General features: G+C 36.3%; 1 protein-coding gene, 4 long non-coding RNA genes and 2 pseudogenes across 15 annotated transcripts in view; all 7 read left to right on the top strand.

Moving 5' to 3' along the window:
* The first annotated feature begins 11,008 nt into the window (after nucleotides 1-11,008).
* Nucleotides 11,009-17,588, top strand: LOC110937911. 7 transcript variants are annotated; one of them, XR_004894272.1, is made up of 13 exons: nucleotides 11,021-11,157; nucleotides 11,232-11,337; nucleotides 11,448-11,542; nucleotides 11,653-11,763; nucleotides 11,866-12,142; nucleotides 12,741-12,971; nucleotides 13,065-13,127; nucleotides 13,606-13,900; nucleotides 13,968-14,070; nucleotides 16,174-16,781; nucleotides 17,025-17,250; nucleotides 17,406-17,460; nucleotides 17,559-17,588. It is a non-coding gene; the product is annotated as an uncharacterized LOC110937911 (long non-coding RNA). The 7 variants fall into 7 exon arrangements; XR_004894356.1 differs by lacking the exons at nucleotides 17,025-17,250; nucleotides 17,406-17,460; nucleotides 17,559-17,588 and adding an exon at nucleotides 16,865-17,017; XR_004894414.1 differs by lacking the exons at nucleotides 17,025-17,250; nucleotides 17,406-17,460; nucleotides 17,559-17,588 and having other exon boundaries at nucleotides 11,009-11,157; nucleotides 11,650-11,763; nucleotides 11,839-12,142; nucleotides 16,174-16,854.
* Nucleotides 17,589-18,026: 438 nt separating this feature from the next.
* Nucleotides 18,027-18,982, top strand: LOC118492531. Its single transcript, XR_004894215.1, has 3 exons — nucleotides 18,027-18,368; nucleotides 18,475-18,753; nucleotides 18,828-18,982. It is a non-coding gene; the product is annotated as an uncharacterized LOC118492531 (long non-coding RNA).
* A 10,563-nt stretch (nucleotides 18,983-29,545) lies between these two features.
* On the top strand, nucleotides 29,546-33,300 carry LOC110872002. Of its 4 annotated transcripts, none has more exons than XR_004894126.1 (7): nucleotides 29,548-29,758; nucleotides 29,865-30,148; nucleotides 30,231-30,270; nucleotides 30,396-30,447; nucleotides 30,549-30,594; nucleotides 32,425-32,731; nucleotides 33,086-33,300. It is a non-coding gene; the product is annotated as an uncharacterized LOC110872002 (long non-coding RNA). The 4 variants fall into 4 exon arrangements; XR_004894148.1 differs by lacking the exon at nucleotides 33,086-33,300 and adding an exon at nucleotides 32,822-32,851; XR_004894111.1 differs by lacking the exon at nucleotides 33,086-33,300 and having other exon boundaries at nucleotides 29,546-29,758; nucleotides 31,657-32,862.
* A 6,173-nt stretch (nucleotides 33,301-39,473) lies between these two features.
* LOC110872008 lies at nucleotides 39,474-50,047 on the top strand (annotated as a pseudogene).
* LOC110872017 lies at nucleotides 42,057-44,859 on the top strand. Of its 2 annotated transcripts, none has more exons than XR_002554062.2 (3): nucleotides 42,057-42,180; nucleotides 43,316-43,388; nucleotides 44,647-44,859. It is a non-coding gene; the product is annotated as an uncharacterized LOC110872017 (long non-coding RNA). The 2 variants fall into 2 exon arrangements; XR_002554063.2 differs by having other exon boundaries at nucleotides 43,311-43,388.
* A 2,660-nt stretch (nucleotides 50,048-52,707) lies between the features above and the next one.
* On the top strand, nucleotides 52,708-53,318 carry LOC118479286 (annotated as a pseudogene).
* Nucleotides 53,319-59,952: 6,634 nt separating this feature from the next.
* The window catches only part of LOC110927235 (uncharacterized mitochondrial protein AtMg00810-like), a 3,282-nt gene continuing 844 nt past the window's right edge, over nucleotides 59,953-62,390 (top strand). The window contains exons 1-3 of the mRNA XM_022170888.1: nucleotides 59,953-60,129; nucleotides 60,196-60,379; nucleotides 62,261-62,390. The exon at nucleotides 62,261-62,390 is cut by the window's right edge and continues 844 nt beyond it. Of these exons, the coding sequence (XP_022026580.1) occupies nucleotides 59,953-60,129; nucleotides 60,196-60,379; nucleotides 62,261-62,390 (491 nt within the window). The remainder of the gene's footprint in view (nucleotides 60,130-60,195; nucleotides 60,380-62,260) is intronic.

Here is a 62,390-nt window from a genome sequence, read left to right as displayed (position 1 = left end):
ATATAGGACACTTTAGAGCGAAATCAGTAGTCAGTCCTTGTATTCCATGCCGAAGTGCTGCCGGTGTGAGATTTGATTGTAATCAACGTCAGATCAATAGATTTAGCTGTTTCTACCTTTGTTTCTTGTTTTCTGCACCTGAAACGAAGTAAAACTCCTCTGGTCGACTCATTTGGGTCAGTCGAACGATCCTACAATTGGTATCAGAGCCAGTTGGAGGAGTTCTGCAGTTTACAGCAGAATTTCATTGAAATTTCTTGCTTCTACACCTTCTTTCATCATTTTAGGAAGTTTTATCGGACAAAATCTGCTCAAATTTTCACAAACTGTTTAAAATTGGTCATAGACAAACCCTTGAAAGTTTCACGTAAAAATTCAGACTAAAAATGGACAAAATGGACTTCCGAGTTGATTCCGCTCGAACTGGACATTTCTGATTTCGCTCGTGATAAGAATTTGATTTCGCTCCAGGAGACCATTTTTCTAATTTCGCTCCAAAATATTTGCTATTTCGCTCCAGGGTTCCTAGTGATTTCGCTCCAAGTTACTAAATCTCTGATTCCGCTCCAAATTATTGTGGTGATTTCGCTCCAGAGTAACAAGCATCTGATTTCGCTCCTGTGAACTTTAGATTTCGCTCCAGATTGCACTTAGTGATTTCGCTCCTAAGGGTTGTTTACTATTTCGCTCGAAGTTGCAATTTGGTTAATTCTGCTCGAAACCAACTGTTTTGAAAAACGTGATACTTCATCATGAGTGAAGAGTTCTACAACGCGTTCGCTTCATCTCCGACTACTCCAGCTTCCATTGGTCAGAATATGAACTTGGAAAATGAGACCGGAACGTTACAAAAGCCCCCGAAACTGATGAGCATCGAAGAGTACTACGGATGGAAAGACATATTCGAAAACTGGGTTCAGACAAATCATCTGAGACATGGGAGTGTATTCTGAAGAAATACGTTTTGCCATGAACAGATTTGCAGGTTATCAAAGAGTTATCAGAATTCAGTGATCAAGAAAGAGATATGTATCGTGCCGAAAAGATGATGATAAGTTTGCTTCAGCAAGCCATAAAAGAAGACATCTTCATTCTGCTTCAGCATGACAAGACTTCAAAGTCAATCTGGGATGCTTTACGTGTAAAGTTTGAAGGTAGTTAGAACATGATTAAGAGCAAGAAGGCGTTGCTCAAGAAAGAGTTTGATTTGTTCAGTAGTTTACCAGGAGAGGACACGAAGAAGCTGATTGAACGTTACTGCCATTTGGTGCGACCCATGTCGATGCTGAGTATTACAAAAGATCGTGAAGAGTGGGTAGACAAGCTAACTGATGCGTTACCGTAGAAAGAGTGGGGAACTTACTTGATGATTCTGAAAAATACCGGAGTTTATGATGGATTAACGATTTCTCAGTTCATTGAGAAGATTGAAAGTCAGGATCTAGAACGGCAAAAGATCGCGAGGATGAACAGTCCAAGTGGTCAACAGGATGTGAAAATGTATTACAAGGGTAGTGTGCCGGAAGTTGAAAGAAGCCCAAAGATTCAAACTGCTTTTAGTGCTGGAGATTCTACAGAAAAAGTTGATCAGACTTCAAACAAAAGCAGTGGATTCTCATCATTTCCGAGTGTTAATCCGAAAGATTCAACTACAAGTTTCAGTTCTCAAAGCACAAAGAGTGGAAGCGGTTATGTGATACAGTGCAACATCGCATTGAATCTTCCAGAGGGTTAAAGTTTTTCTGAAGAAACCGCAAAAGATCATATGGCATTACTTGGTTCAGTATTGCTATCTTATGAAGGTTTAGTGGCTGGAAGGATCGGGAATCCTATGCTTACAAAGGAGGATTACGATCAGATAGACACCGAAGAGATGGAACTGATGGATATTAAATGGTGTCTAGCTAGTGTTCTTAGGCGAGCTGAAAAGTTCAAGCTGATTACTGGGAGAAATGACTTTCTTGATGCATATGTTTCTACTTTAGGTTTTGATAAATCTAAAGTTACTTGTTTTCGATGCAGGGAGAAAGGACATTTCAAGAGGGAATGCAAGAACAGGGAAGCTAGTGGAGCTCAGAATCCGTTCGGAAAAGACGACTACTACCGGTAAGCTATATACCAACAAGTGGGTTAGCAACAACATCAAGAACCGCAGGTGGCTCATGGTAGAAGAATAGAGGATTCAAAAAGAGCGTGTTTGGTGGATTTTAGCTGGAACAATTACATATCACCTGAAAGTAAAGTCTGTTTAGTCAATCAAGATGATGAAAAGCTACCTGAAGGCTTTAGCTGGGATATGTTTATGGATGAAAATGGAAATTTCAAAACCTTCATTGCAAAGATAGTGAAAGAACCTGATATGTTTACCACATCGATGAAATCTATCGATGAAACTGTAAAGTCTGTTGCATCTGATGACAGTTCACAGAGTGCAGAGTAAAGTTCACAAAGTTATGCAAGTTCAGAAAAAGAAGTTGTTTTTGATCAAACACCATCAGATTCTGGTTTATCAGATGCTATTTCTGAAAATTCTGTACAGTTTGATCAGTCACCAACTGATGATAGCAGTAGTGATGATGAGGAAGAAAAACATATTAATGTTGCAAAATCTCATCTTTCTCCTGAAAGTTTTCATTTCTATTTTGCAGAACGCTTGGAGAAGCTGAAAGAGAAACAAGCTGCAAAAGAACAAAAGAAAATGAAGACTGAAAGTGTTGCTGAAAAGGATGAGATGTTCAAAATGAAGAAATCAATATTGCTGCTGAGAAGATTGTTGAGACTGAGCAGGTGGTTGAAGAGAAAACGGTGACAAAAGCTGAGAAAGTGAACGAAGTAGAGAAAATTGTTGAAATTAAAGAAGTTGAAAAGATAGTTGAAGTTGTCAAGCCATGTTTAAAGTGTCTTGAAGCTTGCAAAGAATGCAAAGTCAAAGATGAAATGATAGCTGAGTATGAAAAAGGAAGGAGCAGTTATTGTTCAATCTCAACTATGTGAAAGAATCTTATGATGTCTTGAACAAAACAGTAACTGGTCTTCAAAAGACAAACTCTGAAAGAGAACAAGCTTTGACAATGATGAATGTTGTAATGATGACCAAGAAAAAAGTTATCAATTTCTACATCGAAGAGAGTGCAAAGTGGAAGCAACAGTTGGAAACGAAAAAGATTGAGAATGAGAGAATTAGAAGTTTATTGCAAAGTTATTCTAGTTCTTATTACCTCATTGACAGAATTTATCCAACTGTTGCAGGTATGGAAGCTTTTCAAGATGAGAAGCCGAAGAAAAAAGATACTGGTAAGAAACCGACTGTTAGCTATAACAAGTGTCCGCCTCCGATCTGGGAAGGCTATTCTCCTAGAAAACAAAACGAGGAGCAACTTGAAAAAGCAGTCAATATTAAGCTAAAAACAGACACAACTGATGAATTACCAGAAAACATAGATGTCACGTTTAGCTCGTCCGATACTGATCATGAGTCTGAGTTAATCAAAAAGGTGGTCGATCAGGTGTTGGATACTGATGAGGAGTCTGAGTCAAAGTCAGAGTCTGGAGGTTCATGTTCGTCGGTCAATGGTCCAAAATCGTCGGCTAAACGGTCTTATAGTAAAGAATTTTTGTTATCAAAAGCAAATTTGAATGATGAAACATTTGAAGTAGCATATACTTTAAATGATTCTGACAAATTATATTCTGACAAAGAGTTTCCAATAAGAAGTGTTCGTTTTGACATGATCAAAAAGGTTTTCAAAATGACAGAAATTAACATTTCTGAAATAAAAGATTTAAATCTTACTGGAAAACCTAAAAAATACACTTCAAGAGTTCAACAACGTTTAAACAAGAAAAAGGGTTACAATTCTGGTTCTGGTTTTCAAAAGAAACCAAACCATAATGGTAGCTACAAAAAGAAAGGTTTAGGTTTTATTCCACCAGAAAATTATAAAAATGAGAAAAATTCTAAAAGAAAAACAGAATTTGTTTCAGGTGGAAGTGCAGAAGAGGAACAGAAGAAACCGTTCTGGAAACAATCAAACCAGGAGTTTCTTGCTGAGAAGAAAAGGAATGGAACTGGAGTGTTTCATCCTAAAGAGACTCGAACCTGTTTCAAGTGCAATGAAGCTGGTCACATTGCATGGAATTGTTCGAAAAATGCCAAGACAAAACAGGGAGTTTCTAAGAAACTAAAAGAGAAAGTTGTTGTTGTTGAACCACCAACTGAAAACTTCAAAATTTTTGAAAGTTCAATTCATGATGTTGGTGAATGTTCTAAAAAGAATGTTTACAAAAAGAAAGCAAAGGACAATCAAGTGTGGGTTGTTAAGAAGGTTGATGAGAAAGTCGGCGATGAATCTGGTTCCACAAAGCCAGAAGAGCCACAGGTTGAGGTAAAAAATTCAGTGAATGATGATGAATTTCCATCACTGAAGTTCGAAGAGATCAAACAGAAAGTTGGTAAGGTTGAGATTTCGAATCAGTTTTACTCCGAGAAAACTGAGTTTGATGTCGAGAAAACATTCAATGGGAATGTTAAGAAAATTTTTGGGAAAATGCTTAATGGGAAAGCAAAGGGGGTTAAAGATTTTTATGCAACTAAAAAGGCTACTTACAACCCCACAGAGCAAGAACTGAAAACCCTTAAGTCTGAAAAGACTTGGTTGGAAATTCTTTTCCCTTGATAGTCTTAGGACTATGCCGGAGATCCCAAGTTTGTAATCGTGGATCAGGAATCGACATCATTCATGTTTAATGAATTTTATATGAAAGTATTTGAGATTGTTGAAATTTTACAGGTAAAGGTTTACGCCGGAGCTTCCAGGTTGGTAAGTGCGAAGCAGGAATCGGCATTTTTGATTGGTAAAACGTCGTGTGTAGATGTTTTATTCCTACACATGGTACAGGTGTTTGTGTTGTTACAAGTAGTACAAGTGATTCGTCAAGGTCATTAATTTGAACTTGATATTAATCATACAAGTGATTGATGAACAAGATGATGAACCCTAACCTACAATTGGTACAAACAAACTTATCTTCCGGAAAAATCATTTTGATTAAAACAAACTTAAGTATTTTGAAATCTAAATGAGAAAATGGTTTGTTGAAAGGGGGAGTTCTGATTGTTTATGCCTAGTGGATGGCGGATTGATGCAATTCGATGTCGGTTGTCAAGTTTCTGTATAGTTGCTTTACATTTTGTGATTTTAGAAGTGGGTCAAGAGCTTAGTAGTTTTCAGTTTTTCTTTAATGTGTTTGCATTTTAGGGGGAGTAGAAATATTTTTGAAAATCCAAAAACATTAGAAAATTTGAAAAATCCAAAAACATGATAAAAGTAAAAAATGAGTTTTGTTGTCATAAAAAGGAAATGATAGTACATCAGTGGACTGTCACAACATGCTAAAGAAATGGAATGTAAAAGTGTGATAAACAACCTCACTGCGGATATGCCAGTAGGTTTTTACACATTTAGTAGATTGTGACGAGATATAAACCTAAAAATTCAAACTTACTTAGATCGTGGGGAACAACTTCTTGGATATATGGGTAACCCCCGAAATCTTGTTTGAAAGGTCCCTTATTCTCAGATACTAGGTCTTTATACTCAGTGATATCTGGGGTATTATCCCGGGACTTCTGATGTATGGAAATACTGACCTAGTCCCCGTATAATACTTTCTACAATTGCTTGAAACATAGCATCGCCCTCAACAAGTTGATAAAACAATAAAATTGATAGTCACTGCTGTTGTAACAAAGATCCTCTAAAGGGGACACACCTAAAGTCGAAGTCGTCATCTCTCTGCGTATACGGAAGTATCGACCTGAGCTCTCACGGCCCTCGCACCTAACCCCTTTACAGATATTATCTGTGGTATACTCACCTGTAAGACTGAATATTGGGATCTGGATACGGGAGTATATTCAAGTAGTGGGACACACGGATAAGTTTAAGTTCTTAAAACATTAATATCGTATCTCGGATCAGTTGAAATTTGTGTGAAAATTTAAGTGGACAACATACTGACAATCTAGGTGAATTGTTTAGAACTTAATATGAAATGTAGCTTAACGGTGTTGGTGACTTGTCTCAAACACTGATATGATCCTCTTACACAAACTCACAAAAATATTGTCTGTAAATATTTCTTTACTGCATTTACTTTCTTTCAGAAAATCCAAAAAGATTTTGTGTGTGTGTTAGCATAAATTTTGAAAAAGTCAAAAAGATTTTCGACAACTGATGTTGGAGAGCTGATTTTCAAAATTCCGAGTGCTAAACATGATGACTATGTTGTGAGGGGGAGTCTGTGTTTAAAATTAAAACGTTTAAATCAAAAATTTACAAGTGGTTCATCATGTGTGATTTAATCTGAGAAAGGGTCAATGTTGGTGCAAATCTCAATTTTTAAAGTGTTTAAATATGAAAATTTACTTTGAGGTAGAGGTTTTGCAGATAACCTGAGCCAGACAAGAGTCAAGTGACGATCCTGGAACAATCTTCTGAAGAACCAGGTCAATCGATTCTGATGTTGGAAAAGAGCCAGTTTACGATCTGGGAATGATTTTCTAAAGAGCCAGGTTTCTGATTTCTGTGGACTCTGAAGACAAAGTCTGAGCCAGGGTATCGAGTGTGGACAAAGTGTAAAAGCCAGACAAAGATCCTGAAACAGATGATGCTGAAGAGCTAAAGGTATGCCAGCACATTGTTAAGGGATGTCTGTTGTTGATAAAGATAGAGAGAGTAAAGCCCAGAGACTGATCAAGACTGAAGTTTGAGAAGACTCGACACGTAAGACTCGTCAACATCTGAGGGGGAGTCTGTGGGTGCATACATCTGTCAACTTCGTCTTGTATCGAGTCTTAGTCTACATTGTATAGATCAGGGCACGTTTTACGAGAAAGTAGCATGTTTAGGGTGTTGAAAAGTCTGATTTCGCTCCTAGGTCTAATTCCGCTCCTAATGTTTTTTGGCTAATTTCGGGCGGAATCACAAGTGTCTGATTCCGCTCCAGATGGTCTGATGTCATTACGGGCGAAATCAGAACACTATATATAGGACACCTTAGAGCGAAATCAGTAGTCAGTCCTTGTATTCCATGCCAAAGTGCTGCCGGTGTGAGATTTGATTGTAATCAACGTCAGATCAATACAATCAGTGAATTAAGTGAAGATTTAGCTGTTTCTACCTTTGTTTCTTGTTTTCCGCACCTGAAACGAAGTAAAACTCCTCTGATCGACTCATTTGGGTCAGTCAAACGATCCTACACAAACTGATGTAAAATTTTAAGTACAAGTTTATAAATCAGTAACTAAGGTGTCTACTCTTTTATATTTTCAAAAATCACATTTTAAGGTGAAGAGGTCATAATAGTCAATTTAAGCAATTAACGGAAACATGCATATGAATTAGATGTCTAATGAACCAAATTGTATAATCACATAGGGTTATACTAACATGTAATTAGGTCCAAAAGAAGCTCTAAGGCAATCCTAATCTTGGCTTAAACGGGCCAGAACTGAAAGTCAAAGCATAAGTCAAACTATGCGACTTTGGGTTCCAAACCGAGCCTAAACTGAAAATTGTTGAGTTGAACATGTTTATACATGTTCTTATATTAATTACCAAGTTATTTTAATGACAAAACAGGTTACATGAATCCTACATTGCTAATTATGTATTAATTTGGAATTAAGCATTCTGTTGACTTTTTAAAGTAAGCTTTGACCCGACAATTGACATAGTTAGAGTGGGAATCTGAGAATACCCTTTTAAGGGTTTATTACCCACATAATTACCTACTTATAGGTATTTTTAATTCGAGATTTGACTGGATAATTATAGCTTAATCTCGAAGTCAAACCTTAATTACGATGGGTTGACTTTTAGCTAATTAACTAAGCTAAACTTAATTAAGAATGATTAGGAACACTTACAATGGTCCTAAATATGATTAGGGACCTAAGGGAAGATGGTTACTGATCAGAGGAGCTCCAGAGAAGGATCTTGAGTGAAAATGAAATGAGCAAGTGAATTTGTCACAACTCCTTCTCCTTATATAGTGAACTAAGGAGCACAAGATCAAGCCAAGATAGTCTATGATTGTTACAAGATCATCTCAGGTGTCTCTATGATGCTATATACTGCCTATCAAGCCCCTGAATTCAAATACCACCTAAATAAGGCGGTGGAACTGGCTGAACAGGCAGCTGTCCAAAACTTGCTGCCAGCGACAGGCTTACGGACCGTAAGCCAAATCCCTTGCGGTCCGTATCCACCCCTTGCGGACCGTAAGCCTATACGGATATGGTCCGTAACCGACCCTGGTCTGATGCGCCCAGGTATGCTCCTTGCGGACCGTATGCTTAACTGGTTGCGATCCGTAACCGATCCTTGCGGACCGTAAGCTTTATGCCATACGATCCGTAACCGATGGTCTGAGGACAAAAACTTTGTAAACTTTAAGCTTTGACCATGCGCTTCTTTCCAATCCGAATCTCATGCAATGCTTTTCAGTTGTGGGACCAAATACTCAGACCTTGCATGCTTTGCATGCACTCACACCTCTTTGGCACCTTGTGGCAAGTCTTGTAGTGACGGAAACCTCAAGAACATTTGTATGGACATGCATCAATTTAAATTTAATTCTCTTAACCAAGAATCAAATTTCCTGATTGTAGTAGTGACATTTTAAGAATCCAATTTCCAAATAAAAGTGGAAATTTTATTTATTTAGAAACAACCGGCTAAATATGTGTTCGATGTTTATCATAATGATTTAAGGTCTTGGGATTTATCACTTGGGTCGCTCAAAGGTATTTTAATAACATGTCGCCCTTGGGTAGTTCAGAGGTATCTTAATAACATGACGCCTTTTTCAAATCCTACCATACATCCTTATTTGATCCTGTTTCCTGACACATTTGTCTCACATGACACGTGTCTTTATTTTATTGGATATGATTTTACGAGGTGTTACACTTTGACATTCGTTTGAGTATGTATTGGTTCACTTATGTGTCGATTTTGATTATTTATTTATTAATTATGTGTTGGTTTGATTATCTATTGGCATGGTGTATATGTAATTGATGATATGAATGGCTTTTTTAGTTCTTTTTAGAGATGATGACATGCAACAGTTGTAGGGTATAAATTGGATCGGTAGCACCGGTGAGAGTACTCCTTCCTCTGTAAAAGTTGAATGATGATGTATTATCTAAATGTTGCAAAACAATGAACATGTAATTCCCGAGCCTACTAGGTTCGTTGAAGTGTAATAAACAGTTTGATGAGTTGCATTTATGAGAGAACATAACTCAATATTAAGATATGAATTAAAAGGAGTTATTTAGTGAGAATATAGAATCGTTATTTTTATCGGGTCTGGGTTAACATAGTACGACCACCATACTACGAGTATAGCAAACTCCAAGTATAAAAGGATGATTATTCCCTATTCTCTCATACATGTGTTTTTAGAGTCCGAAACAAGAGGGGGAGCTAGAGAGAATCAATAAGAGGTTCGTGGTGATCAGTGGTGGCTGACAGTGGCAGTTCACGGTGGCTGGAGGCAGATTTTCAAACGAGAAACCATTCCTAACACGGTGATCATCATGAAATGTGAATAGTGTTTCCTAGAGGTTCTAATGGTGTTTTTGTGCGATCTAAAACCGGAGAAGCATTCGCGGCAGAAAAATTAATACAATGTCATAATTAATTCTCGTTGGATATTGTTCTCATGATGTTCAGATGATTATACGCGTACATGAACCGTACACACGAGAAGGTATAACCATTATTCTGATGTTTTGAGAATAAATATAATTTAGGGTTATTATTAGTATTAATTGCATGGTATCATCATATATGTATATTATGTGTATATATATTCAGTCATGATTTGGATTATGATAGTTGATTAATGGTTATTGATAAATATTATTTGACACAAATGTTACATTGAGAGTAATGGTAAATAATTAATGAGATAACTGGATTCCCTGATGAGTTGACTAAACTCCAAAATAGAGATTATAATGAAATTTGGTATATCATAGATTGAATACATGAACGGCTGAACTAGATCAGAGAACTACGAATTTAGTCGTAAAAGATGTCTAAGAGTTTCTTCGTATAATAAAGATTAGAAGTCAACGGGTTGGTGGAGCGATTCAAAGCTCTCACAAATCCTACCAATAAAGGTAAGTATATCTTACATATTTAATATCTATATATATATATAAATGAGATGGATTTGGGCTAGGTGGCATTTGTATTTGGCCATCTTGGCTAATGTGGCAATTTAGTTTAGGAGGGAAATCACATTTTGGTTCTACAATCACGATTCCAAGAAAAAAGAAGCGGGATCCGAATGCATTTCGGTGACCCAATGATCCATACGGATCCTTTATATCCCTTTTTACTCTCCTTCTTTCTCAAGCTTCGCCATTCTACACAAACCCTAAAACCAAAGTTGTTCATCAGGTTCTTTCGTTCAATAATCCTTAGTCGCCGCTTTCATTCTTCTTTGCAATCTTATACCCTACCCTCTCACCGCATCATCGTAATCCTTGCAGAGTTTCTCTTGGATCAAAGTATGGAAGACGACGATTGTGGTGTTTAGGGCTAGAGAAACGACGACGTGAGCAATGGTCGGAGACGAAGAGGATTCGTCTATCTTAATCACTGGTATGTTCTTCTTCTTGATATTTGATTTTTTTTTTGTTATCTGTTTGAACCGTATTAATCCTATTTTTGTTTTCCTTTTTCACTCTCAACTCAATCACTATCAAAATCACATATTATCTTTCTTCGTCATTCGATTGTCGTGAAGAAGGAATCATGTAACTTAGCAGGTTTTCTAATCGGGATTTGAGAGTAATAATATTATGGTTTTCTAAAACCTGCGGCTTCTTCTCTTTCCCTTAATCAGAAACCCTAAATCAACCGATGTCGCCCCCACCACAATCATTTGGTTCTTAATCATCTCTAAAGCTATTCAGGTTTTTTTGTAAGTGTTATGGGTTTTTATTATTTTACTGTTTGAGTAATCGTGGTGTGATTAGGGTTTCTCATTTGTTGTTTATTAGTGGTGTTTTTTTTTCAGAAATGAAGAAGAATGGATGTTGTGGACTATTAGGTCTAAATCCAGAACAATTAGGTAATTTTCTTAAAGCTGGTGTCTTCACGTGCATGTTGTGATTCTGATTTGGTTATTGTTTCATATGTTTTTAGGTTATTTCAGAGACCATTTGGACTAATATAGGGGTTATATCCAAGTCTTAGCTTCAGCTGGTGTCTAACATGGTTGTATGGGACTTCAAATCCAATGAAAATCAGGGTAAGAATGATGATTCGTGGCTAAGATTTGTTGGGTTCCAAGTTATTTTGGTGCTTTTGTGTATAATGGATGAACCAAAGCAATTTGTGTATAATGTTTGCACTACATAGTACGTTGTCGATGATTGTTCCGATAACAACAATGGCATAGAGTAGATGAAGGGGCTCTTGTCAGTTAGACCCGCAAGCACATATGAGTTTTGCTGGTAAGTTTTGGCTCCTTATAGCAAATCTGGGTAGAAAAAATGGTAAATTTTGTATGGTTGGGCTGCTATGTTCTTTGATCATTAGAATATTATATGTTTAAAACTAGAAGGTTTAAAGACGCACTCCAACTGTTTGATGAAATGCTTCAACTAAAAATTCAAGATGCAAATTACCGGCATATGCGTTTTTGCGATGGACATCATCTGAAAATGAAATTCATGTGAGTTCTTGCCTCTCATTTGGACTTCTTTTCTCTCGATTTGATATTTTCAGAATTCTAAAGGTGTCTCTTTAGCAACACGCTGTTTATTTTTTGCTCCAGCAAACTAATTTGCTGTTTTTTGGGGACTTCAAGAATTAGAATGGATAACGGGTAGATTGATACTGATGGTGTCTCTTTAGCAACATGCTGGACAGGTTTGATTGATATTACAAGTTTTCATCTTATTATATGTTTACAACTGGAATAATAATTTCCTTGGTGCAACAGGAGGTAGCATTGTCATTTGTACTTTACTTTTGTTTATTTGATTTAGGGTAAAGGGATGTTATTAGAATCAACTCTAATGAACAGGTGCTCCCAAAATGGTCACAAACAGGTACTTCTAAGTTGGGTGGATCCTTTTATTGTTTAATTTATAAACAAAATATATCTGTTAAAACACTCTGGTTGAATTTTAAAGTTGAATAAAACCTTACACAACTATTATATTGTTAAAGTTAAGAAGTAATAGCTTATGATTCTGGACTTTTGGATCCTGATTTACTATTACTTTTTATCGATAATATCTACGGATATATGGAAGGATCCTTAAGTCAAAGTTTCAGAATGTTAATTTGTTCATCTTATTTTTCAAGAATATCTTAACTTTTTTAATCCGTGCTTTCAAAACTGACATTACTTGGTTGAATTATAACCTTTGGCTCCACATGATGTCCATGTCACCTCCAAGTAGGACTGCCAAATGGCATCTCGACACTAACTCTCAAACAAAAATGTGATGATCCAATCCAAACTTTTAATGGTGTTAATTATATACCAAAAGCTAATTTTCAAGGTGTTAATTAATTGTAATTTTTAATGGTATTGATTTGATAATTTTCTTTATTAAATCCTTCATTTTATGGTTTGACATGCTAGGTATCAATTTTTGATGATGCATTTAATGTTTAGAAAGCTAATTGATCAAACTACAGGTTGAGATTATTTTTACATTGTAGCACGCATCCACCAAATATATACCATATTCTGGACAATATATAATTCAAGGATAACATAAGATATGGGTCGTGGTGTCCCATGTAGAGAGTTCAAAATGTGAAATATGCTGGAATGTTTCACCTCATGTTGGTTCATTTTTTTTTATCACCCGACGCTTTGCAAACGCTGATGTTATTGCTGGTCAACCACTTCATGTTCTTGCAGCTGTTAGTTGAGCATTACTTTACAACAATAAATTATATACAGTTATGCATTATTTTACATCTTTGTAATTATATAACTTTGTTTCAAATCAATAGGCAGAAAGTGGAAAGTAAAATCGTGCAGAAAGTTCGAGGATAGCGCATGCTTCTGGTCAAACGGTGTGTATCTGATTAATCACCTATCATCTTTCTAGCTTTGATTCCATAAAGTGTATGTGACTTGCATGATTGGGGGATCGGGTAACTGGTCAAATGGGTCATTTTTGTAGGGATCTTAACAGGCCACGTGGTTTTATGTTTCTTCATAACGTAATCAATCTCAAACTCCCCCTACAAAAATTTTTTCTGTTTATTATGTTTTTTAAAGAATATAAGCACTTATTCAGTTGTTGGATGAAATACACACACATATTATTTACCATGCATTATTATTAGTGTCCTTTGTTGGAGCCAAGATACTATATTTACTAAAATAATGATCTCATTTTTCTATAAACAAAACGACTTAGAATATTGCAAACATTTGATTGCGCTTTAATGCAATACCTGACACGAATTTGGATTCACCTTCCGCGTTTTCTTCATTTTAGTGCGAGTAGTGAAGATATGTCTGACTGCTTATACATTGTATAAATAGGTGGTCGCTTGATTTTTTATTTGAATCGCTTGGTGAAACGTGTGGGCGGATGTATTTCCAAAAATCTTTGCTTTTGAGTCCAACAAAAATGAAATTGTGGCTGTGAGATGTCAATCGTAGTGTCTCAATTTGGTTTTGGGAGTGAAAAAGGGAACCATTGTTGGATGAAGAGCTGTTAGAGTTTGGTCTTTGTCAAAATTTAATTCAAGAGATCACGCTATGGGAGTCTACTAACCAGATTTTGAGGAAGCGGGTTGACCATTTCGAAATATGTTGGCCCTTTGAATAATACCAGGTTAGTAATATGCATGTTGCTATTCATATAAACTTGACGTGACCCTTTCCGTATGCCTAAATGACAGGTCAAATGAGACCTACGAAGCTGCATGAAGCACGGTTTGAGGCCTTGCAACAAGGGATCTTGAAAGCTTCAATATTTGTTTATGAACAATTATGTCATAAAAGGTTATTTTACCCATTATCTATAAATATATCTATTTTGGGTTACGTTTTATTTCAAATCGGTCAACGAGTAAATTACAAAAGTTAGTTAGAAAAGTAAATGTGCCAAACTTCATCTAAAGGGTATAAAGCTTTAATTTTTGGGTATGCACAGTTATGTCATAGAAGGCTATTTGACCAGTTATCTATAAATACGTCAATTTAGTTTATATATTATTTTTAATGGGTCAATGGGTAAATTACAAAACTTAGAAAAGTAAATGGGTCAAACTTAAGCCAAAAGGTAAAAGGCTATTTGATGCATTATCTATAATTATGTCAATTTATGTCAAATACAATTGGCCAGGTCGATGTGACCCAATTCGCTTTACCCAGGCTTTTTTTATACTGGCATTGTAGATATTAAAGTAAACGGGTCAAACTCACCATCTCTACGTTAAAAAAAACAAGAAAATAACATTATAACTCAAACTACAGGTGCTCAAATTCAAATGTTGCATCTAAAAATTAATTCATTTAACTGATATTTATTTTGTGACCACACAAATGTAACCAAGTTTGCCTATTGTTTCAATTAAGTCATCCAAACTTTTTTTGTCTCTCTAAACTAACTAAACTTTAATTTCGTGTTCTAATACTATGTAATTACCAGGTCACCAGGTTATTTTTTATTTTATTTTAATGCTTATGTTTATGTTTATTTATTTATATGTCTATATTGGATTTTATAAAATCAAAATATATATCTTAAACTACTACCTTTCGATCATCTTGTATATATCACCAGACCCTTCAATGATCCTCCCAATCAAACCCTATCCGACGTTTCAGACCCTTCGAACGACCGATAACCTTCGATGACAACCACAACCAGCAACCTTCGATGACAGAGACCAAGTATGGTTGCTTTTTTCATTTTGCTTTCAAATCAATGACCAGAGAATATAGGGTTCCATGTTTCAGATCCAGTTCTGAAGGTTGAATAAAGAGGTGGATTTTAAAGATGAACAAAAACTATAAAATTAAAAGGTTTAGATGAATTTTTGGGGTGAAGTGGTGAAGTCTCCATTTGCTTCTAATGTCAGAATATATTATGTAATGGAATTCCAAATATTAATATGGGTGGTGGACTCCATTTGATGATGGAGCATCTTCTATGTTTCTGTGAAGATGGTCTTTACAAGAGATGACGAAGATGATAAAATTTTTACATGAAAGAGTTCATTATAATAATTTTTAGTATTATGTTTGAAGTTTAAAGAATAAAATACAATTATTTATTCAAGTTTAAAGACTAAATAAGAAAGATGACCTGCTATATTATGAAGGTGACCTGTTAACCTGGAAATTGCATAACATTAGAACAATAAATAAAACTTGAGTGATTTTATAGAGACAAAATAAGATTGAGTGACTTTATTGGAACATATTAAAAACTTGGTTACTATTTTGTAAAGTTACCCCTACACTTTATTGTTATTAAATATGAGATTTGAGGGCACACCAACACTTTTTAATGGTTTTTTAATATGATATTTGAGGTATACTTGATGGTGCACTTTATTGTTATTTTTGTTTGTATTTTTGCATTAACTTGTCTATGCAAATATTGTTGAGAAGACTTATGTTTGTATTTTTGCAGCCTTTGCTTTATTGTTTATTCACATAGGGTTATTATATTTGTGTTGATATTCTTCCACTTTGATGCATTTTTTATGTTCTATTTCTAAATTTTTATTTATAATATAATACAATAGTCATTATCTTATCAACAGTTAGCACATTTACAAATTTTAGAGTGAAAACTTTTTTTCTTTTTTTACCATCTAAAGTCCTATGGGTTATATTCCCCAAATTGAGCTGGTTGTTTGGAAGAAACATCACCTGCATCACGACCTCTACATATTTACTGCCAAACTTATTGCAATACTTTTGTTGAATACAGATTTGAGCTACATTACCAGTGGTTTGTTTCTTTTTTCGCATCATTATTTTAGTTTTAGTTTCAATTAAGTTTGTTAGAATAATAAAAACATACAAGAAATAAAATCAGTGAACATAACAATTTCATGGTTTAGTAATTTAATCTGTTACTTTTTTGTGCAGATGCGTTCATCAGAAATCGGTATTACTGTCCGCTGGCGCACGAAAGATACTTATAAGGATATCAAAGTGTTGGTTTTATTTGAATCATAGTGTTGACGTTAACACACATTTTCACGGCCGCGTCGATAAAGTTTCACCCACACCGATTTCTCAGTCGTTGATCGAGCATTTTATGCATAGTCGTCAATAGCGAATTGCTGATGATGACGATAAGCTACATATACGCTACGTAGCTATAGTGTTAAAATAGCGGGCGCCATAGTTGTTAACGGTGAATAGCGACAAATAGCGATAAGGTACCTACCTATATGTTACATAGCGAATAATGATAAATAGCGAGCAGTGATGGTGATTAACGGTGGGTATAAGTTCCGGGGGTGGTAGAAGGTGATTGTGGTGGTGACGGTTGACAATTATGGCGGACAATGGTGGTTTGGTTTTTAGTGGTGCTCGGTGGAGCTATGGAGAGTAACCGGGGTAGCCGGTGAGGTATTAACCAGAGACGAGTCAAGTAACGAGTCAACCACTGGTCAACCGCGGTCAAAGCTGGTCAATAGTGGTTAACATGTCAGACTCGGTTGGCATTTGAATCGGGGAAACTCGGTGAGGTATTAACTTGAACACTTGAACTATTTAAACATTTTGATTAATTAATATTCGAATATAGTTCCTCTGGGATTTATTTTCTCAGAGTGGTGAAGCTTAATCTATTCTATGCTATATAATAGATAAAGTTTTTTTTATGCCAAGTGTCAATCAATGAGACCACTTAATTTTCACTTTCTCGCTCATTGTATGACGTGGTAAACCCGCTAATTAATATGTTTCTACGTTGACAATTATTTTCCAAGAAATTCAAGAACTGGGCATTCGTGATGCCATATTATATTGACGGAAGTAGTATGTACCCACTTGTATACGAATCTTTATTACCTAAAGTACGTCGTTAGCACCACAAGCACGCCTTTGTCTCTGTTGAAGACAAATCGAGCGTTAGCTGCACCAGATAAAAAAAAACCTTTGTCTCTGTTGAAGACAAATTGAGCGTTAGCCGTACCAGAAAAAAAGAGCTATGAGGTTCGTATTCTTAGATCCATTCTTTAAATTCTTCAATGACATTTTTTATGTTATGTGGTTTATCGGACAAGTAATATAAGATATTTTTTATCCAAATTGGTTATTTAAGTTGGGAATTGATAAATGTTAGTGTGCTCCTCTTGTATTTGGTGCAGTTTCATCAACTGCTGTTGTATTATGTGGGCACATAAGTAGTTATCACTCAATTAGGTACATAGGTCTACTTATTTATATAGCTAATCATTGGCTACTTACGGACTAATTCACTTCTTATGATCTCATTTGTTTATATTTTTTTGGTTTTGCAGCTATTGGTGCTCCTCTGCCTACCGTAGGTTAAATTTTACTCAAAATGGGTCAATTCGTAAAATGTGTTATCTAGAAAGTGGGTAGTAAAACGTAAATTAGGTAGTTGAACGGGTCTGGTTTGTTGCGTAATGGATTAAGTGGGTAACTTTTAGTACGGATACAAATGGGTCGAGTTGGGTGACCTGTCGAGAATATGTGTTCATTTTTTATTGTTTTATAAATAAATGATGAATAAATAAGATTATAAAAGTATATTGATTGATAAACTTAGTGATATACTTTTGATAACAAAAGCAATTCTGGAGGTTTTATACCTTCGAAAAGAACTTCGATAACTTTTGACCCGATCACCCATTTGACCGGTTTCTTTTTCAGTTAGTTTTAAAAGTATACCTGTTAGGCTAGACAGAAGATATATGAAATCCTAATTAACACATTTTTTAGTTAAATGGGTCCAGGTAGGCATTTAATTTGGAAATTAAACGGATAAAGTGTTCCCATCCATTGCAAAAATTAATGGTTTTTAATAGTTATTTTTCAGGTTCCACCCAGAGTAATAGAGTAATATGACGCCTTTGTGGCTGCAGTAGATAAAGGAAATATAATAACAATGCCAAACAGAAGCATGCCTACTCCTAGCGCGCTTTTAATGGGAGACCCATTTAACACGTGACACCCGTTCTGGTGTATGAATGATTGTTGTGTTATCAGATATCGTCTTACTTCGCGACCTTTGTAGACCACTAAGTAATCTTAATGATGCACCTACACTTTGCAATTATCTTGAGTGCTTCTATGCTCTTAGAAAGGTGTGTCACAAGTAGATTTTAATACTTAACTAATAATATAATAGCCACATATTTCTAAGAATAATAGAATTTTTAAAAAATGTTTGTTTTTTGTTTTATTTTGTAGTCGTGTCATCTACGATAAACACATTGGTGGCTGCTCTATACAAGGTATTTTGTGCATCACCAGACTCATGAAGAAAAGAAATGCGTCAAGCATGCTTCAATTATCTTAGCCTTGAAGGCATATGCTCACAAGGACCGATATCTTTACTTTCATGACTCAACCGACGCCTCATAGTCCTATTTCTTCATTTTTTTTCTATTGCTATCTATGGTGTTGGCTTTTTCTCTCAACCCGTTTCCATCACCAAAACCGTTATGGCTTGGGGCTCGACTCATCTTGGTTAGCTTTTTAATATGTAAAACAAATTGTTATTTCTGGCCATATTTTTTACATTTGAATTAATCTGTTTGCAGGGTGCATCTGGGATCATCTTTCCAATTATCAAGTCGGAAGGAGTTCGACAAATGTACTTCCCAGCAATGGTTGCAGCATACTACAAAGCTCCTCAAGTTGCTTAACCATCAATCATATCTTGAGTTTTTAATGTTGGAATGGTATTGGAAGTAGGGTGTTCATCGGGTTTCTTATTCAGGTTTCGGGTTTTTCGGGATGTTCGGGTTTTTCTCTTAGAGAAATTGACCCGATAACCAACCCATTTTAAAGTTCGGGTTAGTCGGGTTTGGGTTATTCAGGTTCGGGTTAGTTCGGGTCGGGTTATTCAGTTTTAGGGTTTAGATGTAAATGAAAATAAATGTTTTTTTTTTTACAAAATAGTATCAAAATAATTGGAAGACCACACATTTTTTCTTCTCCAAAATGTTACTTTCATTGATTAAAGCCTTATTTTTTTATGCATGTCCTAATCTTCATTTGGGGAGGTTGTGATTATTGTTTGGTTTGAAGGTTTTTGGATTTAGGTATATGCAATTCCTAAAGAAGGTGAATTGGTTATTATTGTTTGTTGCTTATAGACTTAAAATGAGAGTTTGTGTTTCGAAGTTATGTGTAGTAACGAATGTATTAGCTGCGATTGTGTTTGTGAAATTTCTGATTAATCACCATATCCGACAGTGGTTTTAAAAATTTTTTATGTTCAACGATAAGGTAAAGTATTAACCTTTTGGGATGTTCTAATTCTGGTGCGAAGAAAAAGATGAAATATGATAAATTAATTGCATTTAAACTGATTATTGTGACTTGAATTTGCTTTATAATTTGGAGTGTTTGGATGCAACTGTTTATTATTGCAATTTTCTTATTGTTTCGATAAGTATCAAAATACCTGCATTTACATCTGTTTGTTCAAGTATATTGGTGTTCTGCAATACAAATGGTAAATAATGTTGTAAAATTTTTGGTATTATATGGCATTTTGTCACTTTTGTTGGTTTTGAATTGCTTATATTTATGGGTTTTTGATTTTAAGTTAGGGTGGTAGCTTGTGAGCGTGATCAACGAGGTCTTGTAATTGCTGGTAATTTTTGCTCCCTAAAACGATCATTATTAGGACTTATTATTTGAATGGTGAAGCCCAAATAGCCTTATGGTGTTTGTGTACTTTGTAGGGGATGTGAATGTTTCCCCTCATTACTTGACAGCAGAAGTGAGTCCAAACAAATGGTCATCATCTTATTTGTTTGCTTTCATTTTGTTCTATTTGTTCTTATATCTTTCTTACTATAAAATGGGTTATTATGCTGTTGTTGCCATCTTCATATATGAATCATTATTTTTCTAACAATCTTCCAAATCAGCCAATGACCGTTTGATTTGTGCAAGTGAGGTTCATCTGTGGAGTGTCAGAATGAAGAAAAAAAAGGGAGTTTTTACTACTTTAGTGAAGGAGTGAAGGATGGACATACGTTTCACAAGATATGTTTTTAATCAGTGGAGTGTCGGAAGGAAGAAAAAAAGGGAGTTTTTAGTAACTATAAACAAATACACCGACTCCAGTTGCTGTTATGCGCCTTTATAGTTTTGAGAGATCTTATGGAACTGTGCAGTTATTCTTTTAGATCTTTTTTATTTTTTAGATTTTTAGAATTCTTTTAGATTTTTTAGATCTTTAGAATTTTTTTTATGCTTTTAGATTTTTTGAATTTTTTTTATTGTACATTTGATCAAAATATATTTATTCCTTATTAGATTAGTTAGTATTTATTTGATGGACGTAATTATCCTTATTATCTAATCAATGGTTTCCATTTGGATGTATACGAGGAGAGATAACTAGAGAGATAAAGATCACACAATTACAATAACATCAATAACTCACGAATTCGTTCATACTCTCTCTCTCTCTCTCTCTCTCTCTCTCTCTCTCTCTCTCTCTCTCTCTCTCTCTCAAACGTGTTCATCAAAAACCTTCGAAAGCATGTGTTTTTATTTTATTTAATGACAACTCGATTAATGCAAATTAAATTTACGATCCGCGAGTATTCGCGGGTTATAACCTATAGTAAGTATATAAGTCAAAATTAAGTTGATCATGCGTATCATGAACTAAAGATTAGTAGTTATTCAATTGGTGTTTTGGTTGTGTTATGAAATCATAAATATGCAAGATTATATGGCTAGGAAGATAACTAGTATATTTTATGCATTTACTTGTTATTAAAATTTGGTAGAGTAATTTTTTGCAAGTTGATATCTCAAACAAAAGAGGATTAATATCATTGCAAATATTATGGATTTATTATTGACCCAAAATGAGTTTCTATCCAAGATTTATTATGATGCAATATTGTCAAGGGATTGAGGTATGAACGTTTCAAATTTAATAATTATAATTACTAATGATCAGGAAATTAGATTCTTCATTAATCTCATGATTAAACTTATTGATCATTCTTCAGTTAAGATGTTATCATTGAGAATTTAAGAGTTTACGTGTTGAACGGGATTTCAAGTTTTTATTAACAACCTAACTTCGGGTACAAGTGTTGTAGGCGACGTAGGCTACACCAGGATTGTTGTAGCTTATGATAGGTTCATTTTAATTTCAGATATTTAATGATTCAAGTTCAATATGATTTTTACATTATATACTTTTAATAATATTGTTCTTCTGAGAGTTTTTGCTGGTTTGATTCGATATGTGTAACTTATTTAACTAACTAATATTTTTCGTAAACATGCTAACTATTTGTGTTGAATATGATTTAGGTAAGGTTTGGGTATAAAATGGTGACTAAAGATCAAGTTCTCAGACAATACACAAACAACACATCACAATATTAGGTTACCTATTTTAGAAAAATGCTAAAGATTTTTTTTGATATTAAAGGTTTATGAACTAGCCATACTAGTTTTAATGATTTACTAAGTAAAGGGTGACGAAATTTTAAATAGCAGAAATTTTTTAGGGCCTATTATTTTCGCAATTAAATATGATTTCTAAGTCATTATGAATTTAGGGTATTACAAGTTGGTATCAGAGTCATGGTTTAAGGGATTTGAGTATGGGTGAACATGTTTCGACTTAAACCTTGGACTCTTGATATTAGATGTGTGTTTGGTCCGAGGCTTGATCAAAACTTGAATGGTACGTAAGATTATTACTAGGTTTACTAATTATGATTATGATGCAGAAAGGTCGATGATTACTAGCCTCACTCAACAAAGAAACATATCAAAATGTGATTCATAAGTAAGGATTAACATGAGGTATGCAATACATTGAAAGAGTTGTATATATGATGCCTATGTAATGTTAATAAGTAGATACTATAACTACATGAAGGTTATAAATGGATAGCGAGCCCTCAAGTTGTTAGTATATTGATAAGTATGCTTAATGATGATATGTGAACTGAAACTCGTTCACTTAGGACATGATATGGTAATGATAAAATACTAGTGTAGAGTGTGTAGACTACATACGTTACTAAGATATTCCTAGAATTATCATATCCATGTCCGAGGCAACGAGGACCACGTGAACATGGTAGAGTATGTGATAGCAACCTTTTATGCTAGAGATGAATAAGGTAAGATGTTTAATGATAAAACAGTGGTTGAAGTAAAGATGAAATTATCAAATGGGATGGGTATATGACCGATGATGTCACATGGCATATGTGAGTATGGATTATGTGGAATGTGAATTAAATTCTAAACGGATAAACCATAAGAGTGTAGGATTTTAACTGACTTAACCACGTGTGGTAGTGAAGGATTCTAAAGTATTTAACTACTTGTAATAGTAGTGGATTCTAAATGATATAAACACTTGTAATAGTGGAGAATTCTAAATGACTTAACCACTTGAAATCGCGACCACTTGAAATCGCGGTGGATTCTAAAAGATTTAACTACTTGTAATAGTGAAGGGTTTTAAACTGTTAAAACACTTGTAATAGTGAAGTATTTTAAATGACAAGAATACATACTTGTGAATAATGAAGAATTATATATATGTACCATTTGTGGATAGGTGGAGGATTATTATTGCCGCAAAGTTATATGTGACAACAGATTGAAAAGTAAAACTACTTGAAAATAATAGAGGATTGAAAACATCTCAAGGACGTATACAACCTCAAACTAATGTTAAAACAAGTATTAACCAGTGAGAAGTTCTAAAAGGAGCAATTATGCATACGACTCTAAGGCGAAACATTCAAGCCTCTAGTAAATAAAGTTTGTACAAATTCAGTAGTAGAGAATTTTAAACATCGCAAAGTAATTAAGTGAGAAGGTTTAAATAAGAATTTATAAGGTTTTTGTATAATAAAGAGATTCACAGGGTCGTATGTGATGACAGAATTAATACTTTTTTTAAAGTGAACTTCAATAACAAAAACGCCGGCCCAGAACTACATATTAACAAAGGAACACCACTCCTTCCAATCTAAACCTTTGTATCTAGACCTACTCACGAACCAAAGAAAACCCAAAGCCTTGACCTCACTCAAAATACAATCAATCCAAATTTGTTTATTGGAAAAAACTAAGTTGTTCCTGGCCCGCCAAAGACACCAACAGCCAATCAAAATGATTCCTTGCACCGCCACCTTTTTTTTTCTCCGACACCCTTAACGTCGAGTGAAAACCGATAAGATCCTTAAGAGAAAAAGCAAATATACTTGGGATTTTGCACAAGGAGCTAATGCCATTCCACAAAACAGAAGCGACGATGCATGAAATAAATAGATGGTCAGCCGATTCTATCTCCGAATTACATATAGGACAATTCGAGTCCTCCACCTGAATGTTTCTTTTTATGAGAGCCTCCTTAGTGGGAATCTTGTTCATCGCCAAACGCCAAGCATGGATGTTGCATTTTGCGGGAACCCATCGACACCAATCCAGGATATAATCGACCCCAGCCAGATTTCTATAAGGTTATATATTTAAAGAAAATCACATAGATGAATGTTATCATGGACATAAAGTTGTATAGAGTACACAAATGGTAAAAACCTATTTGTTTACAAATGATATCAATAATGTTGATATGAGATTCTTAAGTCATAGTATACAAATTGTGTGTTGACGAGAGATTTAGACAATTACTATGACCATGTTAGATTGTCAATAGAATACAAGATGTTATAGTTTAAAAAAAATTACTTATGTACACAATGAAGGTAAATTAGAATTCTTGTTGATATAAAAAAGATTTTGTGAACAAAATTTCCACTAGAAGTGTTGTAAAGTTTCAATTTAGATGTTAGAACCAAAATTTGTGTGGTTAACTAGATTAAAAAGAGTTAGAAAAATTAATGATGATACAAGGAAAAAATAAGATCATAAATATGTAGTGATTCTATTGAAACCATATGCAATAATGGATAAAAGGATTGAAAAATATCACAAATATGTAGTGACTAAAATAATTGAGATCCCTAAGATTTGTGAGAATGGAAGTGATATAGAATTTTCAAAAGAGCGATAAGTGTAATTAATGTATCTCTCATTTAGACGTGGAAAGTTTACGACTTGAAACATAATATGGTAGCAACAACAATACACCGTACTAACATGATCTTGAAGTAGCTATAATTATGTGATAGAAGTGGAGATTTGTTAAGTTTATGATCCTTGATGAGCAAATTATTGTAGAACAAAAACACTATGTTTCATGGATAATCAATTCTTACATGGTTCAAATCATGTTCATGGAAGTTCAAAGATTAACCTGTTTAAAACATTTGAGGTTATAAAAAAACAGAGAAGAAAGGAAGTGAGTAATGTATAGGTGCTTAATCCAGATTCATTCCGTGGTTGGCAGAAAATGGTCGCCGGAAAACTTATCGGAGTTCAAGCGGAGGAGATGGGTGGATGGATAGAATAAAATAAAATTTCACCCATTTTGGTAAATAGTTTCTAAATCACCATTTTGATAAATAAAATTTTCAACTACACCCTTTTGGAAGAAAAAACTCTTAAGATCTAAGTAATAAATTAAGGACAAGTATTTATTATTGACCCACTAAAAATTAACGACAAGAGAATCTAACCCTAATAAAGAATTCCCCTTAATGCCACATGGCATTTTCTTATAATAAAACATTTTATCAAAATGCCATGTGTCAATTTATTATACTACATCAACCATAATAAATAATAACAATAACTAAATATCAACCATAAATAATAATAATAATAATAATAATAATAATAATAATAATAATAACTAAATTAATATAAAGACCATTCTCCACCTTAATAAATAATTTTTTATGCTTCATCTCACTCAAAAGAAAATTGATATACCATGATGCTTAAGTTACTAAATTATAATATATGATATATAGATAAAAATATAAGAATTACTTTATCTCTTGAGTTTACCGATTTTACATATTAAAGATCAAGATTATCATCACCTCACCTCTATGACATACGAAAAAAGATCATTATATTTTTTTAATATGTATGTATTTAACATGAATATCCTTTAAAATCAAAAGCCTTTTAATCATAGGTTTATTATATATAACAAAACTATAATTATTTTTTATTATTATTAATATCCCCGATTTAATTATTTATGCATTATTATATTTACTTTATTTGATAATATAACACCTCATTAAGATTAAACACGTATATTTTTAAAACTAAATGATTTAAAATATTAATTATTAATAAAGATGATAAAGTAACAAATCTACTAATAAAAAAGTCTCTTTAATGTCACATGTCACTCTAATTTAAATTTTAATAAAATCAAATCTTATTTAACTTTAATATAAGATTCCAATTATTGTCACGGGTTACTCTCTCCTTCAACTTTACAATTTAGACTTACATTTTATTCAAAAATATTTCTTTAATCCTTATCCTTACTAATATAATAAATTTAATTTAAAGATGTTAATAACCATATTAGGATGCACTATTTAATTAATTTTATAGATAAATACACTGTATTTTATTAAATGTTATCGTAAAATAACAAAAGACAATAATTAGATCTTAATACTAATCAGAAACACGCAATAATTAGATTATACTATTATTATATTTTTTAACTATGTAATCAGGATTATATAGAAGTATGATTTACAAAAAGAATTTTTATTTTACGTGTGTAATACACGGGTTTGTAACACTTGTAAATTAAAATATTATTCAGTCTAAGTTTTTTTATATTTAATTCGTGTAATACACGGGTTTATAAACTAGTGTTATTAATAAACTGATGACAAAGGATTTGTTATTAACATTAGCCAAGAGAATGTTATTAATAAACAGATGATAAAGGATTCATTATTAACATATTATAAGAAACGAGTTAACGCAACCCGCGCGTTGCAGCGGGATGCTGAGTATTGTTTCTCGTTTGCTACTGTTTTTGCAGTCAAGATCACAAAATGAAATTGAGTTTAGACAACAAAATTTGGCGACATCTTGATACTCTTTTTGATTTGACGTGTTTAAGGTCGGAACCAAAAAATCAACTGGACATGACCTACCAATGACACAATCAAATACCCCTTAATTGTTTATTTCAATTTCTTGAATATTGTTTAGAATACAACACTATAACTTTTAATTACTGCAACCTTTGATCGGGATCCATTTTTTATTACTCGACATCTTTTTTTAAATGAAAAAAGAACATTTGTATATTGTAAATAAGATAAAAAAACTAAACAAAAAAAATCGAAAGAAGAAAACACTTATATTTTAATTGAAAATTTCCATAACAAAATATTTAGCTTCAAGGATTGTTTAAAATTTGAATGAGAGGAAAGGTTTAACTTGTATAATTCTAGTATTCTTCCAAAAGGATTAATATGATTCTTTTCTGGAACTCCTTCGACCTTTTGTTTTTCAATTTTATCTTTCTTCTCCGAAGCTTCCATAGCTTCCAAACAAAAAAAATCAAACCATTGGCCACTTTTATAATTCTCTAAAATAGGAACTAACAAACATCAACAAAATAATAAAGTGAGGATGATGAGAAATAGGAACGTGCCCTAACCTTACTTAAAAAAATTGGGCTAATTTTACTCTTATAAGCTTAAAGCGGGGTTGTCTTTGAAAATTCTCGAAAATCTTAGGGCCTAAGGCGAATAGAACATACAGGCCCATAAAATGTAATTTTTTTAAAAAAATGTATAGAAAAAAGCTTAAAATATCTGAAAATGAATTAAAACTAATGACAATATCATTTGACAAAATTAGGCCATTAATGCTATTTGCATTTAATGAATGATTAACAAACAAATAAACATAAAAAAATTCAACTAAATTGGAATTTAAGCGGATGTAAAGATTAGAACCCTTGACTTCTAGTTGTTGAAGCAACATATCAACCACCAAGCCAAGAACTTTACGCTTTCTTTAGATCCAGCGCGTATATATCCCAACACATATACATATTTTTTTACAAAAAATTCAGGCCCTTGTACGTTTTTGACCCTGAGCCGGTGCCACCCAACCTTGCTCAGGGCCAGCCCTATGCTCATGCCACCCCTAGCAATGGCTATGAATCTGCCCCTGTATAACCGGATCGCTGGCAAAACCGATTCTCTGTCGGAGCATGAATCCTTTTAAAGCGTCATGACCAACCCTTTATTTGTGTCCCTTGGATTAAACAAACATCTAACTGCAATCAGTGGCGAAGCTTAAAAAAAAGTCCGGCGGGTCGGAAAGTAACGGACCTAAATTTTTTTTCTATCGCATAGTTTCGAGGTGTATGTTCGGGTCGGACGTCGGTGATTCGATTCGGGTCAGGTCGGGTCAAACATTAATATCAAATAAACAACGTTCTCAAACATTAAAAAAAAAGTTATCATTTTATTCTAGTAGAGGAAGGTTCATTGGGGAACACTAAAAAAGTGGGGAACAGCGGGGAACCGACTCAAACGAACTCCGATTGGACTCATTCCAGCGGCGTTGGAACCGGCTCGTCAAACCCTAACTAAGATCTCTTAACCCTAAACCCTAAATCCTAACTCCTAAACTCTAAACCCTAAAGCTAAAAAATAAGGCTAAAACCTAAGCTAAACCGTAAAATCTAAACTATAAAACCTAAAAGCTAAACCCTAAAGGCTAAACCAAAAGCTAAACCCTAATGCTAAACCCTAAAGCTAAATTCTAAACCCTAAAGCTAAACACTAAAGCTAAACCCTAAGGCTAAACCCTAAAGCTAAACCCTAAAAATCAAACCCTAATATATTTAGGGTTTAGGGGTTATGATTTAGGGTTTAGGGTTAAGAGATCCTAGTTAGGGTTCAACGAGACGGTTCCAACGCCGCTGGAATGAGTCCAATCGGAGTTCGTTTGAGTCGGTTCCTCACTGTTCCCCACTTTTTAGTGTTCCCCAATGAACCTCACACTATTCTAGTATTCTATCAAATATAATGATTTGGGCTATAATATTTGGACTAATTAAATATTTTATTTGGGCTATATAAATAAAAAAATAAAACCGGGGGGTCGAAAACGTATATACCTAATTTTTTTTATAAAACCGGGGGGTCGAAAACATATATACCTACAAAATCCTATACGAAACGTACATATATAACACTACTGACCGAAAAGTTCGAGGGGCGGGCGCCCCTCCCCGCCCCTTAAATCCTTCGCCCCTGACTGCAATATTAATACATCACATTGAGCAAATATCATTTTTTATAAAAAAATGAAAAAAAAATCAGTGGGGATATGAATAGACAAAATGCGTTAACCATAATAATAAGAACACTAGTTTATAGACTTGTGTATTACACGAGTTTATACAATATAAACGTTATAATTATATAATCTTTAAAAAACTTTATATAACTTAAATGATATAAATCATATAATCTTTAAAAACTTTATATGACTAATGACCTATGTTAATTAGTAACAAAATTTTATATAAATAAAAATCATTATTTAAGTTGTTCTTAAATTGGTGGGGGCATAGAATGGCAAGGTGGTGGCAAGAAATGGGCACATGACATAGAGGTGGAGAGTTGAACATGACATGGAAGGTGAAGTACCATGAAGCGGAAAAAGATAAAGAAGAGAAGCGTAAAAAGAAAAGACGACTTGAACATAACAGGTTTGTTGTATATGAATATTTTGTGTTTAACTTTATTGTAGTAAGTTTTTTTTTGGTTTATGGTACATTTTTTATTATCTATACTATTTGTATATTTTAATATCTTGAATTTATTATTTATTTTATTTTCCAAGTTTTTTAATAAATATTAATTTTTATATTATTTAAAAATAATAATCATTATTATTACGGACAAAAATACTGAAAAGAATTCCGTCAATAACACTTAAGGGAATCTGACAATAAACGACATGTTATTGTTTCGTAACTAATGTACCCGTCTAAACCCATCATGTTGAACGACCTTACATAATTTGTTGATCTTTTGGTAAAGTTGTCCTTTGGTGATCCGACGGTAATCTATTGCTAATGAGATTGCGCATGACTATGTTTTTATGCCCCTAGACGGAGTTTCGATAGTAACCACCTTCTCCAACGAATTGCCAATGGATCTGACCAGCGATAATCCTTTGTTTTTGGTAACATCCGACTACCTATAGATTGTTGAAACAAACAAATATTTTTCTAACAAAATTATATATATTATATATATGGATCCCAATAAGTCTAACCAACTCCTTCCTGAATCAACCTCTACCATTGGATTTGGCTGAGATTAAATCTCAACCACTTAAACTCCCATGGCAGTTTCCAGCAGCTCCCCGTTTTTCTGCCCACGTCTGGTAACCTCCAAATACCCTTCCTGTCTCCCCTTTTTCCTCCTCACGTCGCAGGTAGCCTTCATATACCCTTCCTCTTGTAGACATCTGATATATACACAGACAAATAGCTTTCATCAATCCTTATCTCAAACCTTCATTCAATCACAACCTGGTAAGCATCTAGATTTTAGTTAGGATTTCTTATGATTATAGATTTGTGTTTGTGTTACTATCCCACTGGATTTGTCCCTAAATTCCTAACCCCTTTCAAGTTGCAGATGTTATACACCCCAACTTTCGTGCTCTTTCTCTAAGTTAATCGTCAATCGCTTGCGGAAATCCATATCGGCTTCGTCAATCTTCTTGATAATGTGTATATTTTATCTAATAAATTCCACATCTGCAATGTAACACTGCAAAACTGATGATTGAAGGGCTGTGATTTAATCCTCTGTTCTAGACTCATCAAGTGCGTTTATGAAGGAGGTTGAAATCTTTTATAAAGAGAGGTGTTTGGGGTTTAAGCCTCCAAAGTTTTATGGAGAGCCACTCAATGCCTTAAGTAAGATTGTGTGTTTCCCTTTTTATTTTTATTTTTATTTTTTCGTATATCGGTTCTAAGATATGTTATCATCATTTGTTAGGTTATGGAGATCGTTGATCAGGCTCGGTGGCTATGAACAGGTTTTTTCAATCTCACAATTCTTTTGTATACTGTATTTCCTGTTTTTTTTTTATTTGAATTAAACCAGTTTATCACATTAGAAAACTGTAAAAGTTGTTTTTTGGGTGAATATTTGTACTTGTAGGTGACCTCTTAAAAGATGTGGCGACAAATTGGAGAAACATTTAAACCCCTAAGTAAGATCACATCTCTTGACTGGAATGTTTACTTGTAATGTCTAATTATTTCCATAATTTTTATGTGATGACCAGTCTAAAATTGGGCTTTATTTTTGCAGGACTTGTACTACTATCTCATGGACATTCCGAGTTTTTTACAAGAAGGTACTTAATTACTCGTGTCTTTCTAATATACATACACAATTTTAGTAGGCGTGTGAACAGTGGCGGACTCAGGATTTTTTTCCGGGGGTGCGGAAATTTTTTAAAGATTTTAGACCTCTAGCTATATAAAAAAAAATTGGTTCATAGCGGGTCGGTTTGGGTCGAGTAATGTAAAACAAGTAAACACAAACAAACAAAGTTTCATAGTATGTCGAATCAGATCGGGTCGGGTCCATTTCAATTTTCAAACATTTAAACCTTAGTTCCTAACTTCTTATCACATTAAAAATCAGATTGGGTTGGGTCTATTTGAACTTCAAGCCCTGGTAATTGTTATTTACCAACCAACAATCATATAATCAAAAAACCACCCAACTAAAGACTAGAACAACTAAAAAAATACATAAAAACATATAAAATTTTAAACCTTTTTAACAAATATATATATATACGTTTCTATTGAAAAAAACCCAATAAAACATCAAAACAAATTGAATTACCTATTTTAGTTCAATTTTTGAATTTCATCTTTTCAAACCCTATACTAGAATCATATAATCAATAAGAAATTAAGAAACAACAAACTCATACTATAAAGACTAGAACAACCCCAAATTACCTCAAAACACATAAAAGTTTAAACTTTTTTAACCCATCCTAAAATCCTATTATCTCATGATTCTTGAACAAAATCGCACAACATCAAAATAAAACAAAAATAAAAAAACAAAACAAAACTTATACCTATCAGGGGTGGCCTGAATTAACCAGTTTGCAGCTGGAATTTTGTAGTCGCCGACCGGAATTATGCTGGTGAGGCAGAGGGAGGGCGGGAGTCGCTGGCAAGTGGCAGCAATTTGGTTTTTTTAATTATGTGGACTGATTTTGTTTAACAAAACTAGCAGTTGGGTTGGGTTTGAATGGGTTTTAAGTTATTGGGGTTGATGGATTGAATTTAAGTTTTATTAAACAGGTTAGTGGGCTAACTTGTTTACATAATTTGATCGGCTTACAATCCGTGTTCACAATTTTTTAATATAAATTCCTAACATTTTTTCTAAGGGGTGCGGACGAAAATATCCAAGGGGTGCGGTCGGACTTTTTCAAGGGGTGCAGTCGGGATTTTTCGCGAAAAATACCACTAAAAATTATTTTTTTCAAGGGGTGCAGCCGCCCACCCAACCCATAAGGTGAGTCCGCCACTGCGTGTGAATTAATAATGACAAAACACGAAAACACGGCACGAATCTAACACGGAATTCATTGGTTTGTTTTTAGTCTAAATGGGCCCGATTTTGTTTATGGTGGAACTCGCGAACACGTTTAGCTAAACAGGATGGTCCAGGCCAACTGGTGGGTGGTTGACCCATTTATTGTATATATATTTTGTGCCATAACTTAAACTGGTTGGGTATTTTGTTCCAAAATTTAAAAGGTTAAAAAGAGAAACGAGTATCACGTTTTATAATTTAAACGTAATTGTTTTTGTACATATTTGTATTTTTGGTTGCAAGTTAGTTGCAATTTTAGTGTATAATATGCAAAAAACGTGTAATCCGTGATTTAAAGGGCCGTGTTTGTAACAACCCATGAATACGCGTGTCATGAGTCATGTTTGAGTTCATGTGTTGTAACAACCCATGGATACGCGTGTCATGACTCATGTTTGAGTTTGTATTTTGTATTTGAGTAAATCTTTGGGTTTGTGTCGGGGTTAACCCGTCAACCCATGAGCACAAACGGTTAGCACCCATACATCTTGGTGAAAGTCTACTGATTCTCGCTTTATATTTGACTTGAATATCAAAGTTTGCTGAATTTATCTTTTAGGTTCACGTTCATTATCAAATCGCTGGCACAAAAGTTTGCAAGCGCTGCTTGATTACGAGAAATATAAGAGTAGCATCGGGGAGCTTCCGTTCACTCATTGATGTCTCTTCTGCAGAACCTGTTTCGATGGGGATAAAGTCGACCTCATAACTACTCCTAGCAGTCTGGAGCTGGAAGACGATGACATTGGTGCTTAATACGAGTTCATGTACAAACAATGAATTTGTAATTGTTTATTGGTGTTTATAGTTCCATGCGCCGCAGCTCCGCCTACCCTCCTCCATGTTTCGATGGTGCTCTTCTTCTGGTACGGCGATTCTGCTCTACTCAAAACTTATATGAAAAATGCTTTTGTGGTGAGTTTTGTCATAAATCTTTCATGGTTCATGTGTATCAGCGAGATTTAGTTTTATATATCTCTGATTAGACACACATTATTGCAATTGTTATGAATTTTAATATTTTCAAGCATCATTCACTTATATGGTTTTTTTTTTTTTTACCTTTTTAAATCAAATGTATGAAGGCTTTAGCACAAGATCAACTAACTACATCAGACAATGAAAATTTTAATTGTTATTGGTTCTACTACTATTAGCTTGAACTAGTGATTGTGCAACTTCTATTTTGAATGTTTTACCCTACATAATATGTGAATTAGGTTAAATTTTCCCATTGGGTCGAGGAAGATAAGAACAAGGAACGTATTTTTTAAAAGAATTTCAGTTAGAACTGATTAACAATCTATGGTTGTAGCCCACTGGTTACTGACCCGTCACTATTTGTCTCTCCTGGCAACGAAGGTAACCAGTGTACCCCTTTTGATAATTTTTTTCACGATCATGTATATATGGTTTTCATTTTGTTTTTGAAGCAAGTAATCTCATGTTTGATGATATCAAAGTATTCTCAATATTTTCATTGATCAGTAAAAAAAACAATAGAGATATCAAGAATAAATACAAGATGTTGATAAATGAAATTAAGGAAAGGCCAAAAAGCATGTCGAAGTCATATGATAATATGCAGCTGTGTAGGAGTAATTTATGGAGAGAAAATCAAGGAGAATAAACCAAATATGGAGAAGGTTGACTAAGATCCTTATACTCCCCCTCAAGATGGAGCGTGTAGGTCACGAACGCCCATCTTGTCAAGAAGCGTGCGAAGATGTTGTGCTCCCAATCCTTTGGTGAATAAGTCCGCAATTTGCATTTTCGTATCAATGTTCATCGGAATGATTTCTTTAGACTCGACCCTCTCACGAACGAAATAACAATCCATTTCAACGTGTTTGGTACGTTCATGAAAAACAGGGTTGTTGGCAATGTGGCGTGCTGCTTGATTGTCACAAAATAGAGGTGTAGGTCCCGGTTGAACAATCCCCAATTCCTTAAGCAGCCAGCGCATCCATAATACTTCACTAACAGTAGTGGCCATAGCTCTATACTCGGCTTCAGCGGAAGAACGGGAGACCACAGATTGTTTTTTTTGTTTTCCATGATAATGATACTGGAGCACCCCCAAAAAGCAGAAGATAACCTGTTCTAGATCGTCTTGTATAAGGGCATCCAAGCCAGTCAGAATAAGCGACCAAGTTTGTTCCTCCATGTCGTGGTAGAAGAATACCTTGCCCGGGAGTAGTTTTGAGGTACCGTAAGACTCGTATGACGGCTTCCATGTGACTTTTACGTGGGTCGGCCACGAATTGGCTTAAAACATTTACTGAATATGCGATGTCGGGTCGGGTGACTTGTAAGTATAAAAGTCGTCCGACCAAGCGTCTATATTGGTTGGCATCAACTGGTGACTCGTCTTCACTTCTATCCAACTTCAAATTTTGTTCAAAAGGAAAGGAACTCGGCCGACATCCTTGCATTCCGCTATCTTCGAGGATGTCCATGGTGTATTTCCTTTGGCTAAGGACCAAGCCATCAGATGTTTTTGCGACTTCGATCCCGAGGAAGTATTTCAATTGACCAAGATCTTTGATACTAAAGTGCTCATTCAAAAAAAGTTTGGTTTGTTGTATCTTTGTCGGGTTATTTCCCACAATTATGACATCATCCACGTAGATGAGGACTGCGATGAAGGAATCTTGTATTTTGTGTGTGAACAATGAATGATCTGCTTTAGATTGTTGATAGCCAAGAGTAAGAAGAGCGGAAGTGAATTTATGATACCAGTTTCTTGATGCTTGTTTTAATCCGTAAAGAGATTTTCGTAGCCGACAAACTCGTGTTTCATTTTCCCTTGAGAAGCCTTGAGGTATTTTCATGTATACCTCCTCTTCTAAGTCACCGTGTAAGAAGGCATTATTCACATCGAGTTGGTGAATAATCCAATCTCTTTTAACAGCAACGGCAAGAAGTGTTTTAAGCGTAACTATCTTAGCAACTGGCGCAAAAGTGTCATGATAATCGACCCCTTCTGTTTGTGTGAATCCTTTAGCAACGAGCCGTGCCTTGTACCTCTCAATTTCGCCATTGGGTTTGTATTTTATCTTGTATACCCATTTGGAGTCAATGGCTCTTTTGCCCTTCGGTAAGGATTCAAGAGTCCAAGTTTCGTTTGCTTCAAGGGCCCGTATCTCCTTCATCATGGCTTCTCTCCAATTCTCATCCTGCATAGCTTGTTTAAAGTGTTTCGGCTCATCTTTGGAACTAATGGCAGCTAGGAAAGCCTTGTGTGTTTTAGAAAATTTATCATAAGAGATGAAATTAGCAATAGGGTGTACCGTGGAGGTTCCTTGATTGGATGCGAGCTGAGCGTGGTCGACCGAAGGGGGGAGGTCAACAACAAAATCGTGGAGATGCTTTGGTTGTGTGCGACTTCTTTTGCTTCTGGTCTCTATGGGAACATTATCGTGTTCAATAGAATCAGTGGTTTCCTCTTCTTGGTGGGTTGTTTCATCTGTGGTAGTTATATCCACCATCTGGGCGGGTATAGAACTTTCTTGGATTGGGCCTTGATCAATGGTAGCACATTCATGAGTTGGATCTGTACTAGGCATATCAGTTTGGACAATGGGCTGGTGGTTGGGGGCCCACTCTTCTTGGAATGGATATATGAATGTGTTATTTTCTTTTTCACCTTGAGCTGGCCCAATAGCATGTTCAAAAGAATTCACTATCACTTGTATTTTTGTTCGAGACTAGAGGATCAAAAGGAAATTTTGATTCACAAAATTTGACATCCCTGCTCACAATTATTTTGCCACTTTTTATATCATAAATTTTGTATCCTTTTACTCCTGGAGGATAACCCAAAAAAAACACCTGGACTCCCCCTTTCTTCAAATTTATCACCATTTGTATTAGTGTTCCTATAATAGGTGAGACAACCGAATACTTTCATGTGATCGTAATCGGGTTGATTGCCCAATATTAATTCGTATGGCGTCTTATTGCTAATAACCGTGGAGGGAAGACGGTTAATGATATAAGCTGCCGTTAATATACACTCTCCCCAAAAACGCTTAGGCAAACTAGCTTCGAACCTTAGTGCTCGCGCCACCTCAAGTAAGTGCCTATGTTTTCTTTCCACCACCCCGTTTTGTTGTGGTGTGTGTGGACAAGATGTTTCAACCAAAATGCCATTCTTCGCGTAAAAATCTTTCATAAAACTTGATGTAAATTCACCACCGTTGTCGCTTCTAATTCTTTTGATAGACTTTCCAAATTGCACTTCTACCATTTTCTGAAAAGCAATTAGACATTTGCTAGCATCGCTTTTATATTTGATGAGAAAGACCCATACGGCTCTACTATAGTCGTCAACGATAGTGAGAAAATAATTCGCCTTAGAGTACGAGGGAATCCGGTACCGACCCCAAATGTCACAATGGATCAATTCAAAGCAATCTTTCGTCTTAGAGGTGCTACTAGGAAAAGGGGACCTTTTGTGTTTAGCTTTTGAACAAGAATCACAATCTTTATCCCAAAGTTTAAAAGAATCATTGCTAAGAAAACCAACCTTATTAAGTTTCTCTATAGACGCGTGACCCAATCTCTTGTGCCAAGTGTTGTTAACTGCTACCTTCATCGCTTTTCTTTCACCTCCAACCATCCCCATACGGTACAGGCCACTTTCATATCTACCTGTACCGATCACGGTCCTGTCACGTAACCTCCGCATAACACAAAAATCCGGAAAAAAAGTCACCGCACATTGGAGATCATTTGCCAGTCGGCCAACTGATAGCAAATTACAGTTAAACTTAGGAACGTGGAGTACCCCTTTTATCTTAAATCCCCCCGGTAATGTGTATTCCCCTCTTCCCTCAACGGGAATAGCCTCGCCATTTGGTATAATAACAGGAGCTTCATACGCAATTTTCTTTTTGTTTTCAAGGAGATCGGTTCGGTAGGTTATGTATTCGGTGGCTCCCGAATCTACAATCCAATCCATGTTTTCTTGTGACTTACCTGTCATATTAGCAACTGGCGGTGCTTCCTGATTGGTGTCTATGTTGGTGTTCCCAAAGTGCTTTAAGAATGTTTGGTATTGTTCACTTGCGAGACCGGGTATGGGGCTCGGTTCCGCCTCGATGCTGGAGGCTCTTGGCCTTGTTTTAGGGTTGTTTTTTGAACCGCTCTGATACCATCTCATGTTTGATGATATCAAAGTATTCTCAATATTTTCATTGATCAGTAAAAAAAACAATAGAGATATCAAGAATAAATACAAGATGTTGATAAATGAAATTAAGGAAAGGCCAAAAAGCATGTCGAAGTCATATGATAATATGCAGCTGTGTAGGAGTAATTTATGGAGAACAAATCAAGGAGAATAAACCAAATATGGAGAAGGTTGACTAAGATCCTTATAAGTAATGAATGGATGAAATAAAACAAGGCCCACTACAAACTATCTGGTGATGCTTCATGGATTGCTCAGCATCATGGTGCTGTTAACAGTACATCTCAATAAAAAGTGCTAATGATTATGCAAAAAGGCTCACAATAGGTCACAAGGAGGCTGGAAAGATGGTTGCAGAATCATTAGCTTGCATGGTTTCACCAAAACCAGGATTTGTAAGTTCAATAACCAATACTCAGCTGGTACATATGCAACATATATGTGTATGCACATGTATACGTTATAAAAGTATATTTATTTATATCTAATAATTTTTCTTTTAGATCTCTTTATTAATTTCCAGTGTCCACTTTTGAACATAGGCAATTGCCCTCCAACTGAAGCTGATGTCTGTAATATTAATTTAGTTTTTCATCATCAACAGGTTCGTGCTGCTATTTAACAAGGCCAAGGACAAAACGACGCGAGTCAGTGAGCATTATGTCAGAAAAGGTTTGGTTGTTTGCTTGCTGGGATGTGGGCTGGAAAAGCCTTGTGCAGTCGTCGGTTGAAAGGGATGAGTTGGAACTGTTGCTGGCTATGTTGGGGCAACATGTTTTAAATGTCGACAACGATATGTGGCTGTGGAAAATAGGTAATGGCAAGGTGGAGTATTCGGTTAAGTGCGCTCTAGCCTGTAAGATAACTTTGACGGGGCTGCAAGTAATTCAACGTTTTTATGGAGTAAAATGGCAATCCCGAAGGTTAACTGCTTCGTTTGAAGGCCCTGTATCGGGTCTCTGTTCAAGTATGTTTTAATTTTGGTTAAATCAAAGGGTTTTTTTTCATCAATTAATAATTTTTGCTTGCGTATTTATCACAGTTATGGGATTTTCCCTAAATTAAAGAGTTTTTGTTGATCAATTTTGTGTTGATTTGCATATCTATGGTTTTAATTTTGAGTTATGTGATATCAGTTGCCATTAATCATGTCTCTGAGGACTAGGACATGGACTGATATCCACCGGAATCGTTACAATATGGTCGCCCTTCATATGCATCGACAATTACTGAAAATTTGAAAAGGTTGGAAGGATCTGAATACAAGTCGATTTTAGGGCAGTGTTGTGAGATGACGGTAGGATATGTGCAGTTACCACTAGAAATTGCTGGACCGTTGTTGTTGAACGGTTGTGAGTATATGGTGCCTATGACGACTACTGATAAGTGTTTGGTTGCGAGTGCAAATAGAGGTTGTAAGGTTGTTGAAGAATGGGATGACTAGAGCCCTGGTTGTTAGGTTTGCTACGGCAGAACGAGCCTCGCAGCTTAAGTTTTTTTTCTGGAAGACACGGTTAATTTTGACATGTTGAGCGTCGTTTTCAATAAGTCTGCTATCTTAGATAATTTTGATACGTATTCATGATCTGAGCGAGGAATAATGCTTTATGCATTAAGCAAACAAACTTAACTTGGATTTTGTAAGTTTGAAGTCACATTCAACTACTTAAGATAGCTAAATGGTTGTTAAATTCTCATTTACATATCAGTTTGAAATGTGTTGTCCTTTGTTGAGATGACATGAGTATTGAGATGAAGTGTCCACACATGGAAATGACTTGAAGATTGAAAAATGCAGGTAAGAAGTTTAAATAGATGGCTTGGAAGGTATATGAGTCAAAGTGAGTGTTTTACTTGAAATTTTGAAGGACAGAGGTGATGACCCGGCATGCCCAACATTCCAAGGGAAACCCATCGCCTTAGTATGGTTAGCTTTGTTTGTCACGTTGTTTATATAATTTTGTGTAATTTGACTTTATTTTATGTCTTTGTGTTCATAAGTTCATTCATGTTGTTACAATATAATACATCAACGTAACCCGTCCACCGGACGGGTATTAAACTAGTTATATATGGAACCCATTAAGTCTAACCACTTTTTGAATCATTCTTGTCCATTGGATCATGCTGAAAATAAATCTTGACCCTCTAAACTCCTATTTTTAACTGCTAACATAACAGTTCATAGCAGTTTCATAGTCTCCACATTTTTCTGCCCATGTTCTCCACAAATCATGTTTCCTAATCTGGTCCACGTTCTAATTATTCCAACTCCCATGTTTGCTTTATAACCTCATTCAAACTCCGCAAAACCACCATTCTACTCCTGTTCGTCTGCCTTCCTTCTCTCAAGCACATCGTTTTTCTCTCATGGCGGCTACGGATCTAAAGATTCAATCTAACAGGTAATACCAGTAATTAATGTGAAATCGGGATTCTAGGGTTCAGATTTTGTCAGATTCTCGCCGCCATCGCTAAGGCCTTACTGTTCTCCGCCCCAGCCCAACCTACCTGCCAGAAACCGAGACGGAAGAGGAAGAAAATGAGGGAGTAATTTCGGATTTCGAAGCTTCAGTTTCCAACGAAGTTCATCGGGTGACAATCCGAACATCACGTGCTCTGTTTCTGATATGGTTTCTAAATCAGTTAGTTTACGTTTCTATATACTGCATAATTGTAATTCATGAATCTTTGTAAGACCTATTAAGTTGTTATTAACTCAAATATGCAGGTCTTCTATATGAGGCTTTGGTGTCTAGATGAATATTGCTATTGTGAATGAGGCTATACTCACAGAGGAGACTACCCCACAATGGAAGGTTGTTTTCTCTTTCAAGTTGCTTTTTAATTTTTTTTTTCAAATTTCAGTAGTGGTATTTTATTTTACTTTTATGCCTTACACAAGTACTAACTTATGCATTCATGTGTGGTTTTAATGGAGTAAACTTGTGTGAAACGGTAACAAGTATATGTTTAACAGGTTTCGCTTAATACAACGTTGCCGGTGAGAATGATTTGTGGTAATTATTTCAGTTACATGCGCATAAAATTTGGAGGACGGTACAATGTTTCAAGAGTCTTAGACTCTGCAACCTTCTCATTCGACAAACAAGGCTATAATGATTATAGCAAAATCAATCTTAGCATATTTTTTTCATTGGCCTATGGTCTAAGTTTCCCCACATTGGCTGCAACACTCTCTCATGTGCACTCTTCCATGGCAGGTATACTTTTAAAAATAACCATGGGTTCATTTCATAGAAGCATATGATGTATATGTTTGTTTTTGTCGTCTGCTATACAGAACCATTTGGGAGCAAACAAGAGCATCATTTGGAGACAAGTTTGTAGATGTGCATACTAGGATTATGAAGAAAAACTATGATCCAGTCCCACAATGGTGGTTCTATCCGCTTCTGATATTGATAATAGGACTTGCTTTGCTAACATGTGAGGGTTTTGGCAGACAGTTACAGCTCCCTTACTGGGGAGTCCTTTTAGGAATCGGTTTGGCTCTGCTCTTCACACTGCCTATATGTGTTATCACCGCTACAACAAACCACGTGACCGATTGATATCTTTAACCATAATTATATGAGTACCCTTATGTATGTATCCGTAATAAATTAAACTGTTGTATCTATGGTGAAACTTTCTTACAGCAACCCAGACTAAATGTGATTACTGAGCTAATTATTGGTTATATGTACCCTGGGAAGCCGCTTGCGAATGTAGCTTTCAAAACATATGGTTACATAAGCATGTTGACGTGATGTCGTGGTCACAATCAAATTTAATCCAATTACTACTAAATAGATAGTGGCAAGTGGGTATCGAACACAGGGAGTTTGTGGAATATGTGTTATTTCAAGGATTATCTAACTTGACTAAAACTAAACTAATTTGCAAGTAAAGTAAAATTCAAGATTTGATTGAGTGAATTGGTTTTAGAACTAAATTTAACTAAATAAATTGCAAAATTGACAAGTTTTGGTTGTAAGCAAATTAGAAACAAATGACCATCCTAGATTTCCGGTTTGCTTTGACATTTATGCTAACATTCCACTAGAAAGAACTACATAGACATAGTTCATGTGTGATCAATTGCAGTGATGAAAGGGAACTAAGTACTCAGATTCCTAGAACGTGAGGTTGTTACCCGATTATCAATCAACCCTTACCCAAGCCTAACTATACCCATGATATCTCGATTGCCAACGGCACCAAGAACGTATGGTTTCTAATTAGTTTAACATAAGAATCAATAATTTACTAACAATCAATCACACACCATAACAAGCAATTCAATAAAGAGAAGATTGTTATTCTAGAAATAAGGAAATAAAGCATAAAGTCTTACACAAACCTTCAACCCAAGATAGTCATCAAAAGTTTAGCCACACATGGCTTTGACAATCATCTTCACAATTAGTTCAATGTTCATATGGATTCAAAACACTAACGAAATGATTAGAAATTGTTTCCAAGCACCAAGAACACCCAAAATCCGTCTCCAAAGTGTATGTAACCGAATGGGATTGATTGGAGGTGAAAGGGCATCATAAATCCGCATTAAAAGGTGGAAGTTACACATTTACGTAGGTCAGCGCCGTAAGCTACGGTGGCCACCGTAGCTTACGGTGGCTTGGAATGTGTAACGCCCCAAAAAACTCAAATGTTTATATTCGCTATATGTCCTTATATGATATATCGTGAAATAAATAACTAGGCTATTTAACCTAGTTAAGTGTATGTGTAACGCCCCAAAACTTGAATGTTTACATTTGCCATATGTTTGAAATGATAAAACTTAAAATAAGATGACTAGGCTACCTAACCTAGTTACATAGTTAGTCAAAACAAATAAGGAATGAAATTGGGACAATTATGAGCAAATAACAAACATGAGGGGCTGAAATTAAAGATTTGAGATGAAGTTTTGGTTAAGTGCAAATGTCAGTAGTTGTATGTGTTTGGTGTGTGTGTGTCGACACCAACAAGAGAGAAGAAGGGGAGAATGCTCAAAAGATGCAATATTCATCAAATTGAAAAGGGAATTCAGCCCAAATCTAATGCATGTACATGAATTCTTGATCATCTAGCACTATAAATCACTTGGTAAGTTGTAGATTCTTATTTGATAATCTTTTTGGAAATGGGTTATGATCAAATCCATGAATTCGTATGAAACTAAGCATGATTAGGTATTAGAAGCATCAACTAGAACTTATTTTGTATGTAATTTCAAGTAAATTGATGTTTAAGATGAAAACCCACTAGTTGGATGATGAAGATGACATGGGTGTTTCACCCATGTCCAAGTCTTGTTCAAATCATGATGTAGTGTGAGGCATTAGATAAATTCTTGTTAGATGAATTGTGTATATTATAGAGTATGTATGATATTTGGTTGAATTTGATGAATGAAGATAAGAACTTGGAAGATTATGCATGAGATAGTTGTACAGTGTGCATTGAATGGTGTACGCACACCAAGTGTTTGATGAAATGACTAGGTGAAGATAGGAAGGGAAATTGTATGCAAGAATTGAGTAACTTGGCATAGGATGTGATAATGTAGTATTGGTAGTTAAGATTAGCATGAGATACGTGTTTTGAATGAAATACATATGGGTAGTAGTTAATGATGTGATTTAGTAAAAGTATGCTTTAGGAACTAGTACTCAAAGCTTGAAAGGTGGTGCACACCATGAGGCGGATTAGTAGCATAATGGTAATGTAGAATGAACGTGTACTAAATGTAGAAGTTGTGGACTACTAGTTAAATATGATGTTATGATTACATGAAAATGATTTTGTGAACATAGGGTATGAAATTAAGTGATCATGTAGTTGTATGTACCACATGGCGTGAAAGTGAAATGTGTATGTTGTGATTACAATAATCTATCATATCAAGATAAATGTGTGTGTATGTTCATAAGTTGGAAATAAGTAAGCATGGCCATTGACTTTTCGGAAAGGTCAACAAATATGCGAGTCACATGATTAAACGTATGAATGTGTTTATGAGATTTTAAAGAATTACGTATATGTGTTAGGACAATTATGCATGGGTATGCATGATGATAAATTGATTAAGAGAATGTAAACAATGTGGTTGTCGGTTTATGTCATATGCATGTTAATGTTTGACTAATGAAAGTCTATATAATTAAGAGTTAGAAATGGATGTGATATGAACAAACGTGCATACTAACTATGATATGGACATAATGACCTGAAAGTGTAGGGATCATGTGGAAATGGACTCAAGCAAGAAAGGCAAACGGGTCAAAAGGAGGCAAGGGAACGGACACAAAAAGGTAAGTGATTTCCGTAATCGCTTCTTAGTTGTTTATGTAAAGTTATGTGCTAGTTAGTTAAGTAAGTTAATTGAGGACTAATACGGATGTGTGGTATGAAATCAATGATTTCTGTTAAGTAGATGTAACGGGTCAAAATGCAGTCTTGATGTTAAAACGAAAGTGTTGATTGATGAAAACATGAACGGGTCGAATAAACCGTGAATGAATAATAAGCCGATAGCGCATAAGTTAAGAATTTCCTTAATCCGGATGTGGGATTTTGAGTCCATAGGGTAGAGAACCAATTTACAAGCATGTAGGAAGAAACGGGAGGTTAAACGGATAAACGGGTTGAAAGTTATGCGAGTTTTAGTGCGCGCGAACGACGAAACAACACAGCAGGAAAAACCAACATTTGAGAGGCCGTCGCCGACGCCCATATGGGCCGTCGCCGACGCCCTCTGGAAATGTCAGTTTTGCTGACGGGTTATCTTGCTGTCTACGGAGGTTTGGGCTACGGGCAAATGCAAAGGCCGTCGCCGACGACCCCAAGGGCCGTCGCCGACGACCTTCCCATGTCCAAAAAGCTGAAAATTAGTTATTTATGTTATATATGCATCGTAGGCTTCGGTATATTATCCGTGGTTTATGGCAAGCCTTTTAAACATGATTCGAGTGTTCCCTCGACACTTATGAGTTGCAAACTCAAGTATAAGTACCATGTAATTCATGTATGGATATATATGAGGCATGTAAGATCTTGGACGTGTACATATTAGTGTATGTACATATGTAGATGTGTATCTAAGTATATATGAAGGTACGTATGAGTGTATGCAAGTAAGTAGAGGTATAGTAAAGCATGTATGTACGTAGAGGTGTATTTTATGTATATATGAAGATACGTATGTGTATATGAACGTATGTAGAGATGTGGTAATGTATGTGTGTATGTAGATATGTAATTGGTATATATGAAGGTATGTATGAGTATATGCATGTATGTAGAGATGTAGGAAGGTAAATACGTATGTAGATGTGTATGTATACATGTAAAAATGTACGTATGCATGATTTAGATACGTTGGGTAATATGTTATTAATAGTGTGCCTTGTGAATGATAAGTAATGCAGGTACATTATTGAAGCCTCACCAGAATATGGATACGCAGTTGAAATGTTTAAAGACAGAATGATAACGCAATAGGAAGTGTACGAGATGGAATTTTGTTTATGTATTGTGTACTAATGTGATGAATGTATGTGGTGAGTGCAGGTTGTACGGGTCACGGAGGATCATCAAGGAATAAAGATCGAGGACCGAGTCACGTGAAGGATTGTACGGGGTTGTCTAAGGATGTAATTTGTTATACATAAGTTATGATTTATTCTATAATTGAGTCAGTTTGATGTATTCAATATAAAAGAGTTATTTTAAAAGTGAACTTTCAAGTAAGACATAAGGTTTATAATGAAAGAAATTTTATGGCATGAACTTCCGCTGCGAATTTTGTTAATTACGTGTTAGGGTCTTACAGAATGGCTTACGGTGACTTTAGACTGTCATACGGTGACAAAAAGTGCCAGTCGGCGCCGTAAGCTACGGCCCTTGCCGTAGCTTACGGCAGGCTTCAGCATGAAAGTTTTCAGCATAACTTTTTCGTTTCAACTCCGTTTTCTTCACCGTTTTCGCCTACGTTCTCGCAATTTCGCCCTCTATCATGCTATCTTCTTAATTCTTCAATTCCAAAAATTGATTTTTTCATTGATGCTCCAAATCACTTCCCTTTTAAGCTCTATTTGCACCTGCACGTCCAAACAACTAGTAGTTACCAAGTTCAAACAATTAAACGTGTAAAGCATGGGATTTTAATCTTTTTAAGGCACTTAAGGGTTGTCCTACGGACCACCCGTCACATTCCCACACTTACCCGTTGCTTGTCCCAAGCAACTCATTCACTAACCAATTCAAAACCACAAGCGATCAACATGCAAACCAAGCTAAAATGTACCGTCCTTTTACTAACTTTTTATCATACCACAAGACACACCCCTCACAACAACTCTCGGTGACAAGTAATATTAGCAACATTACGCTAACACGCTCAATGCAAGTGTGTGATTGTGCGACAATAAGCTTGTATACAAATCATGTTTCCTCCTATCAAATACCTAGCATGCTTATGAATCAAAAGGACTTACGGGTTATAACGGGACTATGTGTAAAGGTAGGAAAATGGTGGGATATATATGCAAGAGCTAATTGATTTGACCCGGTTTTTATTTCTACTACTAAACAAAGCAAACATCAACTATATACACAACTTCTTCAACATTCTCAACTACTATTGCAACTAAATACTTCTTTTTTTTGTATTTTTCTCATATTTTTCTCTTTCTTTTTTTTCTTTTCTTTATTCTTTTTTTTCATTTTCTTCATAACACATAAAACTCAACAATATATACAAGAACATCAACAATCACAAACTAAATTCCTAAACCGGGTCGTTTCAATAGGTAAAGTTTTTTTTTTGTAAGAAGTAGGTTTGGGTCACAACCGAATAGTATAAGGCTCAAACATGGCTTTCTAAAGACCAAACCCCCACCCCTCACAATACCAAGCTCATATATGTAACGTATGAGGTCCAACCCCCAATTCCCACACTCTCACACATTCGGACGAGGCTACCTAAAAATCCCTATCATTTTCACAAGCATGCTAATCCTAGGCTTCAACAAGAATTCGTACACAAGTTCTATTAACAAAAACAAACACCGCCACTCAAAACAAAGAAATATTCTCTAATAATCATATGTGGCTCAAACACTCACCAAGAAATGACTAGAAAAGGGTGTCGGTGTGTCAAATGGAACAATATCAAGTTTTCAAATTTTTGACACTTTTACTTGGTTTCACAAAAAATATTAACTTCTCAAAAATTTCCCCCCATCCCCACACTTGGGATACATTGTCCCAATGTATGGTTTTGAGGGAAAGATCGCTTTCAACAAAAACACCAACATTTGCTTTACATCTCGAACCCCAAATTTCTTTTTTTTTATTTTTTATTTTATCAACTAATACCAATATTTTAATACTAAAGAACATAACAAGACTAAGGAAAGAGTACATTGACCTAGTGAAGTTTGACACAACAGATGTTGTAGATAATCCGACTTCCTATCATCACCTTCACACAACTCTCCGCACATCTTCCCCACACTTATCTAAAAACACCTTGGGTTGCCTCCCAAGCAGCGCTAAAGTTTAGGTCTTCAGCCCGACCGTACCTGATATGTCTCAAGGTGGTCTCAATGCACATTTACCTTTTTCGTTGCTGATGTAAGCACGGTGTTTGATTCTTCTATTGTGTGTGTGCTTTGTCACGTCCCATCTTTCTTTGCAAAATTCTTTAAATCCACATTTTCCTACCGAATTTCCAACAAATGCTCGGTAGTTTACTCTACACTTCACTACTTCGTTTTCTGTGCCCAACAAATCCAAACTCTCCCATAAACATAACTTATGAATGAAATCTCCCACATCATGAAGTGCCACCTTCCTAGTTTCTAAACATGCATCCTTAACACTCTTGGTTTCCATAACCACCACAGCCGGAGAGTTGTAATCATCTTTGATTGGTTCCTCAAGTAAAAGGCCCTCAACTTTGCTCTCCATAGGTGGTTCCTCCACAATAATTTCAATTGTATATTCCTCATTTGGCCCTAATAATTCAGTTTCAAGTTCGAGAGGACTCACAACCTTTTCTTCTACATCACCCATAGGTGTCATTTGTTCAATCTGGACATATATCCAGTGTTGTTTTGCTTGACGTTTTTCCAATATCGACGTCCCTGGCCTCATCTCTTTCACCTCTTTTGGTAACAAATCATATTTCCATTCCAAAAGTTCTACTCGTTCTTCCATTGACAAATGAGGTTTTATTAATTCCTTTTCAACATGAACCATGTGTCTCTTTCTCATCATCTCGTCAAGACTTTCAGATTTATGTGACTGATAGTGCAAAGTAGGTTGTTGGGTTACCCATTCATAACCATACTGATCAAATGTATACTGAGCATGATAATAGTCTTGATCGTACATCTGAGGGCCTTCATATGAAAGTTGGGAATATTCATAATAATCACTGTAATCGTACTTCTCTTGGTAACTCATTTTTTTTAATCCCCTTAATGTTCGCTCAATTTCCGGATCAAACGCCAATGGTGATAGCTTGTGAGAGCTCCTAGTACGCATGCACCTGTCAATACCTGCACACTAACACACCCAGCGTAAACCAGAAAAATAACAAACTTAAAAAGAAAAAAAAATAACACACGTTGCGCACTACTCCCCGGCAACGGCGCCAAAATTTGACGTGATGTCGTGGTCACAATCAAATTTAATCCAATTACTACTAAATAGATAGTGGCAAGTGGGTATCGAACACAGGGAGTTTGTGGAATATGTGTTATTTCAAGGATTATCTAACTTGACTAAAACTAAACTAATTTGCAAGTAAAGTAAAATTCAAGATTTGATTGAGTGAATTGGTTTTAGAACTAAATTTAACTAAATAAATTGCAAAATTGACAAGTTTTGGTTGTAAGCAAATTAGAAACAAATGACCATCCTAGATTTCCGGTTTGCTTTGACATTTATGCTAACATTCCACTAGAAAGAACTACATAGACATAGTTCATGTGTGATCAATTGCAGTGATGAAAGGGAACTAAGTACTCAGATTCCTAGAACGTGAGGTTGTTACCCGATGATCAATCAACCCTTACCCAAGCCTAACTATACCCATGATATCTCGATTGCCAACGGCACCAAGAACGTATGGTTTCTAATTAGTTTAACATAAGAATCAATAATTTACTAACAATCAATCACACACCATAACAAGCAATTCAATAAAGAGAAGATTGTTATTCTAGAAATAAGGAAATAAAGCATAAAGTCTTACACAAACCTTCAACCCAAGATAGTCATCAAAAGTTTAGCCACACATGGCTTTGACAATCATCTTCACAATTAGTTCAATGTTCATATGGATTCAAAACACTAACGAAATGATTAGAAATTGTTTCCAAGCACCAAGAACACCCAAAATCCGTCTCCAAAGTGTATGTAACCGAATGGGATTGATTGGAGGTGAAAGGGCATCATAAATCCGCATTAAAAGGTGGAAGTTACACATTTACGTAGGTCAGCGCCGTAAGCTACGGTGGCCACCGTAGCTTACGGTGGCTTGGAATGGCTTACGGTGACTTTAAACTGTCATACGGTGACAAAAAGTGCCAGTCGGCGCCGTAAGCTACGGCCCTTGCCGTAGCTTACGGCAGGCTTCAGCATGAAAGTTTTCAGCATAACTTTTTCGTTTCAACTCCGTTTTCTTCACCGTTTTCGCCTACGTTCTCGTAATTTCGCCCTCTATCATGCTATCTTCTTAATTCTTCAATTCCAAAAATTGATTTTTTCATTGATGCTCCAAATCACTTCCCTTTTAAGCTCTGTTTGCACCTGCACGTCCAAACAACTAGTAGTTACCAAGTTCAAATAATTAAACGTGTAAAGCATGGGATTTTAATCTTTTTAAGGCACTTAAGGGTTGTCCTACGGACCACCCGTCACATGTCACAAGCTATCATGTTTCTACAAGATTTTAAGCTAGGCCATTATATGAAAATCCCACCAAAGTCCATGTTCACTGTGCACGTAAACCTTTAATTCTCTAATAAAAACACCTATCAATATTATTACAATATATACGACTTACTTGAATCATTTTGGTGCTACATGTAGTTGGTTGGGACTATCGTCGCATCATCAGTCTACTTTGCAACATCCTGGTGGTTTCTGACAACAGTGAAATACATCTGTGACCCGAGTAAGTTGCCTGAAGGAAGTCCATGGACGTGCCCCGGGACGATGTTTTCTACAACGCTTCAATCATATGGGGAGTGGTGGGGCCTCAAAGAATGTTTGGAAATCTGGGGCTATACTCCAAAATTAACTACTTCTTTCTTTTGGGAATTCTTGCTCCGTTACCAGTTTGGTTTCTTTCTCGTAGGTTTCCTGAGAGAAAATGGATTATGCTCATAAACATACCAATTCTTATATCGGGTCCAGGGGGATGCCGCTTACTAGAGCTGTTAACTACAATATGTGGTTTGCAGTAGGAATTTCTGCAACTTTGTGGTGTATAGGAAGTTTAAGGGATGGTGGGCAAGGCATAACTATATCCTATCAGCAGGGCTTGATGCAGGAGTTGCATTCATGGCTATCCTTTGCTATTTTTTCCTACAAATTAAGGATATTAACGGACCGCAATGGTGGGGTATGGATGCGGATGATCATTGTCCCCTTGCAGGCTGTCCGACTGCTCCTGGTGTTAAGGTTGATGGATGTCCCGTAGTCAATGAAAATATTAACTTCTCAAAAATTTCCCCCCATCCCCACACTTGGGATACATTGTCCCAATGTATGGTTTTGAGGGAAAGATCGCTTTCAACAAAAACACCAACATTTGCTTTACATCTCGAACCCCAAATTTCTTTTTTTTTATTTTTTATTTTATCAACTAATACCAATATTTTAATACTAAAGAACATAACAAGACTAAGGAAAGAGTACATTGACCTAGTGAAGTTTGACACAACAGATGTTGTAGATAATCCGACTTCCTATCATCACCTTCACACAACTCTCCGCACATCTTCCCCACACTTATCTAAAAACACCTTGGGTTGCCTCCCAAGCAGCGCTAAAGTTTAGGTCTTCAGCCCGACCGTACCTGATATGTCTCAAGGTGGTCTCAATGCACATTTACCTTTTTCGTTGCTGATGTAAGCACGGTGTTTGATTCTTCTATTGTGTGTGTGCTTTGTCACGTCCCATCTTTCTTTGCAAAATTCTTTAAATCCACATTTTCCTACCGAATTTCCAACAAATGCTCGGTAGTTTACTCTACACTTCACTACTTCGTTTTCTGTGCCCAACAAATCCAAACTCTCCCATAAACATAACTTATGAATGAAATCTCCCACATCATGAAGTGCCACCTTCCTAGTTTCTAAACATGCATCCTTAACACTCTTGGTTTCCATAACCACCACAGCCGGAGAGTTGTAATCATCTTTGATTGGTTCCTCAAGTAAAAGGCCCTCAACTTTGCTCTCCATAGGTGGTTCCTCCACAATAATTTCAATTGTATATTCCTCATTTGGCCCTAATAATTCAGTTTCAAGTTCGAGAGGACTCACAACCTTTTCTTCTACATCACCCATAGGTGTCATTTGTTCAATCTGGACATATATCCAGTGTTGTTTTGCTTGACGTTTTTCCAATATCGACGTCCCTGGCCTCATCTCTTTCACCTCTTTTGGTAACAAATCATATTTCCATTCCAAAAGTTCTACTCGTTCTTCCATTGACAAATGAGGTTTTATTAATTCTTTTTCAACATGAACCATGTGTCTCTTTCTCATCATCTCGTCAAGACTTTCAGATTTATGTGACTGATAGTGCAAAGTAGGTTGTTGGGTTACCCATTCATAACCATACTGATCAAATGTATACTGAGCATGATAATAGTCTTGATCGTACATCTGAGGGCCTTCATATGAAAGTTGGGAATATTCATAATAATCACTGTAATCGTACTTCTCTTGGTAACTCATTTTTTTTAATCCCCTTAATGTTCGCTCAATTTCCGGATCAAACGCCAATGGTGATAGCTTGTGAGAGCTCCTAGTACGCATGCACCTGTCAATACCTGCACACTAACACACCCAGCGTAAACCAGAAAAATAACAAACTTAAAAAGAAAAAAAAATAACACACGTTGCGCACTACTCCCCGGCAACGGCGCCAAAATTTGACGTGATGTCGTGGTCACAATCAAATTTAATCCAATTACTACTAAATAGATAGTGGCAAGTGGGTATCGAACACAGGGAGTTTGTGGAATATGTGTTATTTCAAGGATTATCTAACTTGACTAAAACTAAACTAATTTGCAAGTAAAGTAAAATTCAAGATTTGATTGAGTGAATTGGTTTTAGAACTAAATTTAACTAAATAAATTGCAAAATTGACAAGTTTTGGTTGTAAGCAAATTAGAAACAAATGACCATCCTAGATTTCCGGTTTGCTTTGACATTTATGCTAACATTCCACTAGAAAGAACTACATAGACATAGTTCATGTGTGATCAATTGCAGTGATGAAAGGGAACTAAGTACTCAGATTCCTAGAACGTGAGGTTGTTACCCGATGATCAATCAACCCTTACCCAAGCCTAACTATACCCATGATATCTCGATTGCCAATGGCACCAAGAAGGTATGGTTTCTAATTAGTTTAACATAAGAATCAATAATTTACTAACAATCAATCACACACCATAACAAGCAATTCAATAAAGAGAAGATTGTTATTCTAGAAATAAGGAAATAAAGCATAAAGTCTTACACAAACCTTCAACCCAAGATAGTCATCAAAAGTTTAGCCACACATGGCTTTGACAATCATCTTCACAATTAGTTCAATGTTCATATGGATTCAAAACACTAACGAAATGATTAGAAATTGTTTCCAAGCACCAAGAACACCCAAAATCCGTCTCCAAAGTGTATGTAACCGAATGGGATTGATTGGAGGTGAAAGGGCATCATAAATCCGCATTAAAAGGTGGAAGTTACACATTTACGTAGGTCAGCGCCGTAAGCTACGGTGGCCACCGTAGCTTACGGTGGCTTGGAATGGCTTACGGTGACTTTAAACTGTCATACGGTGACAAAAAGTGCCAGTCGGCGCCGTAAGCTACGGCCCTTGCCGTAGCTTACGGCAGGCTTCAGCATGAAAGTTTTCAGCATAACTTTTTCGTTGCAACTCCGTTTTCTTCACCGTTTTCGCCTACGTTCTCGTAATTTCGCCCTCTATCATGCTATCTTCTTAATTCTTCAATTCCAAAAATTGATTTTTTCATTGATGCTCCAAATCACTTCCCTTTTAAGCTCTGTTTGCACCTGCACGTCCAAACAACTAGTAGTTACCAAGTTCAAATAATTAAACGTGTAAAGCATGGGATTTTAATCTTTTTAAGGCACTTAAGGGTTGTCCTACGGACCACCCGTCACATGTCACAAGCTATCATGTTTCTACAAGATTTTAAGCTAGGCCATTATATGAAAATCCCACCAAAGTCCATGTTCACTGTGCACGTAAACCTTTAATTCTCTAATAAAAACACCTATCAATATTATTACAATATATACGACTTACTTGAATCATTTTGGTGCTACATGTAGTTGGTTGGGACTATCGTCGCATCATCAGTCTACTTTGCAACATCCTGGTGGCTTCTGACAACAGTGAAATACATCTGTGACCCGAGTAAGTTGCCTGAAGGAAGTCCATGGACGTGCCCCGGGACGATGTTTTCTACAACGCTTCAATCATATGGGGAGTGGTGGGGCCTCAAAGAATGTTTGGAAATCTGGGGCTATACTCCAAAATTAACTACTTCTTTCTTTTGGGAATTCTTGCTCCGTTACCAGTTTGGTTTCTTTCTCGTAGGTTTCCTGAGAGAAAATGGATTATGCTCATAAACATACCAATTCTTATATCGGGTCCAGGGGGATGCCGCTTACTAGAGCTGTTAACTACAATATGTGGTTTGCAGTAGGAATTTCTGCAACTTTGTGGTGTATAGGAAGTTTAAGGGATGGTGGGCAAGGCATAACTATATCCTATCAGCAGGGCTTGATGCAGGAGTTGCATTCATGGCTATCCTTTGCTATTTTTTCCTACAAATTAAGGATATTAACGGACCGCAATGGTGGGGTATGGATGCGGATGATCATTGTCCCCTTGCAGGCTGTCCGACTGCTCCTGGTGTTAAGGTTGATGGATGTCCCGTAGTCAATTGACACATTCTCTTATATACAATCTTATTTACACCGATAAAATTAATAAGACAAGGTATACATACAGATTTAATAACTGCAAGCTATGTTAAACATGTAATTTTGTCTTTTATGTGGATATATATAACCAAAATTTAAATGGAATTTTAGCACTTTCAACAACTTCTCATCTTGACAAGTATAGGTCATCTATGATGTAGGATGACAATTATCTGTTCATTTAAGAACTAAAATGACTACGCAAAGAATTTGTGTTCCATGTGGAAGAATTGGTAACCGCTATTGTATTAGACGCAACTACGAATTATAATGGAGAAAATCACAAAACTAGTCTTTTGGGATATGATATACCATATAGGCATGTCACAAATAAATCAATCGCGACAAAACATTAACTAGTATTTTGAACGTTATGGTGGGACCGTTAAGTCAAAAAAAAAGTCAAAAAATAGACATAAAAATGTTGTAACACACACATACGTTGAGATGTGTAACTCACAAAACTTAGACTAAAATATAAAATGCTATTGTAGAAAAAAATAACTAAGTCAAAACAATATAAATAAAAATATTCTTGAAACGTATATATAATAATAATAATAATAATAATAATAATAATGATAATAATAATAATAATAATAATAATAATAATAATAATAGTAGTAATAATAATAATATTAATAATAGTTTATAAATCACCAATTCAATTGTGTCCGCAATCACCAATTCAATGCAAGATGAGCATTCACATCCCTACCCCCATCTCAAATTCTACAATTACAAAAAAAACATTCCATATTCTCTCATTTTTAATCAAAATATACTTTTCAATGCAAGATGAGCATTCACATCCCTTCCATCTTTTTACTCGATAATTTCATTAAAAACAACTACACTTTCTCTCTCCTTTCAATTAGATAATATTTTTTATACTTTTATCTTTCAATTAGATAATATTGGTATGGGTTAAAATGAGAACCTTGAGTTGTAAGAACCGTGAGAACTAGGCAATCCAAAAGGTTTTTTAGAAATTTTTTTCTCAAAAGTAATCAAAAAGAAACAAAATTTAAGATTACAAGTTGTATCAATGGATGATTATATAGATGACCGATAAATTAAAACAGACACATGATACAAATAAGCAAGATTGACAATCATTGGGGTGAATCCATGTTGCCGATTCAGTTTATAACGTGAAACATGCATGAATGCATGTCGGGCATCATTACTAATAAGTACTAAACAGTGAATAGCTTAAAACTTCATCTAGCCTTGCTCTTTGAACAACGTGTGAAGTCAAATGTTTTTAAAGTCAAGAAGATAAAAGCTTCATCAGAAACCAACTTTCTTCTTGATGTGCTTAAAAAGGAGGACCCAAAGATTATTATCCCATTTGCGGCATCAGCACCTATGGGAATTAATATGTTGGTTCTAGGCATGGTGTTAGCTGCAACAAGTGTGGTGGTATGGGTCATAATGGCTCTATGAATTGTCCAAGTGTTGTAAATGGTTTAGTTGGATGATTTAACAATATGCCTTCTACAAGTGGAAACATGTGCATTGAGCTAAAGATTATCCTGGAGTGACTAATGTCTCTATAGCTTATGGTGGAGAAGATGTGTCACTGGGAAGATATGAGAGTGCTTCTAGTCAGTATGTTGGTGGTTATTGACTTTGAGGTTTAAACTCACATTACACACCCTAATAATGTAAATAGTGCTTTATTAGTGAAATTTTCCTCTTATAATTACAGGTTTATTGTTTATTTTTTATGTGTAAGTTTGTTGGGACGACTGTATATTGCAGATTAATGTAGCAATAGAAGGCCAGTTGTCTCAGTTTTGGGTTTCACTTTCATATCTTTGATTGGTTTAGAGTAGAACACTATAGTTGATTTGGTGGGTCTGTTAATGGGCCAAATAGTTTAGTTTGAGACGAATCATTTTTAGTTATGTGTCAATGGTTGGCTTGAATTGATGAATTACTTTCATACCAATACACTATTTGAAACAATTGTTTTCTCTAGGGTGAACGCAAAGAAAAGAATACTTGTATTACTATGACATTAAAATACTCCCGTTCACCGGACGGGTATTAAACTAGTTTTTTACTTAGGAGGAGGAAGACCACAAATAGAAGAACAAACAAACACCACAAAGCAAAATAGGAAATAACAACATAATAATTAAGTTACATCCTACTTCATGAACTCTCTATGAACCGAGCTATTCCATCCGTCTTTGAAGCTACATCATCCGAGTCATCTTCTTGAACCATTTCAGTTTTAATCGCTTCACAGTACTCCTTCACCTGTTTACCCAATTTAGACTATTGACACCGAAACCCCACCGACACACGAAAGACCGTTGATGAACCTCTACTAAAATACAAACTCGAAACCATCAATCGAATCTCGATAAACATATTACTTACACAAGTTCGGTCATAACCAACAACCCGATAGTTCAGTTTGACCCCATGCACACCCTTTAGATCCCGAAATAGATTGAGCCGTGTCCAGTCAAATCTTCAAAACATCCGTTATTGTTTCTTTCACAAAATATATACTATATACTAATATACTTACAAAATTGACTCCAAATACACACGAATTTTACAAAATAACTCAAACCAATAACCTTAGAGAACATAGGATATATTTATATTGGTTATTAACTTATAAAATCACCTGCTAATTAAGTAATTAACCCATGAAAGAACCCAAACTCTTCTTACCATGCTTGCTCTTCACCTGATGCAACCAACCAAACCCTTTGAGAGCTTTTGTAATCTTCACAAGATTATGTTTCCCCATTCCCAAATTCATATTCCTTGTTGACAACTTCAATGCTTGCAAGCAACACAAATGCCCACTCCTCATCTCTACATCTCCATCCTCATCCTCATCCTCATCCCCATCCTCATCCTCAAACTTCTCAATCCCACCATTCCTGTTGCTGATCATAACTTCCTTTTGATCCGTCGAATTATCGCATTCGTAATCCTCCCACAGTGAATCCATACCTTCTTCGCCTCCTCGTGAATTGTACCGTTCCTCGAATAACTTACACGCTAACGTCCTCCTCCATTCCTTCTCCTCCTTCATCGAATAATTCGACCTCCATGAACTCGATTTAACTGAATTTTCACTGTGTTTGTCGTTATCTTTATCGTCATCGTTTGAATTTCTCGCTACGGATCCGATAACTTCATCTGAATCTGTTTCGGTTTCAGTTGCCGTTGTGAAATCCTCAAATCTGTCCAATTCTTCCAACAATTTCTCCACACTTTTTTCATTATTTGATTCATCCACGCATGAATCGGTAATTCTGACGTCATTTCTCCGGACTCCATGAACGGAAGTTTCTGGAAGCTTCTCGAAACCTGTTTTTTCAAAACCTGAAACGCTAGATGTGACGTCATTTCCCCGGCCGCCGTGAACTGAGTTTTCCGTGATCTTCACGAAACTTAATTTATCAGTATCTGAATATATAATTCTATCGACATTTCTCCGGCCGACGTGAACAGAGCGTTCTGGAGTCTTCTCGACGCCTAATTTTTCAAAACCTAAAACGATAAGCGTGACGTTATTTCTCCGGCCGCCGTGAACTGAATTTTCCGTGATCTTCTCGAAACCTAATTTATCAGTATCGGAATCACTAACTGTGACGTCATTTCTCCGGCCGCCGTGAACAGAAGTTTCTAGAAGCTTCTCGACGCCTAATTTTTCAGAATCCGAATTGCTAATTGTGACGTCATTTCTCCGGCTGCCGTTAACTGAACTTTTCGGAAGCTTCTCGACGCCTAATTTTTCAGAATCTGAATCGTTGTCTGTGACGTCATTTCTCCGGCCGCCGTAAACGGAACCGTCTGGATTCTTCTCCACGCCTAATTTATCTGAATCGCTAATTGTGACGTCATTTCTCCGGCCAGCGGGAACTGAACTTTCTGTAAACTTCTCGATACCTAATTCATCCAGATCTGAATAACAGCTAGGTTTAACATCATTTCTCCAGCCTCCACTAACCGAACAGTCTAGAACCTTCTTCGTTGAACACATTTCTCCATCGCCGATCGATAACGTACTGTCAAACACAATTTTACAAATCTCAAAATCCTCAAAGTTCCGATCCTTTTCGTAACCGTTAACCTCATCTAAATTCGACTTGAGTTCCTGAATAACAGTCTGAAGGATTCCGAGTTCCAGCTGCGGTAAGTTAGGGCAGAATGCGGTGGTGGTGGTGAGGAGGAGAGAGAGGAAGACGGTGGCGATGAACAGAGGAGAGATGAAGGAGATGAGTTTGATGAAGTAGCGAGAGAAGAAGATGAAGTAAGAGGAGTAGAGAGGGTGAGATATTATTATGGAGCAAATGAGAGATATATCATGGAGGATTGTGTATGTGATTAGTTGAAGATTAGTGTTGTTTTTCAAGTGGAATATTAAGGAATCCGCCATTTTTGTATGGTTCAGGTTTAGAGGAAGACAACAATGGCAGAATGTGGTGACAGTGAAGAAGAAGATGATGATGGTGAGACTGTGAAAGTGAGAGTGAGAGTGAGTTTTCAGTTTTGGTCTTCTGCTGCTTTGTTTTCTGACTTTTATTGTTGACTATTTTCGGTTAGTAATAAATGAGTTAATTCAATAATTATATTTTTAGGATAAGATATATTCTGTATTTAACGAAACAAAAAACGGTATTTGAACTTGGCTTTTCTCGTTCATATAAAAACAAAGGTAAATCACAAGAGGCAATTGCGCGAGCCTGGCGCGAAAAGTACAGGGGAATAACACATTGTCACATGTAAATTATCTCTTTTATTTTTTTTTAACTAATAGAGATTATATTCGTTAGCTTAAACTAGTGGCTTACATAGGCAACCCGGTAGGGTATTTGAAGGAACACCAAGTCTAAATCCTAAAGATTTATCTTTATGTGTATGGTCTCATCAAATAATGATGAATCCATAGTCTTTTCTCGATGGTGAACTGGATGTAATCTGCAAAACAAAACACCGTAAGACTTGTTGTAAGGAGGAGAGGTGTTGGGTTCTCCTTGTAACCACCTTTCGGCGTGAGAATAAGTATTTAATAGACGATAATTTAGTATTATATTTAATTGTATCTTTTGTATTTAATAGGCGGTTATTGAGGGAGATTTACTCTCCTTTTTTATAGGTTTCTTTTGTGTATTTATAGAGGAGGTTTAATAATATTGAAATCACTTTTTCCCATTCTCTCATGGTATCAGCCTAACTTGGCGATCCATCTTCCTTTTCTTTCTCCTGTTTTTTCTCAGCCCTCCTTCTTCCGCTTTTTTTCCCCATAGCCAGCCAGCTCCTCCGATACCTCCTCCATTCCCCTCAACACTCTTCTTCATCTCCTCACTATCAAACTCACCTTCACAAATTTTCTCCTATGGAAAAATCAAGTTTTTTCCCCTTCTCTCTTACGTCTGCCCATCGGAGAAAGTCACCACCGGTGAAAAATCCGAACCCAATCCGGACTACCCCATTTGGAAAGAAGCTGACCAGCGTGTTATTCTGCTTCTCCACTCCTCTCTCACCGAGGAATCCATGGCAGAAGCCATCGGACTCACCGCCGCTCGTCAGATCTGGTGTGCCCTTGAATCCGCTTATAGCCATCACTCTATCGAACGTATGCACACTCTTCGTGACTCCCTTCGCCAACTCACGAAGGGACAATCTAGAGTTGCTGACTACGGACGCAAATTCAAACATATTTGTGATCGGTTGTCGGCAATCGGTCATCCAATCGATGAACACGACAAGCATCACTGGTTCTTGTGTGGCCTTGGCGCCGCATTCGAAACCTTTTCTACCTCCCAATGAACCGTTCTTCCTCGTTCCTCTTTTCGTGACTTGCTTGCCCAGGCCGAAAGTCATGAAATCTTCCTTCAATCGATCCATGCTTCTCTGCCACCACAGGCTGCCTTCATAGCCCAGGAATGTCGCACCGGCTCCTGCACTCGTTCGGGTCGTAATTCCAACTACCGTGGCCCGTTCCGCCCCTCTGCCAACCGTGGAAAATCGAACGGCTCTCGCCGACCACCCCACTGTCAACTCTGCAGAAAAGAAGGACATTATGTCGGTTCTTGTCATAGCCTATCTTCGTTTGCTCAAAAGGTGAAGATGCATATCCGAGTCTGAACTTAATAAACTGACGGACCGAACAACACCTGGACGGACACTCCAAAGATGTCCGTACCGCATATCTCCGAGGACGAACCTCTGTTTAAGTGCGTCTGGACGGATGACGTCATCACAATTGACCATTATAAATACCCAGTTCAAGTACACTGCCAAGTACGATTTTCTGAACCTTCGTCCTTACTTTCTCTCTCTATTTTCTCTCTCTACCAATACTTATCCTCACGCCGGAGGGTGGTCGCAGAGGGGCCCTCCCATCTCTGCGACGAGCCTAACGGTTTGCTGTTTTGCAGGTGAAGGTTTCAGTTCTCCTACAAGATCCGAACCCCCATTTACAGGCTCCGACCTTTTGATCTGATTTTTGGATCTTCAAAAGGCAGCCCCTCTTGATGCAAATTTAGCACAGGCATTCCAAGCACAGTGCCACCTTGCTCCGGATTCTCCAGATTGGACCACTGATACGTGCGCCACCGGACACATGGGTCAGAATGAAAATGGCCTTGACAATGTTCTCCCGAATAACGGTAATGGTCCTGTTATTTTTGGAAATGGTCTTTCCTCACCGGTTACTCACACCGGCACAGCCCGTATAAATGACCATATTACTTTATCAAATGTCCTTGTCGTTCCGAATCTCACAAGAAACTTGCTTTCTGTTAGTAAATTAACTAATGACTATGTTGTTGATGTTTTGTTTTCTAACACATTCTTTCATATTCAGGACCGAAAAACTAAGACGGTCATTGCCCAAGGAACCTGTGAAAACGGTCTCTACGTTCTTTCTCAGAGTCATAAAGCCTTGGTTGCTGCTTTGCAAGTTCCTCATCTTCGAGCCTCCGTGGACAAATGGCATAGTCGTTTAGGCCACGTTGCTTTTGATGTTATTTCTAAATTAAATAAACTTGGTCATTTGTTTGTTACCTCTTTATTACCGAAACCAGGAATTTGTTCGTCTTGTCAATTATCTAAAACTCATCGTTTGCCATTTATTGAAAATGATCAACGTGCTTTTAATGTTCTTGATTTGATACATTGTGATCTTTGGGGTCCGGCACCCATTCCATCCATTGATGGATATTTATATTATGTCATATTTGTTGATGATTTCTCTAGATTCACATGGTTCTATCCACTAAAAGCCAAATCGGATTTCTTTACAATTTTTAGTGTATTTTTACCATTTGTACAAAATCAATTCTCATGCACCATCAAAGCTTTCCAAAGCGATGGTGGCACCGAATTCACCAACAATAGAGTTCAACAACTCTTACGACAAAATGGCATTCAACATCGGTTGTCATGCCCCCACACCCCCAACAAAACGGTCGAGCCGAGCGTAAGCATCGCCACATCACTGAAACGGGCTTAGCGATGTTGTTTAACTCGCACTCTCCGGCTAACCTTTGGATTGATGCGTTCACATCTGCCACCTTTATCATAAATCGGCCCCCATCCTCGGTTTTATCCAACAAATCTCCTTTTGAAGTTTTGCTTCACAAACCACCCTCCTATGCCAACTTTCGGGTATTCGGGTGTCGTGTGTTTCCCTATCTACGTGATTACTCAAAACACAAACTACAACCTCGAAGTGCCTCGTGTGTTTTCATCAGTTATAGTCCCAAACACAAGGGCTATCGATGTCTTGATCCTTCCACATCTCGCGTATACATTACTCGTCATGCTCAATTTGACGAAGAAACGTTTCCATTCAGCGGATTTGTCCCTCCGGTTGACAAAGCTAAGCTTGTTTTCTCAAATTTTGATGATAGTCTTCCAAACCCCACTCCCATTCCACCCACATCTTCACCACAGCCCAAAATCATTCCTCCATCACCTTCTTGTCCATGTCCTATTGACTTTTCTTCCCTTCAACCGGTCCACCAACCCATCAACCATCAACCACCAACCTCAAACACCTCCATCAACACCCCTCTGCCAACAGGCCCAAACCCCACCTGTCGCTATTCAATAGGCACAAACCCCACCTGATCCGCCCACTCCGGCTTCCATCCCACAATCTGAACCCAACCCATTCTTTGAGCCCACTTCAAATTCCTCTGCTGGCCCACATGCGGCTGCTCCTTCTCAATCAGTGGCCCCTTCGGCTACCCCATCCACATCCGTTCACCCCATGACCACACGATCCAAAGCCGGCATTTTCAAACTGAAGCACGTTGCTGATTTATCCATTGCTTCGGACTCTCCCTTACACTGTGCCTTACTTGCATCCCAGGATCCAAAAGGATACAAGTCTGCCTTAAAACAACCACAATGGGTTAATGCTATGAACGTTGAAATAAAAGCTCTTCTCCAAAACAACACCTGGGAATTGGTTCCACGACCATCCTCTCATAACATTATTGGCTCGAAATACATTTTCCGAACTAAATATAAATCTGACGGATCCATTGACAAATACAAGGCTCGGTTGGTGGCTTAGGGGTTCACTCAAATTCCCGGTCTCGACTACTCTCACACTTTTAGCCCGGACGTTAAAGCCTCCACCATTCGGGTCGTTCTTGCCCTTGCAATGAGTTACCAATGGCATTTACACCAACTCGATGTTAACAATGCGTTCTTAAACGGTCACTTGCCCGAAACCGTTTACATGGAACAACCCCCGGGGTTTCTTGACCCAAACCACCCCCATCATGTATGTCGCTTAAAAAAGGCCTTTACGGGTTGAAACAAGCACCTCGGGCTTGGTTCCAACGCCTTAGCTCTTTCCTCGTCTCTCTCGGTTTTCAATGTAGTGTGCCGATCCATCCCTTTTTGTATACAAAAAGGAGTCTACCATCCTTTACTTCTTGTGTACGTGGACGACATCATCCTAACCGGCAACAACGAAACGATCATTTCTCGTTTCACCTTCCGTCTTCACAAGGAGTTTGCAATAAAAGACTCGAGCTCTCTTAA

Source organism: Helianthus annuus, chromosome 1 (genome assembly GCF_002127325.2).
Source record: "Helianthus annuus cultivar XRQ/B chromosome 1, HanXRQr2.0-SUNRISE, whole genome shotgun sequence".
NCBI lineage: Eukaryota > Viridiplantae > Streptophyta > Magnoliopsida > Asterales > Asteraceae > Helianthus > Helianthus annuus.
This window is presented reverse-complemented; position numbering and strand designations above follow the sequence as displayed.